Source organism: Mustela putorius, unplaced genomic scaffold, assembly GCF_011764305.1.
Source record: "Mustela putorius furo isolate JIRA1106 unplaced genomic scaffold, ASM1176430v1.1 tig00000174_pilon_pilon_pilon, whole genome shotgun sequence".
Classification (NCBI taxonomy): domain Eukaryota; kingdom Metazoa; phylum Chordata; class Mammalia; order Carnivora; family Mustelidae; genus Mustela; species Mustela putorius.
Window position 1 is genome coordinate 12,933,691 of NW_025421304.1, and position 72,089 is coordinate 13,005,779.

The 72,089-nt window shown below is 43.7% G+C and overlaps 1 long non-coding RNA gene across 3 annotated transcripts; it reads right to left on the bottom strand.

Annotated features, from left to right (window-relative positions):
• Window positions 1-12,486: 12,486 nt before the first annotated feature.
• LOC101692008 lies at window positions 12,487-24,593 on the bottom strand. 3 transcript variants are annotated; one of them, XR_001178129.2, is made up of 3 exons: window positions 24,368-24,593; window positions 23,297-23,412; window positions 12,487-13,671 (listed from the first exon to the last, which is right to left on the bottom strand). It is a non-coding gene; the product is annotated as an uncharacterized LOC101692008 (long non-coding RNA). The 3 variants fall into 3 exon arrangements; XR_001178128.2 differs by lacking the exon at window positions 12,487-13,671 and having other exon boundaries at window positions 23,005-23,409; XR_001178127.2 differs by lacking the exon at window positions 12,487-13,671 and having other exon boundaries at window positions 23,005-23,412.
• Between the last annotated feature and the right edge of the window lie 47,496 nt (window positions 24,594-72,089).

Sequence of the window (72,089 nt, forward strand, 5' to 3'; positions counted from 1 at the left end):
AAAACTGAGTAACTCCCCAGAATAGCCCAAGCTATCACCTTAAATACTGCCTTTAATGATAACCGAAGATGTTGGAAGTGGTGGCAGTCACAGGAGGTTGACAGGAAAAGTGCAGTCCATAGAGGAAGGTTCTGATGCACATTTAAGTTCTAGCATTCTCTACTGATAAGAGTTTCTAGAGATTGAATCATCCCCTTGTTCCTAGTGTAGCAAAGGAGATTTACATCTGTTATGAATGGAAATATCTCTTACAAAAGGGCAACTTCTGATCAGTTTTCAGAGCTTCTGAATCTGTTTGTTTGTTTGTTTGTTTTTGTTTTTGTTTTTCAAAGAATGACCAACTTAGGATCACCTGGGTGGTGTGATCAGTCAATGTCTGACTCTTGGTTTCAGCTCGAGTCACGATCTTGTGGGTCTGAAGATCGAGCCTGGAGTCAGGCTCCATCCTCTGCATGGAATCTGCGTGGGATTCTTTCTCCCTTTCCTTCTGCTCTCTGCCCCCTGCATTCTCTCTCTTTCTCTCTCTTGCTCTCAAAAATAAATAAATAAGTCTTTTAAAAAAATGACCAACTTAAAATAATCCATAGGCCAAGGACGCATGTTTTGGAATGGTATATTTTGCTCATGTTATAAGGTATCAGGCTTAGATTGCATGGTGGCCCTAGGGTACATCATTCTTTGCTGCTCATTCCCCAGATGCCAGCAAGTAGGAGTGGCTGGAGCAGGAGGGGGTCCTCAAAGCTGCAAGTCTAGGGATTCTTTCTGTGGGAACAGGTTAGGTCTCGCTAGGCTTCTTCTTTCTTATAACAGCCTTATCTGCAAGGGTTCATCAGGTCGTGAAGCTCCTTTTGTGTTCTGGAGAAAGTTGTGTCCCTCCCCAAGGTTCCTGTTTTCGGGTCTTGTCTGATCGGAGACAGCTATCCCAACCCTGCCGGAACTGTTCCCAGAACACAAGGAAACAGCAGAACCCTCAACCCCTCACCAGTGGAGTGATACCTGAGTGGGGCTATGGTGGACAGGTCAGTGGTGCTAGAAAGGAGAGGATCCCTTAGTGGGAGCCCACTTTGGGAGACCTTGGGTTGGTTACTTATCTCCCCCTGCCTTGGTTTCCTCTGCTGTAACATGGGGACACCAAGGATGCTTTTGCTGTAAAGACGTTGCCGGGGTACGTGACAAAATGAGGATGAAACTCTTTGCAGCATTCCTGTGTTAGAGCAAGCTTTTGATTTTGATGACACTGATGACTATGATGATGGTGGTAGTGATGACAATGGCTATAGTATGGATTGGGCTTTTTTTTTTCCTTCTTCTCTGAGTTCCAAGGGATATATATATATATCATTTCTTGCCACTGGCTCCTGTACACAAACCTTCAAGATTACCCTCTCTTCTTGGTAATTTTCCTAGCCCAGGAACAAGGTCCCCTGTGCCTCTCTGCCGTGCTCCCACCCCACCCCGATATCAGGCCAGTTTTGAGGGCCTTGCTCTGCGATCCAGTCTCGTGTCTAAGTCTTCCCTGGAGGGGCTGGACTGGGAGAACAGGGAGGAGGATGGAAGGCCCACCTTCCCCACGGCTCTGATGATGGATAGAACATCTGGCGAGCTGCAGGTGCCCCCTCAGTCTATCTTTTGTCTGCTTGATAACAGATGATCTAATCTGTCTCTCTACAGCACTTCCTTCTCTGTGCAGGTGACAGAGATGGAGCGATCCTATCCCTCACCTGGGGGAAACATGACTTGCCAGGGAACGCATGCCGCATTGCAGTAGGCTGCGGGGGGCATCCTGGGAGGTTTGCTGCACTTACGGCTGGCAGGCATCGCCACGTGTGGCTGAGCTGCCGGCAGGACCGCCCACCAATGGCAGGGCACATCTGGCCAAGGGATGGGAGACGAGCCCATCCTGGGTTCATCTAGAGCCATCCTGGCCACCTCTTACCCGCTGGTATTTCTTACAGAAAATCAATTCTTCTCCCTCTCCTTCTTTTAAAATGATATTCTGCTGTGATATCTCAGGCATGCCAAAAAAAAAAAAAAAAAAAGCCACAGAGAATATTTTCATAAACACTGGGGTACCCAGCCCTGGGTTTAAGACAGGAAACAGTGCAAATACAGTCAAAGTCTCTTCCCCGTGCTATTTCCCTCCTTTTTCCCAGTGCTCACCACTGTTTTAAATTTTCCCATACGTGTTTGGATAATATCACTTCATTTGTATGTGTCCATCTGCTCTCAAACTTAAAAAAATATTATAACTCTGTTGGTAGTCTGCCGCAGCTGGAGACTCTGGTCCCAAACATTGTTTTGATAGCTCTCCATGTTGTGCCCTGGGGTTTGGGACTTCCGGTTCAGCTTCGAGACCCCCCCAAACTTTCATGGAGTAAGGGCCACGCTTTCACTTCTCTCTTGCCCTGTTAATGGATACTTAGTTTGATTTGATTTTTTTTTCTTGTGTTTCGAGCCCTATGGCAGTGGGTATTCCTGTCCATGTCTCCTTATGAAAATGTGCAAAAATTTCTCTAGCATCTACACATGCGTGAGGAAATGCTGGGTCATGGGGCATCTGAATCTTCGGTTTTCCTAGACATCAGCGAATTGCATCTCTGGATGATTTTACCAATTTATGATTGCACCAGAGAGGTAAGAAAGTTCCCAGAATTCCACTACCTCACAAGCATGGATTTGCCAGACCTTTTTTTTTTTTTAAATTTTTTAAATTTTTTAATAAACATATAATGTATAATTAGCCCCAGGGGTACAGGTCTGTGAATCACCAGGTTTACACACTTCACAGCACTCACCAAAGCACATACCCTCCCCAGTGTCCATAACCCCACCACCCTCTCCCGACCCCCCTCCCTCCAGCCCCCCTTAGTTTGTTTTGTGACATTAAGAGTCTCTTACGGTTTGTCTCCCTTCGGATCCCATCTTGTTTCATTTATTCTTTTCCGACCCCTCAAGCCCCCCACATTGCCTCTCCACTTCCTCACATCAGGGAGAGCCCATGATAGTTGTCTTTCTCTGATTGACTTATTTCGCTAAGCATAATACCCTCTAGTTCCATCCATGTCGTCGCAAGTGATTTGTCAGACTTTTAAAATATTTTCCAACTGCTCTCATTAGAAATGAGGTACCTCATTATAGTTTACATAACTCACTCTCTCTCTCTCACACACACACACACACACAAGCATTTAAACCTTTTGCGTTTGTGGTCATCAGTGGAAGGTCCTTCAGCATGCAGGAGGCTCAGAGCTGTAGAATTTGGAGATGCTGTGTCTGATGGTGCTGGGGGAGGATGGGCTTTCGGGGAAGACATGATCTGGATTTGACACCCTGCATATAATTAGGTCTTGCAACTTTGGTTAGGTGAGTTTACCTTTACCTTTCAGTTTTGTTCATCTGTAAAATGGTAAACATAATGCTATCTATCTCAGAGTGGCTAGAGAATGAAGGGGGCGGCGGTATGTAGAGCATTGAACCCGATGACTGGCCCAGTAATCCCGGGGCACATGTCAGCTGCAAATCCCTCTCCTTCTCTCCCTTCCCTCCTTTTGCACTAATCTACCAGAAAGGTAGTTGCCTTACCTTGAAATACAGACGGAAATTCTAGTAAGGTGGCCAGCCTTGCTTAACACGGATGCCCATAGGAGTCCCCAGCTTCAAGGAATAATAGCTAATGATTTGTAATTAACATATTAATTGTATGCAAATAGATTCCTCTGTGTTGCTACAGGGAGCCTTTGTTTCCCAGATAATTGAAGGGCTTCCTTGAAATTTCACCATTTGGGCTCATTGGTTCAGAAAACTTTCCTTTGAGGGGACCTAGAGTACAGTGGCAGCCTGGCTGAGTTGAGTAATCATGAATTCCGAATGACCAAAATCCTCCAAGCTAGGTTCTCCCCCTCTCCCCTCCCCCGCTCAGGCTCATGGTGAACCAATGACGGTGGACAGCCCTCAGGAGAGGATCCTTCCAGAACTCCATCCTGGGCTATGCCCAAAGCTAATCATCTAAAAAAGAAGTTGTACCTGGTTCCAGACCATTGCTAAATGATGTTTGCATTTCATAAATGTGCTTGAATTCCACGCCTTCCATTTTAAGGTGGGAAACCACGCTTATTCAGTCTCTCCCTGTGCTAATGTTTCTCCCTGAGGCAGGAGGATTTCATTAATCTATTAATGAAAATTAACAAATTAATTAGAAATTAATTAAAAATTAATTAATTTTCTACTTTTTATCTTCACCGGACATTAACCCCCATCAGTCTTTAGCTGTAACACACACACAAGCACAGACATACACATACACACACCCCAATTAAACCAATGAGTGTCCATTGGATGCCCATTCTGTCCTAAGTTTCACCAAGGGGCAGACAAAAAGAGCCAGTCCCAGCCACTCAGAGGTCATGATCTAATGGGTGAGATAAACACTAATTAGATAATCTCACAAGTAAAAATATCTCAAACTGTAATAAATGTCATGAGATACAGAGGAAAGTACACTGAGTGAGAATAACACAGTGGACGTGTTTTGGAGAAGACAGTGGGGAATGCCTCCATGGGGAGTGATGTCTGGTCTGAAATGGGAAGGGTAAAAAGAGTTCAAAGAGATAAGAGTGGAGAGGACCCTCCAGACAAAAGGAAGGAATGAGCCAAGGCCCTGATGTGAGGAGTGATAGACTCATTAGGGATACAAAAGCTCACGTGACTTCTATCCAATATTTTCCAAAAAGGTTGCTGAGGTTCCAGCTATTACATCTAGATTCCAGATAAGAAAAGGGAGCAAGAGGGAAATAGTATATTACCGGATGAATGAACTTTAAAAAAAATGTTTTCAATATATTAAAAAGCAATATAGTTCAATGGCTGTGGTTAATATTAGAAAGGATCAAAATATTTCAAGGAATGAATCTTTATGAACAAGGTCTACAATGAAGGGAAAGAGTATCTTGAAACATCGAAGTTTTCTTAAACAAGCTTTAAAACTTTTTTTTTTAAGATTTTATTTATTTATTTGACAGAGAGATCAAAAGTAGGCAGAGAGGCAGGCAGAGAGAGAGGGAAGCAGGCTCCCCACTGAGCAGAGGGCCCCATGTGGGGCTCGACCCCAGGACGCTGAGATCATAACCTGAGCCGAAGGCAGAGGCTTAACCCACTGAGCCACCCAGGTGCCCCTAAAACTTTTTAAATCAGAAAACATTCAAGACTAAATTCTTTCAAATGTTCACACTAAAAGCAACCTGTCCAATCTCCATAATAAAATATATCCTTGTACCTCCATGTCCTTGGCGCTTTGAAAATTTTTTAAGTTTTTAAAGTCTAAGTGATAGAAGCAGTACGTAAAGGTTTCACGAAAGTTTTTTTTTTTTTTCCAAAAAGTGAACTTTCAGTAAAACATTTTACTGTTTTATTTGACTCTGTGGTAAAGGTCAGAGTAGGAAAAGAGGTTGGGTTGTGAACAGGACAGATCATGGGACCCCAGTACTGAGTGTTGAGGTCATCCTCTGTCGCTCAGCTCTTCTGCTGCTGTTGTTCATCTCTAGATGCTCCCAATCTGGGACCTTGCCTGAGCTGCCCCTTCCCCCTGAAATGTATTCTCTACAACAAGCTCCCTACTTGGTAATATTGTATCTGCCTGTCAAAACTCCTGCTTCCTCTCAGACTCCAACACCACCCTCCAGTTTACCCGTACCCCCCCCCCACCCCCCGCCCCCGCCTCCGCAAAAGGAGAATCTCTCCCACACCTGTAGCATTTAGCAATCCCTCCTTTTGGCTCTTCACCAACTCTGGCTCTGGCTTGAACTTCTCAGCCTGTGCCTGCTACCTGAATGTAAGCATCCTGGATGTAAGGACCATGCTCCACTATCTTCCTATTTCCTCCCTTCCCTGTCTGTATTTAGCCCCAGGAAGTCAATGTATCTCTGTGAATGAGTGGAATGAATCAATAAAGTATCCTGCCTTGGATCCTTCCACCAAAGCCTTAGCCCCTGTGGCTAACTAAGACTGCTGGCTGCGTCTTCAATATGCTTTCTCCCCTTCTTCCTTGCCTACAGAACTACAATTTTATTTGGCTGGCAATTTGTCTAACTAAAGCATTACATTTTCCTGTGCATGGCTGGTGAGAAGCAAACACAAGTTGTTGGGTGGGGTTTTGGGAACAACTCCTTAAAAATGTCTAACTCATCTGAGTGATATACAACTTACCCCCTTTGCTGCTTTTTTTTTTTTTTTTTTTTTTTTGGTCTGGAATCTGGATGTGATAGCTGGGGCCTTGACAACCTTTCTGGACCCTGAGGCGAGCTTGACGATTGGAGCCAGTCATAAAGTGATGGAACACAAATCCAGGAGATTGGTTTCTGATAACTGTACAGCACTGTGTGGTTTGGGACATTCGCTTCAGGACTTCCTATCTGTCTGAAGCAATTGTTCTTTTATGTGCAGCCAAACACAATCTTTACTAAACAGCCTATCGGCATTCTCTTTTTTCCAACCTTGTTGTTTATTCTATATTCTTCATTACATGAAGAAAATAAAACTCCACTGTGCTCAGTGCCTTCCTTTTAGAACTGGTTTCATTCATTTATTCATTCGTCAAATATGTATTTAATAAATAACGTATATACCAGGCACTGACTTTGATTCTGAAAACTAAGAAATGAGCAGCAGAGCCCTTGTCTCTGTCCTCAGGAGTTCAGGGGTTACTGGGAGAAAGGATGAATTAACTAGATAGAGCAGCTTTCTCAAAGGCCCCAAACAGGAGGGACCTTTGAACACTGGGACAATTGGAAAAAACACATAAGAGCAAGGAGGAGAAGTTCAGATCATGCTAGTGTTGGAGGCCATAGAAAAGACATTCGGGTTTTTCTTGCAGCTTTAGGAAGCCACTAAAAGACTATAAATTACAAATTGCACTAAGACTTTAAGAGCTGGGGTAGACTTTTTTGGTGATATTTGGCTCTCAGTAGGTAAATGCTTGAACTCACCAAAGGAGTAATACTCTAATGGTGGAATTTATTGTCTGGGAAGGCATTTAGGAGTGTACAATCCAGAAGTACCCCTGAAAACACACCTTAGATATGGTAAATGCTAGCCTCACCTTAATCCTCTAAGAATTATCAGAGATACTTAGATAAAGCTAATACTTTTTTTCTTTCACTTTCATCCAAAGAACTTTCTTTCCTGGGATTTTTGGGTGTCACAATTGGCTAAGCATCTGCCTTGGATTCAGGGCATGATCTCAGGGTCCTTGGTGGAGTCCTGCTTGGTGGGAGTCTGCTTCTCCCTCTCCTCTCCACTCATGCTCTCACTTTTTATCTCTGTCTCTCTATCTCTCTTTCAAACAAATAAATTCTTGGGGGAAAAAAAAAGGAACTTTCTTTCTTTCTTTCAGTCAATTAGGTGAAATATATCTCTCTTGCCCTCCTTGTGATAGGGGTTACCTGCCTGGTTTGGGTTCCATTTTTTTCATTGTCATCAACCCTTTCCATAAATTGTTTTGAGCTCAGGAGAAATCAGTCTTGAGTGATCTGAACCTATACACTGAAGCAAGTGACAGTACCTGACAGATTATTGGGTTCATAGGAATTACAGGTATGGCATATGGTGCCCCAGGGTACTTCCAGCAGGTTCTCTCTGGACAGAGAGGAGCCACCAACTGGAGTCCCCTGGTGTATTCATTTCCTAGTGCAACTATAACAAATTTCCACAAACCTGGTGGCTTAAAAGAACAGAAATGTAGTCTCTCCCATTTCCGGAGGCCAGAGTCACAAACTGATTTTTACTGGACCAAAATCAAGATGTCAGTGGGGCAGTGGTCCTTCCAGAGGCTCTAGGGGAGAGCGCATTCCTTGCCTCTATTGGCTTCTGCCTTCCCTTCTGTCTGTGTCGGCTCTCCCTCTGCCTCTCCGATTTCATTTGCATGATCCAGGGTAAGATTCTCAACTTCATTACATCTACGAGACCCCTTTTCCAAATAAGGTCACAGTCTTAGTTTCCAGGAAGTAGGGCCTAGTGCCTTTGGAGACCATCATCTGGCCTGGCATACGTGATTCTGTATCCCGTTGCATGAAGGAGGGTTGCCTTGGTTCTCGACCCATGTTAGCAGCCAGAATCCATAATGGAGAAGGCCTTCTCTGTCCCCTAGCCTCCCTTGGGGTCAACCAGAGCCCAACTGGTCTGGGGACCGGGTAAGCCTTTCAACCCCACATGACATAATGTTTGTCGGAAGGTAAGTCTGCCTCTAAATTATTTGCAAATGTTCCTCACATCCCACGCCCCCCCCCCACCTCTTTTTAGGATTCAGAGCCAATTTGTAATAAGCAAGAGCAGTTTGACCCAGATTAAAAGATACAATTAGTCTGTCTGCATGGTAAACCTAAAAAAGTACTACTTACAACAAGTTATTGTTTTTTTGACAAAGGGAGATGTCCTAGCAGAACAATAAAGCCCCCACCACTGAGAGGAGCCTTGTAATTTACTCAAAACACTATGGTGCAAAGATAGAAGAGCCCCATGGAACCTGCAAGATCTCAGCGTGTCCTGCTCTTACTGGGATAAGAATGGACCCCCAGGAGAGGTAGGCTCCTTCACTGCACAGAAGAGAAGGGATTACCAGACAAGGGATCAGGAACACCCCCACCCCCCGCATTGCCCCCCCAAAAAATTCGGCCTTTCACTTAGAACTGCTTAAAGTTGTTTCCCGGAAAATGTGTGCCCAGTAAGGCCGCCAAGCACAGGGGGGCCTCCCTGAATAATACACAGAAGTTCCACTGACTCGGGCGACCAGTTGTCCCAAACTGCCAGTGGGCAGGGCAATCCTGGGATAGGAATGTCCGCTGGTGAGCTCTGAAGTCACGTGTGGCCCCGAGGCTATTGGCTGAAAATCTTGGCTATCATTTTGGGGATGCTGGCAGAGTCAAGGTGGCTGGATATTAACGGGTCCCTCTCCTCTTTGACTCCATCTTCCTTTTACAAGGCTTCGGCCTCAGCAATAGGAGTGTGCGGCTCTGGAAGCCAGCCCCCATCACAGCTGGGTACTACTCTCTGCTCACTCGGGGCCAGGAATTACGGTAGCTCCCACAGGGGATTGCCCCATTCACGCCTCACACCACAGTACACGTAGGCACTCTGGCTATGCTCCTTTTAGACAGCCGGAAACTGCGTGTTATGGGCTGAATTGTGTTCCCTTCAAATTCCCTATGTCAAAGCCCTAGCCCCCCGGTAGCCCGGAGGGTGACCCCCATTTCGAGAGAGGGTATTTATAGAAGTCATTAGGGTGGGTCCCAACGCAACAGGACTGGTGTTCTGGGACATCCGGACACACACACACACACACACACACACACACACACACACAGGAAAAATGCACATCACTTGAAGAGAGAGGGAGGAATTGAAATGATACCAGGGAATGCCAAAGCTGGCCAGCAAGCCACCAGCAGTCAGTGGAGAGGCCTGGGCCAGGTTCTCCCTGAGCCTCAGAAGGAATCAGCCCTGTCCACACCATGCTCTGGGCTTTCTAGTCTCCAAACTATGAGATATGTCTCAGCACATCCGTGGTATTTTGTGGTATTTTATTATAGCAGCCCGAGCAAACTCATACATGGCACTTACAAAGGGAACTCCCCAGAGCAGACAGGCTAACTAACCGACCTACAGGCGTTCCCAGCCCTGTGCTGCCTTCCACTATGAAGACCCGAGAAACAATAAGCCTGTTCTGCCAGCCTCTCTTGAGTTAGAAGTGGCCACCGACTTTGATCTGGTCAGTGAGACCTAAGCCTCTGGGCTCCTTCCAGAAAAGGTTTGGTCTCCTGATAAATGAGGCCAGCCAGCCTTGTCCCGGCCCCCCCATCACCTCGCCCGCCGGCAGGTGCACTGCCTAACGCTGCAGGAGCCAGCCTTCACCGCCTTCCAACTCCTCGGGGATGGAGGAGGCTACAGTCAGCCGCTTCGGGGAACCAGAACTCTCTGGGAGGTAGGCCATATTTCAGGGGCAGGGTCTCACAGGGAAGTGTCCATGCAGCGGGGCTAGACAAGGTCTAGATAATTTCTTGTTCTCGTTCCTGATTCCCCAGACCCTAGGATCCCTGTATGTATGTTTTCTATATCCCAACTCCAACTCCATGCCAAATACAGCCTTCTGTGCATGACTGCATAAAGACGTAAAAGTGGAGACCCTGCCTGTCACCATTATTTTGATGTCTGTTCTTTCCATAGCAGACTGAACAGAAGGAGAAGACCAAGTCTCTGCACACCCATTCAGCAGCATCTCACAGGGAGACGGCTGTCATTGGTTCACGGGCAGCCATGTGACCCCCAACTGGGCCAATAGGGAGGCGTCTCTGGGATTTTAAACATTAAAGCAGGGAAAGATGCGTTCCTTTCTGCGGCCGTGAGGCTCTGGGAACAGTGAGGCCCTGGCCCCTGGAGTGTGTGGTTTCTGGGGTTCAAAGAAAGATCTTGGGCAGTATGATGGTTTCAAGTCCAACCTGTCTGCTGGCTGTTCCTCAAATGTGAGTTGGACTAGGATCACAAGATAGTACAGTAATTTTCACTTATTGGACGTTTAGGGTCAGTCGGCCCCTGCTTAAGATGCCCTCACTCTTGACATGCAAGCGGGCGATCCCTTCCCCGACCTTACAGGGAAGCACACTTGTCCTTCCTCCATTGCAATTACCATACTCCACTTGCTGAGCGCTTGGGGAATGGAAGACTATAGAAAATCGTAACGTGATTTCATATCAGATTCAAGCATAAGCGTCTGTATCACCGTGTGAGTCAAGCTTATGCTGAAATAATCGGAAGCAGTCCAAAAATTTGGGGCGTTTTAATCATGCATGTTCATTTCTTGCTCAAATTTCATACCCATGGTGAGTGGTCTAGGACTCTGGCTAAGGATGCAGCAATGTGGCAGAAGAAAAAGCATGACACACTGACTCTGGAGTCTTCTACCTGGAAGTGACCGGTCCCGTGCTTGTGTTTCATTGGCTAAAGCAAGCCACATGACCATACCTGAGCTCAGCAGCTCAACAGCCTTTCCAAGGTAGAGATGGCAAATCCTTTTGACCAGTGCACTGTCTGCCCCACCCTCGATATGGGGCGGCCCGCGCTTTGGACCAAGCCAGTGCTCAGGGATTCCCTGCACTCTTTCCTCCCTGCCTATTCATTACAACTGTAAGAAATACTCAGGCATTGTCTGTTTAATGTCTTTTTCACCCACTAGACTATAAATGGCTTTGGGGAGGGTGTGTGTCTGCTTAATTGCTTTAACCCAGCACTTAGTCAAGTACCTAATACACACTAGGTACAATGAATGCTAGTCCATGTATAAATAAATGAATGAAGATAGAATCCATGGTGGAATTTACACCCGCTTTATTTGAGCACTAGTCCAGCTCTCAGTGTATGCCAGGCCTTGGGCTAGGGTCACAGATGAAGTGGAGGTACCCCATAGCCTGCCCTCCTCCTGGAGCAGGTGGCTGGAGCAGGACCGTGTCCAACCTGCACCACACCCCTCCCCAGTCTGAACCAGGAGGTTGGATACATCAGATCCATTTAACCCCAGAATGCTTTGTTTAAACGGCACCTTACATGAAACACCAATATAAAATATGGAGCCACATGAAATTCTCATGGTCCTGCTTCTGAGAGGCCAAAATCACAAGTTTATACAATTCAACCTCATAGGAAAGAGATGAGAGCTTTGAAGCTGGGTCCCCAGCCTTTCAGTGTTTTTCCATCCCTACAACACCCCTCCCTCGCACACATATTCACAGAATCCTCGTGTAGAAATCTCTGGATGAAATGATCTCCGAGTCCTAAAATTCTGAGTTCCTGAATTGAGCATTAATGTGGGACTCTTGGCACCAAAACACGTGCACCAGATCCACGTGATGGCACCTGCTGCATCTGGGACTCAAAGGCAATCCCAGGTCCCCGGGGCCTGCTGCAGCATCTTCTATGTGGCTTGTGTCCCGAGGCATCGATTCCACCCCCAACTGGATGAGAAATTGCAGCGCGTTTTCCTTGCATGGCTCTTCCATGCATCTCTGTCAGTGCTGGTTTACATTCTGGGATTGAACTAATTTGTTTCCCGTTTGCTCCTGGCTGCAAACTTCAGGCAGCTCAGCTTTGCTGCCCTGTGTTTGCAACATGGTCACCGCCTGCCTGGGGCTTGCTCCCCCACCCCCGCCCCCACCCGCTTGCTGTCCCCATCCCCAGCTAACCACATCTGAGAGCAAGGAGGATTAGCAGGCTCAGTGTGATGGGGTGCTGGCAGTTGTAGCGGACACTCCTGCTACTGTTGAGCGCTGGGGGGATGGAGGGGGAGTGGAGGTTCTGATGGCACGTGAATGGAGGCGGGGGAGGGGAGTTGTTAGAGGAGGGGGGGAGCCCATCTTCAGTGTGCAGCTTACCTACCACCCGGCTCAGAACACCCCCACTCTGACAGCAAGCAAGCACGAAGAATCAAGGAGAGGCTGCTGATTGCATTAATATTTTACTGAGGATCAAGCCCCGAGCAGTGCGCTAACTGGGGTTCATGCATTCCAGGCTCTCCTGTTTACTAGCCCAGCAGCCTATGGACTCTCATTCTTATACCCATCTTGCGGATGGAGGAACCAGGACCCAAAGCGGGAAATAACATCACCCATTAGAACTCTAGCTTCCAAATCTGTGTGCACCTCGAGGATTTATGTCCTTAACAACGGCTTCTCTGGCTCTTGAGGCTTCTAGGCAGCTCCTGGAAAGTCAGCATCTTCCAAAGTATATCTAGCATCTAGCCTGAAAATGGTGGGGATACAGTCTGGATTTCTGGAAACCTGAGCTGAGAGATGCCTTTGGGGGACGGGGGTGGGGGTAGATTGGAGACGGCTGAGACACTTGCAGTCCTCCGGATGGAGCCACGTGGCAGGTTTTAATTTTAAAATGACAAACTGGAAAGACACTTCCTCAGGCTTCCCCAAATGCCTGCCCATTGGCGGACAAGAGGGCCAGTTTTCTCCTTGACGTTCTTCTCCTCCGTAGAGTAAGTAACTTTAGCTGTAAGAATATTTATTTTTCATCCCCCCCGCCACCACCAAGGGACTCTTTACAACCTATTTTCATGATGAGGACGAAGAAAGTGGAACCTCTAACGGTTTTCAACTTTTTTTTTTCAGGAGTGGCCCGCAACACATCTGGTTAGTATTTTCGAAAGCTGAGCATATACATATTCTATGATCTGACAATTTCACTCCTGGGTAAATAACGAATAGAAAATAAGCACATGTGTCCATCCCAGATGAACGTTCAGAGCGGGACTTACGGCCCCAAACTGGAGGCAGTGCAAAGGCCCAGGGTTTCCAAGAGCAGCGATAGTCTGATCACACAGTTGCGTTGAATACACAGCAGTGAGAAGGGACAGATCCAGCGGCACCCAGGGACGCGGAAGAGTGTCACACGCATTAGATTCACAGAGCAGAAGTCAGATAGGAAAAAAGTACATCCTGCCTGATTTGAGGCTTACGAAGTTCAAAAACAGGCGAAAACTGACATCTGGAGTTAGAAGTCAAGATCATTTTGCCCTGGGCTGGTGAGAGGAGGTGCAAAGGGGCTTCTGGGTGCTGGCTTCACTGGGGCATTCCCCGTGTGCTCTGCCCCCCTTCGGTATATGTTGTACTTAAATAAAAAGCTTACCTGAAAGGAAAAAAAAAAAAAAGGTTGTGACCTTCAGATGTCCTTGAACCTTATATTCCTGCCCTGCTCACCAGGGATGCAGTGAGGTAGGACTGGGACAGGCTTTGTTGTTTTCCTTCAGAGCTCCTACTTCAGTAGCCAATCCCTTACCTGCTTGGTCAGCATTAAACGGAAGAGGCCCACCAATTGGTGAGTGGAGAGTGGGTTCTAGAAGTAACTAGGGAGTCTTGACCAGTGTTTTAAAAGACAAAATGTACTATCGTATTACATAAAATAACCTCAGTATCAGACTGTGAAACAGGCAGTAAGGGTAAGGATAATGTGATGGCATGAAATATATTTTTTTAAATTCTGGTAGTCTTAACATGCATGTAATATTAGATTCAGGTGTATAACATAGTAGGCATCACTTCCAGGTAACACCCGGTGCTCAGGACGGCATCCCTGTCTCTGACTTCCCCCACACACCGCCCTTCTGGTAACCATATTTGTCCTCCAGAGTTAAGAGACTGTTTTGGGGGGCACCTGTGTGGCTCAGGCAGTTAAGCATCTGCCTTCGGCTATGGTCATGGTCCCAGAGTCCTGGGATAGAGCCCCACATCACTCTCTCTGCTCAACGGGGAGCCTGCTTCTCCTTCTCCCTCAGCCCCTCTCCCCTGCTTGTGCCCTCTCTCTCTCTCTCTGTCACATCAATCAATTGATCAATCAATCTTTTGAAAATAAAGAAAGTCTGTCTTTTTGGTTGGCTCTTTTTTCTCTGTTCATTTGTTTTGTTCCTTAAATTCCACAAATGAGATAAAATGGCTTTTAAAAAAATTACCTACATTCCATTGGTATGTACTGAACTGACATGTTGATATGTACTTTTTTTTTTTTTTTTATGTGAGTTTAGGTTAAAAAGTTGAAAGTTTGTCAGTTCCCTCCAGGGGCAGCAGGTCACAGGTTTGCCACTGGGAGTCATACCACTTGGGCTCTTATTCTCTCAAGCCCAGGGGTGGGGTGTCCTGCCACATGATTTTCCTCTTACCTGTCTGAGGAACCCAGGTGATGCCAGGTGCTCATCCCTGAGGAGATTAGAGCAGTGTGACTGTGTACCTGAGCCATCCAGGAGAATGATTGGCTCCTCTCCGTGGTGTCCTGGGTCTTGATAATGCCCAGGGTCCACTTGGAAGTCCCAGATTTGTCCCCACATTCTGAGACCTTCTGGAAAGCTTTTGTTTCGTTCAGTTTGGTTTCCTTCTGGAAAGCACAACCCTGAAGGGCACCCTGTGGGACAGCTCTCAGGTTCTCCACTGTCTTCACTGCAGATGCTGTGAAACCCAAAGAGCAGGTTGTGGTCCCCGCAAAGTCATCCTATTGCCCAGGCTGGGAGTGCCTTTCCTCAGCAGGTGGCCCCCAGTGGGGCCGAGGCCAGGTTCCTGACCTTGGTGGTCCCAGCCCCGCCTCAGTATGGTCTTGCTTGAACTTTGGGCTAGTGCAGACACTGTTGCTTTCCCACACTCACAGGGAACTGACGTTCTTGATGCCTGCACCCCGATCCTCATGGCCCACCTGTGTCCCCTGCCATGTACATGCAACCATGTGGGATTTTTTTCTTTACCGTCCAAGGGCTTTCTTTGGCGGAGAACTTGCTCAGCCCCATGAGCAGGGGCAACCAGACATATGGAGGAGTTATGAACTTGGGAAAATTTCCAATCCATGGGAAATAGTTGTCTGCAGATAAGTGCCTGGCCTCCTGTTCCCCAGGGGGTTGCTTCTGAGGTGGCGCTATGTGGTCTCTCAGAACATCCCCTGTGGAATGCCTCCCAGTTACCATGGTGGTAATCTGCTCACTGATGTACCTTTAATCATCTTTCTTCTGTTCCCTGCCTTGCCTTCTCCTCTACTCTTCATCTGTGCTCCTTGGGACCATGTCTCAGGTCAACCTCCTCCACCAAGACCTTTTCTCAGGGCTTACTTATGGGGGCACACAAACGACTCTCTAATTTGTTTCTTTCTTATGTCAGTGATTCACTCTTTGGCTCCATCTGGTAACTCCAAGAGTCCAGGGATCGCTGTCCTCTTTACGGATGTGTTCTGAATTCTTGGATCAGTGCCAGACTGATAGCTGACGCTCAATAAGAAATTTTGGGGTATTGAAGAAGATACGCAGACATAGACAGGAATTCAAGATCTAGGAAGCATCAAGGGACTCACAAACTCTTTTACCCAGGGGCTCCGGGGTAGCTCAGTAGGTTAAGCCTCTGTTGGTTTTGGCTTTGGTCATGATCTTATGGTTTGTGAGGTTGAGCCATGTGTCGGACTCTGCATTCAGTGGGAGAATCTGTTTGAAGATTCTCTCCTTCTGCCCCTCCTCCCACTTGCACACACACTCCATTTCTCTCTCTCTTTCAAATAAATAAATAAATCTTAAAAAAAAAAAAAAAAAAAGCTGTTTTAGACCAAAGGGAACAGGTGTCATGTCAATGGAGGCTCTGCTCTGACTTCATAGTAGTTCACATAATGGTCATTGTCATAACATCACAGACAGAACACCGTTCCCCTTGATGGTGAAACTTCACGAAAGCAGAGCTTCTCTGTCTTGTCTCTGTGGTGACCCCAGGACCTAGTGTTATGTCAGGTACATAGAAAGTGCTCAATAAATATTTGCTGAACAAACAAATAATAAATAAGTGAATTTAAGCATGTTCCCCTATTTCACAGTGGGCAAGTGTTGAGCTTTGCATTTGGTTTAATTTGACTTCAGAGCCCAAGTTCTTTGGCTACACCAAGCTATTGCTCCAAATCACATCCACATCCCTTCTGCCTTCTCGTCTTTGTCCCCACCGACTGCAGGGTTCTTCTCCCAGCTATCAGCTGAAAATGTTTATTATTTTATAATATAGACAAAACTTTATAACTGGGTTCTATATATATCTAAAAGCTTGCCCGTGGAGAGTGTCCTAGCCAGAAGCTGGCTGCAAAATGAATCCCATGACCTTGGCTATCTTGACTTTGGTTCTTAAAAGCCTCCATCATAAACTCCACCAAACTCTGAACATGGGATATCTGACAAAGAAAACTGTCTCTTTGGGCAATCTAAAGTCTGATATGCATCTGCTTTAAGTTGTCCTAAACAAATGGGATGTAGTATGGAAATAGGACAACTATGGTGATCTCACTGGCAAGAGATCCTAGAACATCTCTCTAGGTCTTACACCAGCTAATTCAGTTCACAACTCCCTTGACTGTAAGTAGCTGGGCAATCAAAAGTCTGAGTGAACACTGACTACACATAGTTTTGCTCCTCCAGTATCAAGTGAATACTGCCAATGTAACTGGCTGTGGCCAGGGAATATGATGTCACAACAGGTAAGCAGGGGTATCTTTCCTAAGGCTACAAGCAGAGCAAATGAGTTGGAAGAGTAAGCTGTGTGTAGTAAGAAGTTGAACAGCATCTTTTCCAATATATGGTACCTTGTTCTTGATTTGGCTTTCAGGGACTAATATGGCCAGAATAATGCCTCTACCTAGTAAGGTGAGACACTTCATGGAGGCAATGAGAATATTTTGAGGGAATGTGAGGTTGGAATTGGGTAGTTAAAAGTCATTAACCAAAAGGGCTTAAAAGTGTGATGAAAAACCAAAAGAGTACAGAAGATGGAGAAGACCAACCTGAGGTAGCCCTTGGAGTGGGTATAGATGTGGTCCTAAGGTTCATTCAGAAGCAAATGGAGGAAGTGATGATATTCCATATCCTCACACCTTGCACATTGGGATGTCCCCAACTCTCAGGTGAATCCTGGGTACCAGAAGGTCCCTTCTTGTCTGGTTTTCCGGGAAGACCTGAGATTGGCTCTCTTCATGTCCCCATCCCCATCAAAACTCACCATTCTCTCTGAGTTTTGGTTGTTGTTCCACAGAGGTGATACTTACATCTGAACGGAGTCCAGAGGATTTAAAATCATTACAGAAGCCAGAAAAACATCAGTCATCTAGGTGCTTTCCTCCATTGCCTGTCTTATCCCAGTCTAAGACCCCCTTTAAAGAAAGGAATTAGAGACATGGAAAAGAGAACCTATGCTTCTCCCCCATCCTCTCTTCAAAAGCCACGAATACACCACTTCCGTCTGCACTCAGACTCTTACACACACATAGGACTCCACCTCCCAAACCCACGTGATATCTTGCACACACACACCCCCACACACACACTTCCCCATTGAACCAGTATCTTCAGACCCACTCTGTTATCTGTGTTTGGCAGTTGAGCTGTGCAAATGACATCAATGGGCACCCTTGCCTTCAGGCTTCCGGGTTGGTTTGGCCAAACAGAAACTGGCAGGACATCAGACAATTTCTAAAAGCTTCAAAATCAGCAGAAGTATGGGCCTAGAACCGGAGGTGACCCTGAAAATCAGAAGACTTTTGAAGAAGGACGTAGAACATCCATAGCCTGACTCAGTCTTACCTAGATTATAAGAAGCAGAGGGACCTTAACAATATCTATGTTTCAGTTTCAACTGGCAATCCATCTATCTATGTAATGAAAATGGCTAAGACCCATGCTGGATGTTTCTTCTTTAGGTTTATGTGTTTTTCTCAGAAACATTTTTTTAAATGATAAAAGATTGGTGGACAGGGAATGGCTACATTATTTCTGGAAAGCCTTTGCGTATGTGTGTGTGCATCTGGGTGGTAATGACCTGATTACCTACTTCCATGGCCTCCCTGGTTACTGGACTATGTGTGTCTTTGGTCTAAAACTGGACCACTGTCTCCCTTTGCACAGAGCTGTGTGGCCAACTGTCCTGTGCTTATGAGCAACCTCACTGCCAACAGTACCTTGTACACATTGGTCCACCTCATAACTATGGAAGATGCCGAGCATCATTATCCTTTAGGAATATCACTAAGGGGAAATTTTTATGGAGAGTGCTTTGGTCATCACAGCATTGATAATGGACTCTCACCTGCCACTTAGGTTTTTAAAGTCTCCATGTCCACTGCCATACTTGTCTAGACATTGACTGCATTGTACAACCTGGAAGAAACTAAATCAAGAAGGGAGCTACCCAGAAGGAGAAGTTCACCTTTTTGGAGCCCTACTCTATGTCAGAGACTGTGTGAAGGTTTGTTGTTAATCCTCATAATGACACAATGCACCGGGTATTGGCAAAATGCCTGTTCTATAGAGAGAAGCTGAGGTTCAGAGAGGTTTGCAACTTGTGTAAGGTCACCCACATTAGGCCAGGATCTGAACACAGATCCAACTAGCATCAAAGCCGATAGAAATGTCTGCTGCTGAAGCAAGCAAGACTTTGGTGTCAGTGGCTAGTGACAACATGTCAAATTGCTACAAATGCTTTGTGACAGAAATAGAGATGCCCGGTCCTATGGTTAGGGTAGTAGTTAGGGTCCTCCAACCCTGACTGAATACTTTATTAACAGCTCAGGAAAATGTGGCTGGTGTTTGACCCCAATCATGATGTAATAGTGTGAGACCCAGATAAAAATATGAAAGCTATTTAAAAAAATATATTTTAAAAAAAAATATTTTTAAAATTTTAAAATTTTAAATTTTAAAAAATAAATTAAATTTTTTTTAATTTAAATTTTTTTAAAAAAAATATGAAGCTATTTTTAAAAATTCTGAGAGTACCATTCCTCTGCTCAAAGTTATCCGTGGCATCAGTTTCCTATTGCTGCTGTAACAAATTACCACCAAGTAACTTTAAACCACACAAATTCATGATTTTACAATTCTGGAGTCAGATATCCAACGTGGTGCCACTGAGCTAACATCAAGGTGTTGGCAGGGCTATTCTTCTTGCCTTCCCTGCCTCCTTGCCTTTTCTGGCTTTTAGAGGCCGCTCGAATCCCTTGGCTCATGGTCTTTGCCTTCATCATCCAAGCCAGCAAGGTCACATCTCTCTGACCCTTATTCTTCTGACATGTTTCTCTGGGCCCACAGCTGGGAAGTCTTCTTTTAAGGACTGGAATGATTGGATTGGGCTCACCTGAATAATCTAGGATAATCTCCCCATATCAAGTTCTATGCCATTAATCCCACATGCAAAGTTCCTTGTTGCCTGACAAGGTAACATTTACAGGTTCTGGAGATTAGGGCATGGGTTTTGGGAGCCATTTTTTATCTGCCACAAATAAAACCCCTAGAAATGTGACCTTACCTGTTCCTAACTTAGTTGTATTATCTCTACATCATGTGCTCTCAGACACAGAGCCACCCCCCAGGCTTTACTCAGGTCCTTGGGGCAGGCTCACACTCACAGACCCTCCACCTACCCTGCACCTTGCCTCTCCTCACCCACCCCTCAGGAAGCGGGGAAAGGAGGGAAGGGGGAAAGAAAAAAAGAGGGGAAGGAAGGAAGGAGAAAAAAAAGAAAAGGATGATAGAGAGATCTCTGCTCTCTAGAGTAGATTTTCTGACATTTCCTTAGTCAATACAATGGTAAAGTAGCCACAGCAATGGCAGAAGTAACTTAACACAGGTTATTTTGTGAACTCCTTAAGATCTGATTTAATAAACGTGGGCCAGTCACATTGCTCCTGAACTCATTTGCCTGATAAGCAAAATCTTATTGCTGAGAAAAGTAGATGTAAAGCCACCTTGGCTGACATTCACAAATTCTAACAGGCATAAGAATGTTGAGAACCCACCAATTTTTGTTTGAAAGTGGGCTTGGATTAAAAAAAAAAAAAAAATTAGCACAGAGAAAAGAATATGTTGAAGCCCAGCTACTCTGGGTCACAAAACAGCTCACCAGAGCAGAAGTTATGCTACTTGATAAAACTAACACAACATTGGACCTTATTGATGTTGGTATGGCCCTTGGCAGTAGCATTACAAAAATCTGTCCAGACAAAACAAAGAAGTACGCCGCTCTGGCAGAAGAGCTAACTTCCTTGTGGAAACTGAGGAACATCAAAGTCAAGGCAGTCATCCTCTTGGCAATGGGAGTGTTGTCCTCTGCACAAATCACACATCTGTGGCGTGGGATCCAGCGCATGGTTAGGATTTGTATAGGAAAGAGTGCTTGCTTTCGCTTATCCTTCATTCATTGCTCATTTTGGAAATAACACCCCGATTTTTCATGGAGTGCCAACTCTCTACTACTCACAGTCATTGCTGGGGAGAACTGACTCCACCCCTAGCTCAGAAATTAGCCCACAACCCAAGATGGGTCAATGGAAATTCTGCCTCTTCCTGACCACCAACATTTGGTCCGGCAGTGGACATGTGTCATAGTTGGGGCCAATGAGGCTCCTTCCCTTGGAGTTTCACAGAAACTAATTGGAAAGATGCACTGTCTTTCCAGAAACTTGCTTAAGTCATAGACGTATGTGACAGAGACGGGGACACTTTGTTCAATGACACAGGGAAATAGCTTTCACCAGCCCTGCCTGAGAACTTTGTTATCAGCTCAGAAAAATGTGGCTGATTTTTGACCCCCCAATCAGGTCAAATCAGGTTAAATAGAGTGTGACCCAGATTAAAATTTGCAGTTTCTTTAAAAAAAAAAAAGAAAATCTGATAGTACCATTACTCTGCTCAAAGCCTTCAGTGATTTTTTCCCAAGTATGCATCAGTTTCCTATTGCTGCTATAATAAATTACCACAAACTAAGTGTAAACCATTCAAATTCATTATTTAACTGTTCTGGAGTCAGAAGTCTGGCATGAAGATATGGATGGGATCTGGGTTATCATGTGGGGAAAATCTCACTGAAAACCAAAGCCAGCAAGGAACAAAGAAGAGCCAAGAGATGGAGGAAGGGTCCTGGTGGAAGAGTTGAAGCCATGGTGCTCTATGGAATTCACAGGAACATGAGCCAATCCATTGCTCTTGGGGGTATAATCTACATGGTGCTGACTTCGGAAGTCCCTAAGTACAGGTGACCTCACATGGCTCTGAGCCCAGATACCCTCCCATACCTCAGATTGGAAAACCGAGTTGCCTAGGAACTTCCTTGACCACCTGCCTCACAGAACTTGTGTCCCTGGTGGTCTGAACTGTTGTGTCTCTATTCAAGCTTGAGTCTCTGCTGGGTTGGTCTTCCTTCCCCAACTCCTCCACTATGTAAATAGTTTCTCAGTCCTTCAGGCCCAATGGGGAGACTTCAGCATGAAGTCTCGTCTCCCAGCCCAGTCACCGATCACTCTCGACTTGTCACCTGACAGCTCCCACAACCCTCACGAGGAGACCGTGCAAATTATTTGATGCCTGCCCATCTCCCTTTCTGTACTGTGAGCTCCTTGAGGACAGGTACCATGAATAGTTCATCTCTGATCCTGCAGTTTGCAGACGGCCTGGCCCAGTGGTCAGACAGTGGACAGTATTAGGACAGATACCAAGGAGTAGTCAAAGTTCTGTGAGGCCTTGCAAAGTTCTATTTAGAGGTTTGAACTCTTTAATGAGAGCAAAAGGGAGATCCATTGAGGGGTTAAAGCAGTGGGGAGGCAGGAAATTTCTGGCATGCTGACATGAGCTTCTGTTTTGCTCCTGAGAGGAAGATCCATCCCTAAGCCCTGAGCCCTACTCTTGGTTCTGTTTCTGACGTTCTGAGTTTTCTCCTTAGGACCTGCTGATCCCTCCACTCAACCCCCGTGGGGCTGCGGAGTATGCGTCTCCTTACCCAAGCACCAGCAGCCTCTTGAATCTCTGGGTCACACCTATGGTTCATACCCCAGCCTGGGACCCCCTGCGGTAGCATTTTGACCTCCTTCTATTTGCAGACTTCACCTGGAAAATATCCAGAGAGTGCCTCCACCCTCTGACCCTGTGTTTTACCGGATCACTTCTTACTGGCTGGAGGTAGTCAAATTGCTCTTGATCTCATGCTAGGAGGCCATTGATGTTTCTGCGATTCTGTGGGGCGCCTTTCTCAACTCAAACCATCTGCTGCAAAGCTTATTTGGGAAAGGTGTGATTTTTGAAAGGCACATTCATTTACGGTTGCTGTACCCTGTCACTACGTTAGGTCATGAGGCCAAACCCAGAAGAGGAACAAGGATGCTCGGCAGGAGGGGAGTAAGTTGGGGAGCCACTGTGACTCAAGAATTCATCTCAGATCCATGCACATCCAACAGTCCATCCTTTGTCAGCAGGGGAAAATCAGCACGATTGGAAACCATGATTTCCCAATATGCGCCAATTCAGAGATATGCAGACATGTTACCTGGACAAAGGAATGGACTTCTACCTTCTTATTCCAGATATCGGCTCTTTCACAGTTGTCTCAAAAGGACCTTGGCAAAGGTTCAGTTCCCTGGATGAGAAGTGAGTGTTTCATTTTTCAGGGGAACACCTACTTTTCAAGTAGACAGAGCTTGGATATCATACCTGATTATTTAATTAGATCACACACATTTGTTTAAATACATACTTGAACGTGTTTTCTTATCATACTTGGTTATATAACTGGGCTAACAATGACACCCCACAGTACTTTGATATGAGGGCAGAGGAAATGAATGAAAATTGGGAAGCCGCCCAAAGAGAAAACAATCCATGAGAGTTCATAGTGGTGGGGCATGAGGTAGGGGAAGGACAGGAATTACTTTTGGAGGTTCAACTTCTCAAGCGCAGAATTAAAACCGTTCAAGTTGGCTATATGGAACCCACCATGAACTGAAGTCAAAAGGAAATTCACTGGTCTGGATTTCTGTCGATCCTGAATCGAGGGCACGGAGCTGATATTGATGGGCGGAAAGTCTCACCCGAGATGAGGGTCTCTTCTGCTGCAAAAGTTGAGAACCATCATTATAGAAACCTGAAATTGAAGAGGGCATAAAGAGACAGACTTGCCCCAATATTAGAGTGCCCCCCCCCTTTTAGAACCATCATTATAAAAACTTTTCCCCTATCCTTCCTTGCCCAAGAGCTGTACCCTGTGATTTCATGGGCTGGCATTTCTGTTTGGCTTCACACAAGGGTCAAACAGCCTTCTCTGTCTGCAAGTGTCCTTGGGCGCAGTCCCAGGTGCTGCTGGGGGCAGCCGTGTATGTGGGCAGGAACAGCGGTTGCTGAGGGGCTCTGGGTGGGGCAACACGAGGGTCCTTCCAACCAGGATTTCCATCCCAGAAGCCTGATTGCCCAAGACTGTATGCTAAAATGATAACATTTCTCCTCCTGAGGCTCTTGGAAAAGGACTACCCTCTTGAAAATCCTTTTATTTTATTTGGGAAGGGCAGAGGGAGAGAATCTTGAAGCAGACTCAACCACTGAGCGCTGAGCCCATGCGAACCTCCATCCCACGACCCACTAGATCACGACCTGAGACCAAACCGAGAGTAGAGCCATCAGGCCCCGAGAATCCCTTCAAAGACACAATCTCTTTCCTAGTGTTTCTAGCTAAGGACTAGCGGTGGCCATGGTTAGGGACCTCGATTGGAACCATTCCTTCTCGGACATTTGAACTGAAATTCCGTCTCGCGATGGCGAAATTTCCCAGGGCATCCACGTTTCTAAAGAGTAGCCTATCAAGCGCGGAGCTGGAGGCTTGCCACCGGTACCCCTTTGCTGCGTGATGCCGGGCAAGTGGCCGTGCGTCTCTGAGCCTCGATTTCTCTGCCTATAAATAGCCGCAGGGAGGCAGCGTCTTCGATCTGGCCTCCAGGGAGGCCGATTTCGCTCTGCAGAGGGGAGGGGAAAGGAGGAAGGGGTAGGACGATGATGCCATTCCCAGGGCCGCACCTCGACGCCAGTCGGTGGGAGCGCGCCCCACTTCGCCCCCAGATCCTGAGAACCTGCTGGAGGTGGCAGGCGCGCGGAATCCAAGTGATTTATCCACCGGGAAGGAAATGAATTGGTGGGCGGCGGGAAGGACCATACCCTGGGTGGGTGACACAGAGACTGGGAAGAAATTCTCCCCTTACCCCCCCCCCCCCCCCATCCCCATCCCCAAAGCGACGCGGCTCAGGGTGGCCCGGAAGCTGCTTTGGTTCATGATGTCATAAAAGACGTGGGTAGCCCGCTCCCCGCTGCCTGTCACACGCCGGGCTTTGAACGAGGGGCCGTGATGGATAAGGGGGCCCCTCAACTCGCTTTTATCCGCAGACGGATGTCAGGACCGCGTGCCCACCCCGCCGGGCTTTCATTTTCCCTCCTGCTTTCCCCGCGCCTTTAATCAAGGCCTCGAAGGTAATTGCTCTGTGGACAAACAGCTCGCGGCCTGGTGTGCAACTAACAATTAGTTTAGGGGCTGTGATCTATAAATTTTGAGGAGAGGGAAAGAGGATTTGGTGCACTTGGGCTATCGTTTCTAATGAAGAAAAATAACACACCGGAAGGGATCCCGAGTGTTAGCAAAGCAACTTAATATCATCTGGTCGTGATTTGTAGGGCTCGATAATGCCTTGTGATCTTGGGGAGAGAGAGAAAACGGGGTGGGGAGGGGTGCTCTGTTGCTGGTGGTGTTTCTTAAAAAGAAAAGAAAAAAAAAAAAAGCCCCTGGCTTCGTGTGTATGAGATTTATGACACGCGGGCGGCCATCTGTATAAACCCCATGGATCTTCCATCACTGTCCCCCGGCTCTGTAAACGAGGCTGGCCTGAGAGGGACACCATAGGAATGTCGTCCTATTTATTGTTTATAAAAATAAACTGGCTGGCCAGGGATGTATGTGAGGAATTTATATCAAGCAGCTGCACAAGCAAGTGGCCCGGGAGCGGGGGAGCGGAGGAAGTGGGGAGGGGGGGGAAGGTGTGACCCCCAGCACAGAGCAGGCCCTCTCCCATCCGCCAGGGGAGGACCACTTTGGGAGATGAAAGGGAAGGAGGGAGGGAGGAGGCCAGATTCAATATCCAACCAGGTCAAACCCCTCTTCCCTTTGGTGAGACCACGGAGCGGGGGCGCTCGGAAGGCTGGTCTCAGAGGAGCGGGGCTCCCCTCCCAGAGGAAACACTGGTGTGGACCCTGAGGGGCGTCCCTGGGGTCCTCGAGGGGAGCGAGGAGCAAAAGAAGACATTGAACCCAATCAAAGGCTCCCCGATGTGTTGCTGTTTTAAGAGCTGGGTGCCGTCTGGCTTTTGACTAAGGAGCAGCGCCCAGTGGGAAGGGTAAGAGTGGGTTCCGTCAGTGGGCCCTCTATCTGGGGTGTTGTGGTCCGAGCTCTGTCATGTGCATGTGAGGTGGGCTATGTCAGGGCTGCTCAGACCCAAAGGGACCATCTGCTCTCCTTAGATCAGTCTCTGGGTCCAACTGACAAGAACAAGGCTAAGAGGCAGATGTTGACAGAATGTCATAGTCGGACGGTTCCTGAAGGGGAACCCCATGGATCCTCTTGAGGAAACAGAGACCCAGGTGGAGGGAGACTTATCCATCCTGCCAAGTGCTTGGAGTGAGGCTGGGATTAGACCTTAGGTCTCCCAGCTCTCACAGACAGGATTCTGCTCCGTTAGCCACGCATCCAGTCCTGGGCCATTTGTCCATTCCCTGCTGCCTCTCTGTTCCCTAGAGTCTATTTTCCAGACTAAAGCCAGGGTAATCTTTTAAAGATGTTAGTCCAGACCCCTATCAAAAACCATTCTGTGACTTCCAAAAGCACCTGAAGTAATAGTCAGACACCAGATGGCCTGGCCCCAGCCAGTGTCCCCAAACTTCTCATTTGAACTCTTGCTGGCACCCATTAGCCCTAGAAACAATGGCCTTCCTTCTGCTCCTTGACCAAGCCAAACTCCAACCTCAGGGCCTTTGCACTTGCTGTTCTCTCCTTCTGGAGTCCTCTTGCCCAGAAGCTTACCATTTCTGAATTCATGTTGCCATTCAATGCTGCTTAAATGTCACCTCCTCAGAGAGGGCTCCCCTTCCTACCTATTTTATTTATTTATTTTTTTCTGACTACCCATTTAAAAATAGCATTCTTCTTCCACAAGTCACTCTTGAGTTCACTAATCAGCCATACTGTTTATTTTTTTTTCTTTAGAGCACTTATCATGATCTGAAATAAAATAATTATGATCTTTCTTTGTTCCCCATTTGTCTATCTTAAGAGAGCAAGGCCTTTCTTATCTTGTTATCTTCTGTTTTGCCATTTGTAGAATTGCTCCTGGTATGACATAGGCGTTCATTCATTCATTCACTTACTCAACTAGATTTACTGCATTCACTTGTAACTGATGGTCTCATGGAATCTAGTTTCTAGTGAAGAAGGTAAAAGAATAAATTAATGGTAGGACACCTGTCTCAGGATTGTGGCAAATACGAAGTGTTAGACAATTACAGTAGTTTATGAATGTAAAGTTCTGAGCCCAATGCCTGTTCTTCGGTACCTGCTTTATAAACACTGAAGTGTCACACTAACTCTGTCCTCGAGATTCTTAGGTGAACCTGCCTTAATGAATTTATAGTTAAATACAAGAGACTAATGAGCTTGAAGACAAATTACTTGAGAAGGAGCTAATATCTCTTCAGAGAGGTTAACTGAGGCTGTGGGCCAGTTGATAAGATCATTGAGCTTGCTTGTTGAGAAGAGCATCATGCCTGACTGGGGTTAGGGGGGATGACCCCTTCAATCCCCTGCAAGCCCAGCCCTGCTCTCCCTGCTCCATGAGCGAACACCCAATTAGCCAGGCCTTCAATAAATAGACCGCCAAAGGGGGGAAATGGCATTCAGTTAAACCACCAACACTCGCTTACCTGCTAACCATGTGCATTTACAAATGTTTTTCCACATGGTCTTTGAAATAGGGCTTCTCAACTTTGAGGGGGAGAGGAGAAGAATTCTTAAAATTGTGTGCACCATACTTTGTGTATACACAAGCTTGGGGTTTTGTTGTTTGTTTGTTTGGTTGGTTTTGTTTTCGTTTTCCCTGGGGGAAAGAATCATAATTTTTAATGCCCAGGGTTGCCAGTGAATTCTGTGTCTCAACATAAGTTCACCGAGTTAAGTTGTCAACACTTAGAGTTGTTTGGGAATTGTGAATCTCTTTTCTGATTTCTTTAAAAATGTACTTTCCCACTAATTTGGGGTGACATTTGTAACATACTAAATTTGGGTAATATTATACAGTTTGCTTATTCAATAATTATCTATTAAGCCTGGCCAAGAATTATCCTACATACAGCCAAGACATCAAGGCCAAGATGAGGAAAGGTCCTGTTCTGAGAAGGTTACCTTCTAGGGGGACAAGGAGAGTAGATAATAAGCAAATAAATGAATATATATGACAGCTCCTTTTGTTGGTGAGTGCTCTGGAGAAATAAGACTGATTATAATAGAGAAGAAAGAGGGCATTGCTTTATACTGGATGGAGAGGGCAAGTCTCTATGCTGAGATGGTGTTTGAGCCAATTTGAATGACAAGATAGAACAAAGAGCCAAAGGAGGAGTGACTCAGATATTTCAAGCATAGGAAACTGCTTGTGCAAAGGTCCTGAGGCAGATACAGGGTTAATAAGTTTTAAGGTTGGCAAACAGGTAACATGGCTCCAGAGGAATGAATAGAGTGAGAGTGTCATGAATTGAGGTGGAAGTGGAGGTGACATCTTGTAGAGCCTGGTAAATCTTTATTTGAATTTTAGATTTGATTTTAGTGTTAGGAGAAACCACTGGATGTGATTACCAAGACCACAGAGTTTCCCACAGCATTAGGTACTTCTGGAATAATTTCTATATGTTCATGTATTTGGCAAGAGAATAGCAACACAGCTATTGTTTCTTTAAGAAAAAAATGTTGACTTTCATGTTCCCAGTTGAGTTCCCAGCCCATTTACCAGCCCTACAGTTGAAAGATACTATAGCCAAGTATGCTGAGAAGTTGAAAGACCACCTTTTTTCTTTTTAAATAATTTTTTTAAATTAAATATTTTAAATAAAATATTTTTTATTACAAAGCAAAAAAATTTTAGTTCTTCATTGTTTTAAATCTCTCCATTATAGATGTGGGGAGTTGGTATAATTCCACATAGGCAAATGATCTCAAAGCATTTTTCTCATAATAAAAATTCCATCTTCCGTCCAATGTTAAATGGACCTTCATTTCTAAGAGAAAACAAACAAGAGTATGCTGAGAGCTCTGTGCTGACATTTATAAAAAGTAATTTAGACATAGGCCAAAAAAATTAGTAGAAAGCATTACATCCCAGGTTGGGTGCCCCAGGAAGCAGACTCAGAGATGGAAATCTTCAGGTAGGAAGTTCATGATGGAAGATTCTTGGGATCAATACTTGTGAAGGAAAGGAATTGGGGCGGGGAGGTGGTGGCTGTGCTGTGTCAATGGTCCCATGATCCCACAGGAAGTCCTAAAAATGGGATGGTCATTAAGCATTGTCCTGCATGGGACTGAAGAAGCCAGGACATTCTCTTGCTGCAAATGACCAACCATTTTATGAAGGCTGCTTCTGTAGGAGGGTGGAACTCAGGCAAGGGGGAGGCATGTTCCGAAGAGGGCTGATAGCTGGGGACTCTCTGTAGCCAGCACTCTCAACAGCTGTGGAAGCCATCTCCTTCATTTCCAAGGGTATTTCCCATATACTTGGGTCTGAAATGGAAAGCAAAGCATCCCTTTCCCCTGTTCTCCTAATTCCTATCCCCACCCCACAGAAGTAAACATAACTTGCTTGCTTTTAGTTTTCTGAGTGGATTTGAAATGCCCACACAAGATACTCACAATTATATTCCTCAGTCTGTCAATGTCTATCAACTTCCTGATAAGAAAGATGAGGGTCTGGACTCATTCTTCCCATGTCCTCCCCTCAGTGTTGTTATATTATTTAAAATTTTTCTGCTAGGAGGTTTTATAACTGCTACATAACATAGTTGGCTTTCTTAATCTGATAACATCATATTGTATCTTATCTCTTCCCATGTAATTGGAAGGAAATGAACACTTCTTACATACCCCTTCCACTTTCTTTCCCTTCTATCATACCATTTTACATTTTACATTGTCAAGGTTTATAACACTCATGTGCTATAACTATAATCAATAATCAATATTTTTTTTCTCTCAGGTTGAAACCTAATTAACTGTGGTGGTGCAGGTCTTAGGAGCATGTCTCTAACCCCAGCCATGAGACTTCTGCATGTCTCACCCTATATGGTAGAGACCCCCTAGAGGTGTCCACATCCTAAGGCCCTAATATGTGAATATGTCACTATATAAGGGGAAAAGAGCCCATTTTGAGATGAGGAGATTATTCTGGGTTATCAGTTATCTGGGTGGACCCAATGTAATCATAAGGGTCCTTTTAAGATGGAGAGAGAAGTGTCAGCATCAGAAAAGGAAGTGTGATTATGGAAATCTGGGGAGGAAAGGATTCTGGTTCCCTCTATCCTCCTCAATGCTCCAACTGGGGATCTGTATGTTGAACTAACGAAAGACAAATTAACAGGAGAAAAACGAGCAGACGTTTATTCTCATGTGCATCGTGCTCACGCTTGAGAACACCTGGAAATAAGTAACTCTAACCTCTAATTCTGGTTAGAATTTGGGGGTCCAAATACCAAACCAAGGGGCGCCTGGGTGGCTCAGTGGGTTAAGCCTCTGCCTTCGGCTCAGGTCATGATCTCAGGGTCCTGGGATCGAGTCCCGCATCGGGCTCTCTGCTCAGCAGGGAGCCTGCTTCCCCCTCTCTCTCTGCCTGCCTCTCTGCCTACTTGTACTCTTTCTCTGTGTCAAATAAATTTAAAAACAAAACAAAACAAAAAACTTTAAATACCAAACCGAGTAGGGGGAAAGGAAGGGAGAAAGGCCACTTAGGAAAGGCAGAAGGCTTTTTGGAAGGATAAGCAGTCCCTTAGGAGAATAAATGGGTGAAGGGAGAGTTGGTGAGATGTCTATCTGGGTGTGGGTCCAACTTCTCTCCAAGAGGAGAAGAGTAGAATTGCTCCTGGGGAGGGGGAGGGGATTTATGACCCTTGAGTTCTTTGAGGAGGCTCTTCTTTTAGGCAGATAAGGGACTTCAGGAATTTAATGCCTTCAGCATGAAATAATTTTTATGCCAAAGTGGCATATTTGGGGATGTCAAATCTGGGTTCTCTTCCAAAGCAGAGGTCAGAAAGTCAGGGAGAGATTTGCACATGCTACACTGATGGTTTTGAAGATACTGGAAGGGGCCATGAACCAAGGAATGCAGGAACCTCCAGGAGCTGGAAAGGCAGGGAAAGGGAGTCTCCCCTGGATTTTCTAGAAGAAACCAACTCTGATGATTCTCTGACTAGCACATTAAGAGTGGTTTGGACTTCTGATCTCCAGAACTGTAGGAGGGTAAGTTTTATTATCTTAAGCGAGTAAGTCTTGTCATTTGTTAGAGCAGCATAGGAACATAACACACCTCTCATGATACTCTGCTTTATGCCACCTTCTAGTTTGCTTTTATTTTTACCAAGACTTTTTCTTATATTTTCTTTCTGTTTTTTTTTTCTCATTGACTAAAATAATATTTTTATGCCCTGATTAAGACCATCCAGCTACTTCATCACACTATCTTAAGAATGAGCCTACATTCATCTTGAAAGCTTACAACCTTGACTTCTAATTCATATTTGGATATATGGTTTCTTAAATCTGCTTCACAAAACTTATCCAGGAGTTTTTCCTCTTTTCAGTCTTCCTTCAGACCCCCGGGTGATTGAATCTGTGTATTTTCTTTCTTCTGTTTCTATTTCCTATATTATATGCTCAAGTACCTTTTGGGAAAAGTTATGTGGGAGAAAATCTTTGAATCCTTTCATGTCTGAAAAAAATGTCTTTATCCCCAACCCTCCCCACACACAGTCATAATTTTTATAGTTTAGTTGAATATAAAATTCTAGGCTCAAAGTAATTTCTTTTTATTATGTTTAGATCATTTGTCTATTTTCTTCCAGGATCCTGTATTGTTTGTCACAAGTTAAATGTGGTTCTGAGTCTCATACTTTACCGATGATTTGTTCTTGCTCTCTGTAGATTTTTTTTTTTTAAGATTTTATTTATTTATTTACAGACAGAGATCACAAGTAGGCAAAGAGGCAGGCAGGGATTGAGAGGGGGAAGCAGGCTCTCCGCTGAGAAGACAGCCTGTTGCAGGGCTCGATCCCAGTACCCTGAGATCATGACCTGAGCTGAATGCAGAGGCTTTAACCCACTGAGCCACCCAGACGCCCCTGAATTTTGTTTTTCAATCCTGCTTCGTATTTGGTTTCTGTTCAAAATGAACTTTCAGGTGTAAAACATTTTCTTCTGTAATTTAAAAATTATTTTTAACAGCTTTATTGAGATATAATTCAAATATTATACAATTCAATGGGTCTTTTTAAAAAATATATTCACAGAGTTGCACAAACCTCACCACAATTTTAGAAGATTCTCATCATCTCAACAAAACAAAACATGTACCCACTAGCTGTCACTCCCCATCCTCTCTTATTACCCTACCCACACCTCTAACCCTAGGCAACCACTAGACTAATTTATAGCTCTATAAATTTGCCTACTCTGGACATTTCATAGAAATAGAATCAAATATGGATCTTTTGTGCCTCTTTCAATTAGCATAATGCTTCCAAGATCCATTTTATGTCTGTTTTCACATGCCTTGGAACTTCTGTGTTGCTAACTTAAATGTATAAAGTTTTCACTCATTTTGTATCTTTTTCTTTTGGGAGTTGTCTGTAGTCTCAATTTTCAATGCTTCTGTTGACATCTTTGCAATTTTGCTACTTAGATTATATTTTCTGCAACAGAAAAACGAATTCAAATAGCTTAAGCAATCAGCAAATATTTTGTATTATTTTTATTTGCAGAACTCTAAGAGGTGGGACAGGATGAAGGATTGGTTGATGTGCTTATTCCAACGTGCACATCATGAAGTGCATGTTCATGTTCCTTAGATCCTGAAGGATCTAAGTTCCTTTCATCTTTGTTCTGTTATCACCAGTACTAGCTTTATCCTAAAGCAGGTTCACTATATGGCTTCCATGTAGAGGAACCAGATATGTGTGCCTTTTTGTTAATGTCTTTCCAGAGAAGGAGACCTCTGAAGATCTCTAAAAATCTAGACAAACTATCTTTACACTTCTCTGGACTGAATTTTGTCCCGTGTCCATTTCTGACCCAACAAACAACAAAGGGGAAGAGATAGATCTGAGTAGCTTCCAGTGTTTCTCACTTAGGGCACAGTTGTCATCTAGTCAACATAATTCTTCATTGTAAGCGACTGTTCATGCATTTCAGAACATTTATCATCCATGGTATCTGCCCATTAAATGTCCATAAACCCCCCCTATATTAATTTTCTACTGCTGCTATAACAAATAACTACAAACTTAATGACTTAAAACAACACAAATTTATTTTCTTATAGTTCTGGAGACTGGAACTCTTAAACTCAAGATGTTAGCAGGGCTGTATTTCTCTTTCAAGCTTCAGGGAAGACTCTGTTTTCTTGCCTTTCTCAGCTCCCAGAAACCACCTGTATTCCTTGGCTTATAGTCCCCTCTGCTTATAACTCCCAACATCTTCCTTCCATTGTCACATCTCTTCCTGCTATCCTGACCCTCCTGCCTCCCTCCTGTAAGGACTTGTGATTATTTTAGGCTAATCCAAATAATTCAAGATGATCTCTCCATCTCAAGATCCTTAACTTAATCCCATCTACAAAGTCCCTTTACCATGTAAGATTCACAGGCTCCAAGGATAAGGAAGCTGGCATCTTTGGGGAATCATCCTCAGACCATACATCCATACTCTTTGCCCTACACCTTTTCTTCTAACAACAACAACAACAACAAAATGAATCACATGGGGTCCCTGGGATGAGTGGATGCCTCAACAAAATGGGCGTTCTTTCGGGAAGGGGTAAGGGAGGTAAGGGAGAGATGGGTGCTGAGTAGGGAAGCAAAAGACCTATAAGATTATCAAATGTTTCTTTTCAAAGCACTTTTTCTTATGCCCTGATTGCTTTATTTTCTGAGTGGCCTGTTCTTTTTTTTTATAGATGTCTTACTACCTTAAGTCTTTCTCAATTTTATTTTGATATCCTTCCTATATTCCGATGTTTCTGTTTTCTCCAGGATGATTTTTTGTTTGTGTGTTTATTTGGGGTTGGAAATAACCCTCAATGGGTTCTCCACCTTTTCCTGATCATTAGTTGTTCCTGATCATTCATATGAGTAGTCAATCATGGACTTGGGTGATGTATACAGCAGGTGGCAATGGGTTTCCATTTCAGTTGCAGAGTGCTTCCCCAGCACCATGTTCCTTGAGTGGTACAGCAAGGTGACTTGACCCTTGACACATGGGATGGGAGACTAGGAGGATGGACCAGCTAGTAGGCTGTGCCCTTCCTCTTGTTGAAATAGGCACTAAGAGTCATATCAGGAGCCCTAATCCAGGCCTTGGGTGTAAACCATCATTTACTTAGTATGAGAAGAATAGAGAATGGGAAAGGGAAGCCTGAAAGGACTTCAAATCATCACCTTGGGGGCGCCTGGGTGGCTCAGTGGCATAAAGCTTTCTGCCTTCGGCTCTGGTCATGATCCTGGGGTCCTGGGATTGAGCCCCGCATCGGGCTCTCTGCTCAACAGGGAGCCTACTTCCTCCTCTCTCTCTGCCTGCCTCTCTGGCTACTTGTGATCTCTGTCTGTCAAATAAATACATAAAATAGTTTTTAAAAAATCACCTTGATTTCCACCCCCTTGTAACATTTCTGCTCTGCCTACTCACAGGCATATCACCTCCAGTGTTTCTAGAGCTCTGCGAATAGGAATGCCCACCATTTTTGTAGATGCCCTCCATGGGTGTTCTAGACTGCAGCTTCACTGCCATGATTTATGCTGTTAGTTTCCCATTCACTTTTCCTACTCCAGAAACTCCTCGGATCCTTTGTTCTACTCATGGATTTCCTTCTGTTCTCAGCCCTCTTTGAGTTTATTAGCATTATTTTATTATTATTCAGTGACAAAAGGAAGAGAAAAGTATGTGATCTTTCTACTACTTTGAGTTTTTGTGGGGGTTTTTTGTTTTGTAGGTTTTTTTTGTTTTTGTTTTTTGTTTTTTTGTTTTTGAGAGAAAGAGCATGTTGGGGGGAAGGCTGGGGGATGGGGATAGAGGGGCAGAGGGAGAGGGAGAGAATCTTAAGCAGATTCTGCACTGAGCATGAAGACTGATGGGGCTTGATCTCATGCCCCTGAGATCATGCCCTGAGCCAAAATCAAGAGTTGGAGGCTTAACCAACTGAGCCACCAGGCAATTCCCCACCCCTGACCTCTTCAAACTAGAAATCTACTGGCAGCTTAAAAATAGCATTATATGCTTTGTTCTCAACTGTCAAGATTTCAGGAATCCAGTCTCAGCTCAACCCCTCTGGTCTAACTGTATCTAAAAGAAAATGGAGTGGCTAACACTAGGCCAGGCTAAGTGTGAGATCAGCTTTAGGGCATGAATTCAGGTGGGTGACCCCCTGTAGCCTCCTTGGCTAGCTCAGGATGGCTTCCTGGTAGAGGTGGACTCATTTCTTTCCCTCAAGAGTCACCCCAGTTACCAGAAAACAGTATGTCAGTATAGAGCAAAAAGAACTTGGCAAGCAGCAGAGAGCAGACCTGTTGAGAGTTACTCTAGGGCCGAAAATTGTAGTAACAATTTTCCTACCACCTTCACAATGAGCCCAGAAGCTGTCTGCCGTTTCAAATTCTGGAAACTCACAGAGCTGGAGCCATCCAATTGCCCTGGGGAAATTCCCTCACATTCCATCTGAGAGTAACAGCCTTTCAGTCTCTTCAGGAGTGATGTGGCTGAGGGAGAACTTCCTGTCCTCATGTGCCCCCTTATCCATTGCCTTGTATGGCAGCAGCAGAAGGCAGGCTCTGGACATCAGGTCTGAGAGCCATGCACAGAAGAAGATGCTGCAGGTCCAAGGATCCAGGGAAGATGAGGAGAAATGGTAAAAGTAGAAGAGTAGGTGAATCTCAGATGGGGGACAGGGGAGCCCCACTGATTCCTTAACACTTCATATTTTTTCTTTCTGGTAATTATCCTTTATGGTAGATTTTATTTCAAATCTGCTCAAATTGTACCAGCAACAAGCCAACATAGACTTCCAACCTTCCCTCCTCCGTTAATTCAAACTTCTCACATTTTGGTCAAGATCTAATGTCATTTTTAGGAAAACACTTTCTTCTTTTGGCATTTTCCTGCTATAAGCAGTAGTAATATTAAGTGTTCAGAAGCTAATGCTATGATTATGCATCAGAACTTTCATCAAGTTGTCTAGCATCATATCCAAATGGCCCCTCTGGCTTTTATTGTCCTCAGTTGTCACCCTGTTTGGGGAGCCATTGCAGGAATTTACCATCTACTGAAGTAAAATTAGGGGTTTCTTGGCTCTTATTTTATTTTTCCAGGTCATATTCCTGAGACTGCTGGGGTTTCCTCAAACACTGTACACATTGTGTCAGAGGAGATGACCCAAGTACCTGGGGACATAGAGTGGCTACTGGTTGAAGGAGGAGACATGAAATCCAGGAGCATCATGGAGACTGGGTGATGACACTGCTCTGTGGGCCGATGATGAAATCACCCACTCTTTGAGTTCATGTTTCTGCAGTAAAATCTTGAGGAAAAAAAAAGTTGATAGTATAATGTTTCAGTGCCCCTACCCTGATCATGAGATGATGTGGTAGGTTGTAAAAAAACAACAACAACAACAACAACAAAAAAAAAAAAAAAACAAAAAAACAACCACACAAAAAAGCAAACAAACAAAAAACAACCAAACCAAACAAGAAACCCTAGTTCTTCCTTTGCCTGTATTCATACTCCTTTGAATGGGATTTTTTTTCATTCTACAATGAAGAGGTAGAATCTATTTTTCTACCCCCTTGAGTCTGAATTAGTGACTCTCTCTGATGAGTAGAGTAGGGGAGTTCTCATTAGACTCAAGAGGCATCATGGCTCCTGCTCTTGCTTTCTTCCTGAGGCTTAGAAGAAGGAACTTCAGCCAACCTACTGAAGAGTGAGAATAAAGGGAACAGAGATGGGCCATTCCAGCTGAGGATTCCTAGACAGATCAGCTCCCACCCAACTGACCCATGGATGGTACAGCAAGAGGAATGACTCCGGTGAAATATAGCAGAAGAACCACTAATCAGAACCCAATCCAGGTTGCTGGCCCACAAACTCATAGGCAAAAGTGGCTGTTTCAAAGAGTGTCTGAGTGGCTTGGTCGGTTAAGCAGCTGGCTCTTGATTTCGGCTCTTGATGATCTCAGGGTCATGAGATTAAGCCTGGCATGGGGCTTTATGCTCAGCAGGGAGTCTACTTGAGGATTTTCTCTCTCTCTCTCTGCCCCTCCCCCAATAAAGAAATAAATCTTTTTTTAAATGGTTGTTTTAAGCCACAAGTTTCAGGGGAATAGGCAATAGGTAAATTGATGCAGACATTTCTATCTTTCTAATCTGCCTCAGTCTTGACAAGCTAGGTTATACTGCAGTCACAAACAATTCTATAGTTTTAGCGGCTTACAATATTAAATTTAATGTCTTGTACTTGTCCCTTTGGGGTCAGCCAGAGCTTTGTTCCCTTTCTCCATATTCTGGGATGTAGGCTGATATGTCAAGTATTGCTGGGTGTCATAGCAGAGAAAACAGATCTCTTTTATTTGCAGATCATTTCTCTAGTTTGGAAGAGACATACATCATTTGTCCTCACAGCTTACTGGTGGGAACTAATCATGAGGCTTCACTCAACCCCAGGAGGCCAAGAAGCACAGTCCTAAGACGTACAGAAGAGGTGAAGAAGCAGACACATTTACTGAGCCCCATTAATGACTACTTATAAGTCAACCCAGTAAGAGGGGGGAAATGGCGGATGGTTCCGTTACCCAAAAGAAATGGGAGAAGCTACAGGCAGTGTGCGCTCTATAGTATGTGGTCAATATATTGAACACCGTTTAATCTTTTATCCACTTGAGAATCTCTAACCAGAGACTCAATTTTTTTTTTCCTTTCTTAGTTTGTGTCCAAGTTGTGTAACCTAGTACTGAGCAATGTTGTGTCTTAGAGATAAATTGAGTCTCACTAAAACCAGTTATATTTCAAGGTTGAAGGTAATACTCTTCTAGAGGAAAAGGGGTGGAGTCCTTCTTCAGAGCTCATAAGGGGAGATGATCCCTTTGAAGATTTCACTTCAAAAAAGTGGGTGTTAAGATCCTTTGAATAAAGAAAGGGCAAAGTATTCAGGACCCCTCTCACTCTAGAGTTGTTTTCTTCTTATTCTCACCTTCACTTAATAAACTTTGACTTCACATAAATAAGTAATAATGATAATACTCTCTGAAAGCAACCAGAATGCACAGTAAGATGGACCCACACTTTATGAAAGCACTTTTATGTCTTCTATATACGTCACTTCTTAGGACCTAAACAGACAGCATAACATTCTCAAGAAGGCTTCTTCTGTTTGATAGAAATCCTGGGGCGCCTGGGTGGCTCAGTCAGTTAAGCATCTGCATTGGGCTCAGGTCATGGCCCTGGGGTCCTGAGATCCAGTTTTACATCAGACTCTCCACTCACTGGGGAGTCTGCTTCTCTCCCTCTGCCTGCCCCTTCCCCTGCTTGTGCTCTCCTCTCTCTCTCTGACAAAAAAAAAAAAAAAAAAAGAAAAAAAGAAAGAAAGAAAGAAAAGAAATCCTAACATTTCTAACTTTTCCTTTCCCAAATTATTGTTCCTCTTAACCCTTATTATACCAACTCAGGGATAAGAGTACATACAATTAGTACCATTGTCTGGGAAGGGTAGGAGTTCATAGTCACACAATTGTAATTGCACAAATTGGACGTATACCCAGGTCTCTAGAAGCTCACTCTTATTCTATTTGTAGAAGACTCGGTTAGTTACCTTAATGTCATTCTGCTCAAGGGACAGGAAAATATTTGTTCCTAAATTGTTTTCTATAATTAGAGGGAAAAGTTCTGAGGACTTTCTTTTGCAGGTTTTAGACCATGTTGATAGATTTATCTAGTTGCTCACTTATCCATGATTTGATCAAAAGAGCACTGTACAAAGAGATGAATTCATTTCAGCATCAATGCATTTACTGAGCACCTAGTAAGTGCTAGACATTGAGTCTACAGTGTTGTATTAGAAAGACCCGGACCTTGTCACTCTTTCACAAAGCTTAATCTCATAGTGTGCATGTGGGGAATACAAGGGTGTGTGCTCATGTGTTTGTTTCAGGGAGATAGGACAGAAATTAGTAGCAAACCCATGCATAGGTGTATGTAGTAAATACATGTCTCTGTCTCTCTCTCTCTCTTAATCTGTTTTCTCACCTGAAGGAAAACTATCTTTTACAGGCTGCAATAGACCTCTCCAAATGGTTCGCACTGAACATGCATTGTTTTATTCCTGATAAAAACAGGCAATAAAGATGAAGGAAGACAAAGAAGAGGAAGTGGGGAAGGAGAATGTAGAATTACAACGTGGGTTTTCCGTGATTTGTATGTCTGATGTTCTGTGATTTGTGTGTCTGCGGATATTCCCATCGCTTGGCTGGATTTTTTGTGCGTCATCTGAATTATTCTTTTGAGGCCCAAGGAATTAAGAACATGTTGTCTTTTCTAATAAGCTTGATTTTTATACTCCACAAATGGTGATCCCTGTTATCCATTGGAGCAACTGAATCAGAGAGAGAGAAGGAACTACTCATATCTCAACAGGAGATGACTGTTTGGATGCTGAGCTCTGCTCATCTTTGTCCTGGCTTGGAATCCTCCTTTACCCGTCTCTTCTGCTTCCCCAGAAGTGTTTTTTATCTCGGCATTAACGCCCTCGCATTCAAATAATCTTATTTGGACTTTCATGGCTTTTGTGTTTCAGGCAAGTTGTTTGAACATCTTTTTTTGGTTTAACATTCTTTAAAAATGCCATGTGATTTCACTGATCTTACTAGAAACCAATAAAAACACATTACTTTAAAAATAACTCCCATAAAACCTCTTACTTGTGAAAAGCTTTCATTCTAATAAAATTGGAGCTAACCAAAACCTTTTAAAAGTGCTCGCAGGCATCCATGAGACTTGGCATGTCCAGATTGTATTACCTCTAGTGGTGATGAAGATACCAGATCTCTACTCTGTCTGTAGGAGTGTGGGTCCAAGATAAATTAACTCACCTACTTTAGAAAAGAAAAATCCAATATGAGAATGGTAACACCCCACAGAACGCCACTCATTCTGCCTTTTGCCAACATAGCCACTGGGAATCTACAATCTTTTCCATCGTGTGTGAGGTTGTGGTTGGTTTCCAACCCCCCCTTTCCTTTTAGTTGTCTAAATATAGAATTAATGGGTTTTAGGGAAAGTCAATGATTGGTCTTACTTGAGTCTGGAGAGGGGAAAAAAAATATCCTTTTCTCTGCAGCCTTCAAAACTCCCTTTGGGTTGCTGCCATCCTATGCCAGCTCCACTTTTAGATAAGACTCATGCCAACAGCTGGGAACTCTATGATGACAGGAGCTGGAAGGTGGTGTCATGAACACAGGGTTGAGGTGTGGCCCCTGAGTGTCAGGCTTTGGTCAGCTGTGCCAGATTGGTCACCCCCAAACTCTCCAATGGAAAATTTTAGAAGCACAGACTCATGAGTTGCTTTCTTTGGGGATCTGGATGGGGCTTCAAAAACAAAATAGTTTTTTCTTTGAAAGATGCCTAGAGCGGCACCTGTGTGGCTCAGTGGGTTAAACCCTCTGCCTTCTGCTCAGGTCATGATCCCAAGATCCTGGGATCAAGCCCCACATGGGGTTCTCTGCTCAGCAGGGAACCTGCTTCCCCCCCACATACCCCCACCGTCCCACCACCTGCCTCTCTTCCTAGTTACAATCTCTGACTGTCAAATAAATAAATAAATCTTTAAAAGAAAGAAAGATGCCTAGATAACTCAATGCTGGTTGGAGAAACAGAGATGTAAAACCAAAGCAACAACAAAAGATAATTAAATAAAAAATTCCCTCTCCTGAACCTGGAAGGAGAAGCAATTGGCTGATGAGTTGCTTCTCTCCACCTTCTCCAAGGTGGATTTCTGGGAGCATGCGGATACGTTCCTCCACAAAGGAGATCTGAGATCAAGTAAATACGGGAAAAGCTCTGAGCTGCATTCCTCTCTGCAAGATTCCCAGGTTTTGTAGAGTATATAAAACATCGTAGAATGATCACTACTAAATAAACTAGTTTCATAATGTTTAACAGAGTGTTTCTCCCACTTGCTCACAGAACTTCTTTTTATTAATTATTAACATCTCTAAAGACCTAAGGAACCAATCTTAAAAAAATGTAGCTATGGAAGATCCACACAGTAATTTCCCTGAAATAGTCCATCCTTGGCCGGTCAAACTTCCAGACATGTGTGGCCTTGACTTTCCCCATTGCTTTTCTGGGGGAAGCACCGCATAGGCGCGTGTGCCTTCTTGGTCAGCTGTAGCAACACCATTCTTGTAAGGAAGGACCAAGGGGCTCTTCTGAAGTGCATCTCGAGACAGATTTTCATTTCTGACAAAGCCTGATCCTTTTTGTGTTGCAGGTGGGTGATCTAGAGAAGGGTTCTCTGTATTGCTTAGTAAGACAGAGGTTACTTTATTTTATTTTATTTTTATGGCTGAAGGTGTCAATCAAAGCTTTTCAGAAATGTCACTCCACCTCCACAGAACTGTCGCTGTGCAGGAAGCCCACACGGCTCTGATGAGACTGAGGTTTCCCTCCACTGATCCTGCTTTGCAGACAGATGAGAAGGGAAACGTTTCTGTGCAGTTCCATGTCAATTTCATGTTCCCCATCTAGTCCTCAGCATAGCAAGCGGCTTGCAGATACTGATTATCTACTGTGTGCAGGTGTATTACCTGTATCACTTCTAATCTTTACAGTGCCCTGCAGACCTGCCCCCATTTTATAGGAGAGAAAATTGAGGCTTAGAAAAGCTAAGCAGCATGAGTTTGTTGCCTCTAAATGGAGGCTCTTTTCTTTCAAAAGAAGCCTCAAAAAAGACCACTTTTTTTTTTCCTTTTCACAGAACAATTCCTTCTCCCATTTCCTACCCCCCCCCCCAGTCCTTATGTTTGCATTGATTTTCTTTGACTATCTTGAACACCGAAAGAATGTGGGGACAAAGCCATTTTTCTTCTCTGTCTTTTCAGCTACAAGCATGGGTTTTATTTTCTAAGAAAATTCTAGACGTTAAAGGGGACTGAGAGAAGTTGGACCTCAAAGCCCCCAAACCATATTCTTTGAACCTCATAAAGTCCTATTCACAACAGGAAGTTTGTCAGTCTTTTTTTTTTTTTCCTATGGGTAAATATTTCCTGACATTTCTATTTTTCGCTCTTCCCTGAAAATGATTTTAGTCAAAAACAAAAATGGAACTCTGCTCTTTTCTGAGAGTGCGAATGAAATCCAATGGAAAGCATCATTGCCTCCAATTGATAAGAAGATAGAAAGATACCATACCATGAACCCTGGGGCTTATGAAGAGAACTTGTGCCCGTGGTGAGTTCTTCACAGAACGTTCTGCTCTGCCTGCCAGGGAACCCTCTGGCTGGATTGTTGCTCTTCTGGCAATAGGGACTTTTGGCCTCTGTGGTCGTTCCTTGTTGACACATGTCATTCTTACCACCCAGAAGCTGGCAACCGCTGAGTTGAGTGAGTCCCTCTGGCTTGTGTGTTCCACCAGCCTCTGGAATCCCTGTGTATCTTCTTTGTTTCTTACTCATACAGATTTTGAAGGACCAAAATAATAACAACAACAACAATAATAATAAACCCCCAAAACATAACACATCAGATATATTTTGTATTCTCAGCCAACCGCTTTTCAAACGACTATACGATTCATGCATTAGGATTATACTCAGAGGGCAGCACTTTGTGTTGAAATGAAATGAAAGCATTTCTAGAGAACTAAATGAAAGCAAAGCAATATTGCTCTAAATTCCCAATTAGAAGCTCTCAGGGAGTCCAGATGAGCTCCACTGCAAAGCCCTGTCCTGGGCCAGCCCCACATGCGTCCCTCCACTCGTCATCTCTCTCTCTCTATCACTCCATCCGCCCAGGATGGACCAACCGAGTCATTCCGCGGGCTCAACACATATCTTGATCCATTTTGTGAATGCTTTCAGTTTGGCTAGAACTTAAAACACATTTTTCCCCAAGCACTTTTTCCTCTTCATTTTTTAAACTCGTATATTTTAAGGAAAATTTAGCCCATGTGTTTCTCATTATTCCTAATTCATTTGCACTTAACTCATCAAAATGTTGCTTTGCAAAAGCCTTTTGCTTTCCAAGACTCCTGAAGTCCTTTTTTCTGGTACTTTCAGCCTACCCCACACCCTCCTCCCCGCACCACCTCTTTTCTCTCCCTTCCTCTCTTTTTGTTTCTTCAAAGGCACACTTTTCTTAGAAACGGGAATTTTTTGCCCCCAGCCATAGATCTGTGGACCTACTGTAGGGAGAGCCTATGCGGCTGTGGAGTCAGGCTTCTGGACGGTTACACCTTGCTGTCCTATTGGAGCACTGGCTCCAGGAGAAATGTGTGGGGCTGCCGTGTGGAAGTCATTTTTTTTTTTTTTTCTTGACCTGATACATAAATGTCAGGCAGTAGAGAAGAACAACTTAGGAGGCAAACTCTCGCGTCAGCCATGTGGGAGTTTAATCCCATATTAACCTTCGGATCGCTTTTCTCACATGTGAAACGGGAATGGCAGGAGTGCCCACTGCACGTAGTTATAAAGAGGATGGGTTGATACACTGTCCACAGGACAGAGCCGTGTGTGACAATACATAGCAAATGTCCAATTCTTAACCTGCTCCGTTTAGCACAAAAGATGCCTTCTACCCAGGGTCACACGTCTCTTCTCAGTGAGGTGCTCAGGATGGGTCTTAGGTAGGTTACCCCAGAGATAGAATCCTGAGACCAGGATTCAAGTGCAAGTACTTTGTTCTAGAGGTTGTCCTAAGCAATGTCAGTGGGGAAGTCTACTAGTCAGGCTTCCAGGGAAACAGAACCAATAGGATATGCATATATTCAGAGGAAGAGATTTATCTTAAGGAGTTAGATCCCACAGTTGTGGAAGTTTGTCCAGTGCGCAGTCTGAGGGGGGATGCCGTAGGCTAGACTCAGGAAAGATTTGGGGAGACTCCAGAAGATGCGAAGGCCTTCTGCTGGGGAGAAGGGCTGCTGTTGCTGCTGCAGTCCAAGAGCAGTCTGCTGGCGATTCCTTCTTGCTCAGAGGAGGCCGGCTTTCTGTTCTATTCAGGCCTTCCTCTCATTGGGTGCGACCTGCCCACATCATGGAGGGCAATTTGCTTTACTCAAAGCCCACTGACTTAAATGTAAATCTCATCCAAACACACTTCTCATGGAAACCTCCAGAACAATGAATGGCCGAATATTTGTGGCCCAGCCAATCTGGCACGTAAAGTTAACCATCACAGGAAGTAAGACAGGGAAAAGAGAAGCCATCAGTGGAAGTTGTGGTATGAAGCAGATCATCTGGGAGGGCAACTGGAGCTTCACCCTCTGGGGAACTGAGAAGGTGCTGGTTGTACCCCAGGGCCACCTCTCATGGAGACATTGGCTGAGGGCTGCCCCCACATTGGGTGGCCCCTGCCCCTCATAGCCTGTGGCACAAGCAGGAAAATAGCCCTGGCAACTAGAGAAAGCCTTCAGGGAGACAAGGAAGGCACTCGTGCTTGAAAATTGGACAGGTGTGCCAGGAAATGGTGTGGGACCAGAAACTCAGGTGGGGCGTCACCAGCGCCTGCCACGGGGATCCCTTCATCTTGAAAGATACAACCAGGCTTCCCTCTCTGTTTCCCGACTTGTGCTTCTCAGGACTCTAACACAAGAAAAGAAGGTCAGTTTTAGCAGCAAGGGATCGAGAAAGAGGCCTTGGAGAGATTCTTCAGGTCTGCGGTGGATGTATTAAATTAATACAGAGAGGGAACAGATACAAGTTCTAGTTTAAGCTGGAAGTACGCTTGACACTCACATATGTTTTGGGCACCGACAAGTGTTGACATTAGTCCTTTCCACATTGGCAGGAAGGGTTCATCATCCAAGAACAAAGACTAGTTTTATGCAGCTTTTAAAGATAATGAGATATATCTTCCGCTATAATTTCATGACTTCCAAAGCAACTGGAAGCAGAAATAAACAAATAAATAAATAAATAAAAAACTGACTTTTGCCATAGGAAGAGTATATGACTAATTAGTTTTTTAAAACTCAAAGTTAAATAATGGGACTTAGAAAAAATCTATAGCTCTACTTCATTCCTTGCTTGGCAAACTCTCTGAGTCAGTTCAGGGTCATATTTTTGTTTGGTTGGTTGGTTTTTAACAGCTTTATTGAGATGTAATTCACATACCATGCAAATCACTCATTTAAAATGTACAATTCAATGGCTTTGAGTATGTTCACAGAGTTGTACAACCTTCAACACAATCAATTTGAAAACATTTTCATCACCCTATAAAGAAAGCTGTAGTTGTCATTCCTTACCCAAAACTTCATCCCATCCAGCCCAAGGCAGCCACTAATGTACTTTCTGACTCTGTAGATTTGCCTATTCTGGACGTTTCCTATAAGTGGAATCATGTAGTATATGGTTCTTTGTAACTGGCTTTTCTGACTTAGCATATTCAATCATATTGTGGCATATCTTAGTACTTTATTCCTTTTTGTTGCCAGCAGATATTCTGTCCCATGGATATACCACATTTTATTTATCCCTATATCAGTTGATGGTCATTTGGATTGTTGCCACTTTTTTGGCTATTACAAATCATATCACTGTGAACACTGATATACAAATATCATTTGCTTTTAAATGAACAGCTGGATCTTCATCAATATAAAAAGCTTCTGCATAGTGAAGGAAATAATCAACAAAACTAAAAGGCAGCCACAGAATGGGAGAAGATGTTTTCAAACAACAGATCTGAAAAGTGTTAGTATCCAGAATCTGTAATGAAGTCACCAAAGTCAACACTGAAAAAAAACAAATAATCCAGCTAAGACATGGGCAGAAGACATGAATAGACACTTTTCGAAAGAAGACGTCCATATGGCTAATGAACACATGGAAAGATGCCCAACATCACTCTTCATCAGAGAAATACAAATAAAAACCATGATGAGATACCACCTTGTACCAGTCAGAATGGCTAAAATTAACAACACAGGAAACAATAGTGTTGACGAGGTTGTGGAAAAAGGGGAACCCTCTTGCACTGTTGGTGGGAGTGCAAACTGTAAACAGCCACTCTGGAAAATGGTTTGGGTTCCTCAAAAAGTTGAAAATAGAACTACCCTATGATCCAGCAAATGCACTACTAGGTATTTACTCAAATGATACAAAAATACAGATTCAAGGTGATACATGCACTGTGATGCTATAGCAGCAGTATATACAATAACCAAACTATGGAGAGAACCCAAATGTATATTGACTAATGAATGGATAAAGAAGATGTGGTATATATGTTAAGATGGAATATTATTCAGCCATCAAAAATGAAATCTTACAATTTGCAATGACGTGGATAAAGCTAGAGTACGTTATGATAAGTGAAATAAGTCAGTAAGAGAAAGACTAATATTATATGACTTCACTCATATATGCAATTTAAGAAAGAAATCAGATGGACATTTGTGAAGGGGGAAAGTAAAAAAGGGAGAGAGAGAAACAAGCTGTAAGTGATTCTTAATGACAGAGAACAAACTGAGGGTTAATGGAGGGAAGGGGGTGGGAGTTGGGCTAATGGGTGATGGGTATTAAAGAGGCCACTTGCTGGGATGAGCACTGGCTCTTGTAGGTAAGTGATGAATCACTGAATTCTACTCCAGAAACCAATATTGCACTGTATGTTAACTAAAAAATGTTAGATAAATAGATGAATAGATAAATAAATAAATAACATGATTCACTTCTTTGAAAAAACAAAACAAATATAATTTGCTTTTCAAATAACATCAGAACTAATTTTAAAAATTCATGTAATTTTTAAAAAACAAACATTTTCCTCTCAGTTGTGACGAGACATGATCAACACATTTCTAAATGGTCAGTTTTGTAGTGATTTTTTTTAAAGATTTTTATTTATTTATTTGACAGAGAGAAATCACAAGTAGATGGAGAGGCAGGCAGAGAGAGAGGGGGAAGCAGGCTCCCTGCTGAGCAGAGAGCCCGATGCAGGACTCAATCCCAGGACCCTGAGATCATGACCTGAGCCGAAGGCAGGGGCTTAACCCACTGAGCCACCCAGGCGCCCTGTAGTGATATTTTTAAGTCTATTTAAACTCATAGAATATTTGTACAGTATTGTACAGCAGTAGTGATAAATACAGGAGAACTTGGGAGCTGAGTTTTCTTGAGTCACATGACATTGGACTCATTCATTTATTCATTAAGTCATCAAATGTTTATAATGCACCTATATGTGCTCCATTCTAGGTACTAATACAATGCTGAACAAGACAGACTAGGTCTTTCTTTTCCTTCAGTGCTTCGAGTCTGAAGCAGGAAGTAACAATTATAAAGGAGTGAATAATTAGCTATTTTTTCATGAAGACTATGGAAAAAGCAAAGCAGTTTAATGGGATAACAGGTAAATGATTGGAAATGAGTAACTAGCTTAGATAGGGGTTGAAAAAAAATTTTGAGAGGGTGACATCTTTATTATATTCAAATGATAAGGAAATAAATGAATCACTTAGAGACGGTGTGGATGGAACCACAATTACAAAGGCAGATGGACTGAGCCAAAATGGGGGGTTGATTCCAGCAGCAAGAGAGAACATTGTGGGAGTTTCCTGATAGGATTATCTATGATAAATGATGCCAAACAGGTCTTGTGGTAGGTAGCCTCCTATGACCACCCATCTTGTGTAACTCCCTCTGCCTTGGTGTGGTCGGGATCTGAAGACTTGTTTTTAATGCAGACAACACAGCAAATGTAATGTGATACCACTTCTGAGATTAGGTTATAAAAAATTGTCACTTCCATCTTCCTGGCATTCCCTCCGGCTCTTTCTGTCAGCTTGCCTGGATGGAGCAGGCCATCTGGCAAGGAAATGAGGGAAGTCTTTGGGCAACAGCCTATAAGGACTGAATCTTCCTGACAACCACATGAGTGAGCTTGAAGTGGAGACTTCTTTTGTCAAGCTTTCGGATGAGACCTCGGCCCTGCCTGACACCTTGATTGCAGCCTTCTGAGAGCCCCAAGACCAAGGACTCAGCTACACTGGACCCAGGTTCCTAATTCACTGAGAGATAATAAGTGGTGCTGTCTTAAGTCACTACATTTTGGAGTAATTTGTTATACAGCAACAGAAAACTAATTCAGCTCTAATGAAGCATTGACAAGATGCACGTGTATTTACTGAACTATGAAGCAGGCAAGACATGCTACAGCCAGGCAGGCAGTACAAGGGGTCTTTCTTCATCCATCAAGGACTATAATTGGTGCTTGCAAGAGCCTGAAATCTGGGGCTGGGGGCATTGACTTCCAAACACCTAGAATTCTCTCTTGAGAGCCATTCTCAACATCTACACCTCTGCATTTGAGTGCTTATAGGTTGGTTGAGAAGAGAGACCTGTGAATCTCTGTATCCCACAAGAAAGTAAAATCACAAGGAAATACCATATTGGATCTATCCTTTCAGAGCACTAAGGAACATGGTAAGAGGAAAATGTTTGTAGAAACAGAAAGTCCTGTGTGTGTGTGTGTGCATGTGTGAGTCCATATCTGTGAAACTGTGTGTGTGTGAGAAGAAGAAATGGTGCGTCTGTGCACTTCTATGTTTTTCACTGTCCTTTGAACACATTTAGTCTGTCTTTCCAACCACCCTCCCTGCCACATGTTTGTATGTAAATTCTGGCTTCAGAAGTGAGAAGACCAATGTGGTATAAACAAATTTAGCTGTGCAAGGCAGAGTCAAATCACCCCAAAGTAAGGAGTGACACTCTTACCCAAAGATCCAAGCAGCACACGGCCCTTGGCTACAAGGCTGCCCAGGGAGCTAGTTTAGCTCGACATCTAACATGCATTTCTGGCTTTGGTATTGTTTCAATTACCAGACCATTCACATCTCCGCTGACACATGCAATGAAGCTTGCTCCTTGCCTGGTACATAATTTAAGGTAAAAAAGAAAAGAGGGTGTGTTTCATCATGGTCTATCATATCTTTGTCTTTTGTTCTGGGAGGTATTTGCATACCTAAAGGGAAATGGCCTCTTTAATTTCTTTCCCTTCTCCTAATCAGCTGAGGCCTATTAAGAAGCACTCTGTATCCTGTAATCAGACAATTTATACAGCATGCACCCTTAGGCAACAGCTATTATAAACAAGCTGGAGAAATCCTTTACAATAAATGATTAGCATGGGAAGACACCATTCATAATTAATTTTTTTTCTGTTTTTGTTGGCAGATGGTCTGAGGCATCCAAGCATGGCCTATTGCCCGCGTCTTTCTTCTGAATAGAGCAGGGCAGCCTTGGGAAAATGCTGGCTGCTTAGCTAGCTCCCTTGAAAAAATAATATAACCCCTCCTCCTATCGGTGTAAAGGCTTGTAAAAAGCTTAAGGAAAAGGAGTCTAATGGATCACAGGACTGTACCTATTGGTCCTTTCCCTGCCTTGTTAATTACACATTGTTATAACCCTCATGGTAGATGGGTTGCATTAAGGGGCCCAGTTTTCCATCCCATTTGCCATGTAACTCTGCCATGCTCTCTTGCTCTGGGTCTGGAATCTGCCATGTGACTTGCATTGGCCAATGGGATGTTAGCAAACATGATACACCCTGAAGCTTGAATCCCACTGTATGTGATTGACTTGTTACCTCTTGCCTTCCACTGTAGCCACATGAACATATGTGTTCATGATGGGTGATGACAGACACTTGGGATAGAGCAGTCAGTTCACTCATCTCAGTTGAGACCTTTCTTAGATGGGTCACAGGTAGTCACTACCAGACATGTGAGCGAGTCTACCCAAGATCAGCTGAGCCCAGTCCAGATCAATTCAACCCCACTGACTTGTTGCTCAGTAAAGGCATACTGATTATGCTACAGAAATTTCATGGATTTTAATTACACAACATTGTTGTGATGGTAGATAATTGATATGGCCCCCAAACTGATAGATAATCTCTATGGAAGATAGGAATCTCTTGTGGAAAAATGGGACTTTGAAACCCAAATGTCTAAGCCTTCATGTATTGATGAAGATTGTGTTGTTTGCAAGAGACCCTAACTTCAACTGATAGAAAAGTTAAAGTGTTTTTGGACTAGTGATATGTGATTGTACAGAGTAACATGTGTACAGGAGTCAGTGAAGAATGCTACAATGTCACCCAAAAGTAGCCTTGGAAAGGGAATAGGATTTTCTCATGTTCATCTAACTCCCTACTATTCTTCAAGATAAGTTTCTTAAATTCTCAACATCCAGGTGCTCATTTTACCATTTCTTTATATTTTTTCACTTTTTTTCAAGTTTCAAGGTACTCTTGACAAAATGTAAAATATTTCAAGTGTAAAATATACCATGTGATGATTTGATTGAGCTAACACATCCATCAGCTCACATATGCACCTACCTTTCATGTATTGGTGAGAACATTTAAGCTCTACTCTTAATAAATTTCAATTATCCACTACAGCAGGATCAACTGGAGTCACCATATTATACCTTAGATCTTCAGATCTTACTTATTTTATAAATGAAAGATTGTACCCTTTTACCAACCTCTCCCTATTCTCCCCCACCCCAGCTCCTTGCAACTACTTTTCTACTATTTCTATAAGTGCTTCTTCTTTTTTTTTTTTTTTCTTTTTTAGATTCCATTTATAAGTGATACCATGCTGCATTTGTCTTTGTCTGTCTGGTTTATTTCACTTAGCATAATGCCTTCCAGATTCATCCATGTTGTCATAAATGGCAGGATTTCCTTTTTTTTTTTTTTAATGCTGAATAACATTTCATTTTATATGAAATACATATATCTCACAGTCCCTTGATACACTCATTTATTTATGGACACTTAAGTTGTATCTCTACCTTGGCTGTGCAAACAATACTACAATAAACATGAGAGTATAGATATTTCTTCAAGAAAGTGATTTTGTTTCCTTTGGCTATACACCCAGAATTGGGATTCCTGAGTCATATAGTTTTATTTTTAGTTTCTTGAGGAACTTCTGTAGTGTTTTCCATAAAGGCTGTACCAGTTTACAACCCCAACAATGTACTAAGGGTTCTCTCTTTTCTGCATCCTTGCCAACATTTGTTATCTCTTATCTTTTTGATAATAGACATTTTAACAGGTATAAGGTGATGACTTATTGTGGTTTTGATTTACATTTTCCCGAGGATTAGTGATCTTGAATCCCTTTCCATGATATCTGTGGCCATTTCTATGTCTTGTTTGGAGAAATGTCTATGCAGTCCCTTTGCCCATTTCTTGATTGTTTTGTTATTGATTTGTAGAAGTTCCTTGTTTGGTTGAGATACTAATCCCTCATCAGATATGTGGTTTACATATATTTTCTACCATTCCAGAGGTTGTCTACTCATTTGGTTAATGGTTTACTCTGCTGTACAGAAGTTTTTAGTTTGATGTAGTTCTATTTGTTGATTTTTGCTTTTGTTTTGCATTTGCTTTTGGTGTCAAATTAAAAAAAAAATCATCACCAAGATCAATGTCAAAGAACTGTCCCCTATGTTTTTCTTCTGAGAGTTTCAGGTTTCAAGTCTTACTTTTCTGTCTAATACATTCAGAGTTGATTTTTGTGTGTGTTGTAAGATAGACGTCCAGTTTCATTTCTTTGCTTGATTGAAGAAACTATTATTTTCCATTGTATATTCTTTGCTTTTTTGTTGTAAATTAATTGACAACATATGTGTTAGTTTATTTCTGGATTTTCTATTCTGTTCCACTTTTCTATGTTTATTTCTGTAAGCCAATACCATACAATTTTTATTACTATAGCTTTTAATATATTTTGAAATCAGAAACTATGTAGTCTTGAGCTTTTCCTCAAGATTGGCTTGGCTATTCAGGATCTTTCGTGGTTTCATACAAGTTTTAAGTTTTTTCTTTCTATTTGTGTGAAAAAAATGTGATTTGCATCTTGGCAAGTATTGCATTGAATCTATAGATCACTTTGAGACATTTTAACAACATAAGTTTGTCCAATGCATGAACATGGAACATCTTTTCATTTATTTGTGTCTTCTTCAATTTCTTTCAGTAATGCCTTATAATTTTCAGTGTATAGATCTTTCATCTCCATGGTAAAATATATTCCTAAGTACTTTAACTATTTCTGATACAATTATAAATGGAATTATTGTATTAATTTCTATTTCTGATAGTTCATTGATGGTAGATAGAAATGCTACTGATTTTTGTGTATTGATTTTGTATCCTGTGACTTTACTGAGATTCTTTATTAGTTCTAACAGGTTTTTTTGGTGAGGTCTTCAAGGTTTTCTATATATAATATTATGTCACCTGCAAATAGAAACTATTTTGCTTCTTCCTTTCTGATTTGAATGCCTTATATTTTCTTGTTCTTCTCTGACTATGATGTTAATTGTGGACTTGTCATATATAGCCTTTATTATGTTGAGTTTCATTCCCTCAACACCGAGTTTTTTATGTTTTAGCATTAAAGAATGTTGAATTTTGTCAAGTGCTTTTTCCTGTCAATTAATTTACAACAAAAAAGCAAAGAATATACAATGGAATATACCCAAGATAATGATATGATTTTTAATCTTCATTTTGTTAATATGATGTATCATATTGATTGATCTGCAGATGTTGAACTATCCTTGTACCTCTGGAATGAATCCCACTTTTTTTAAAACAATACGTTTAATGTATTATTGAATTTGGTTGGCTAATATTTTGTTGAGGATTTTTACGTCTATATTCATCAAGAGTATTGGCCTATAATTTTCTTTTTTGTGTAGTGTCCTTGTCTGGTTCTGCTGCCAGGGTAATGCAAGCCTCATAAAATTCATCTAGAAGTCTTTCCTCCTCCTCTTTTTTTGGAAGAGTTTGAGATGGATTGGTATTAGTTCCTCTTTAAATGTTTGGTAGAAGCCATCTGGTCTTTACTTATTTTCATTCCTTTTTTTTTGTTATTCCCTTTTGCTCCTCTGATTTTTTTCCCTTTTGCTCCACTTGTCTTTGAGTTTGCTAGGCCTTTATCTTAAAAAAATGGAAAAAATAATACATCTTGTCTTATGTTTAGAAAAAGTTAAATACAATGATTTGTTAACTCTTAGAATGAACATGGAATGAATTAAGGGATGGAATTTTTGCCATAATTTTTTTCAATAATATCTTTAGCCTAACAATTTACTTGTGTTAAAATATCATAGGGGTACCCAGCTGACTCAGTGGATGGAACTTGTGACTCTTGATCTTAGGGGACTGAGTTCAAGCCCCATGTTGGGTGTAGAGAGTACTTAAATAAATGAACTTTTGAAAAAATAAAATATAAAAAAGTCAATTTTGGGGGAGTGAAATATTTGAAAGCTGATCCTTTTTTCTTCTTGATGTAGTTTGTTGTTAAATTCTGCTATTGAGATTTTCAGTTTCGCTATTGTATTCTTAATCTCTGTAATTTCTTTTTTTTTTTAGATTTTATTTATTTATTAAAAATATTTTATTTATTTATTTATTTATTTGACAGACAGAGATCACAAGTAGGCAGAGAAGCAGACAGAGAGAGAGAGAGAGAGAGAGAGAGAGGGAGAGGAGGAAACAGGTTCTCTGCTGAGCAGAGAGCCCGATGTGGGGCTCGATCCCAGGACCCTGGGATCATGACCTGAGCCGAAGGCAGAAGTTTAACCCACTGAGCCACCCAGATGCCCCTTAATCTCTGTAATTTCTGTTTGGTATTTTTAAAATATTTTCTGTCTCTATGTTGAAATTCTCACTTGTTCATTCAGTTTCTCCAAAGACTTCTATTAATTTTTTTGGAACAAGTCTTTCTTCTTATAACAATTTTATAATAAATGTAGGATATGTTTGGTTTTCATTTGGCTATGATTAACTCAACATAGCTTAGACAAAAATGTGAATTTGTAGATAGAAATGGCTTTATACATGAAATGATCAAAGAGTCAGGTGACGTGACCCAGATTCATTATACTTCCTCTGGTGAGCCTCTGGTGAGGCTCCAGATCTCTAAGTTCCTCTCTTTGTAGTAAATAGTTCTCCTAGCCCCAAACTTTAGGCCCTCATGGAACCATGACAAGTGGAGAAGACCCACTTAGGAGCTTGCTTACCCCAGCCTGAGCTTTACTTCTATTGGATTGTGCCATTGTTGTGCTGGGGCCAGCACACATGGTATAAATCTCTCCCCAGCTCCAAATTCAGGGCCATCATGCCAGTAGCTCAAAGTCAGCCATGGTGGGAATTTACACCACAGAAATTGACAATAGCTACAAATCAACTCCTTAATTACTCAGTTGTTATACATTACCAACACACCCTTTTTTTGTACCCAGGTTTTAATCAGTCACTAGAAAGATGGATTTAACCTATTTATTGGTCTTAGGTTCTAAAATGGGGGGTCAGTTTCCCTCAACTTATATGTCTAAAAATAAGATGGCAACTCAAAATATATTCAGGGTACATTTACCAAAAAGGGGGGGACAGAAGATGTTAGCCTCAAACAATAATTATTCTCTCTAGAAGCCAAAAATACTGGTTTCATTTTTCATTTTTGAAAATGAAGCCAAAAATACTGGTTTTCATTTTTCAGATGAGAAAACTGAGATAGAGCTGGTGTTCAAGGTTTTACACAAGGAAGTGTTATATCTGGGACTAGACCTCAGTTCTTCTGAGTCAGCAAATTTAATGTTCTTTTTCCTAGGCTATACTCTTCTTATCTGATCTTCTAAGGGTCCACTCAAGTTGGAGAAAATGAAGCCTGGAAATAACATGATTAATTTCCTACCACATTCTTTACCAAGTGATATACAAATAGCACAGAGGTATCACTAGTGAATGATGGAGTATTCTGCCTGTGTTTCTCCACTGACCTTGAACTCAGACCAGCTTCCCTCTTTTTTCTTGTTTTTCTGCAAGTTCTCTGTTCAAGATATATATCGATCGATCTATATATATCTGTCTTCCCCTCAAGGATATGATCTGATTTGGCAAATTTGTTTGGAAAGGGAAAGAAGCAGGCACTGGGACTGGTCTCCATGAGTTAAGTGAATGTTGTATTCTGAGACGAGCCAGCTTGTTCCTAGGAAATGTAATTTTTAAAACAAAATTGGCATTGGATTTACCTTTGGTAGCTGGTTTCCAAAGTTCTCTTCTATTAAGTTATTCTTGACCATGAAGTAAGTAACACTGTTGGCAGGGATGGAAAATTTGCTGCACTATGTGGCCACTCATCATTTCTTGCCCTGGCAGGCATTATTTATCAATTTGGACACTGACACAGCTCAGAATTGGGCTAAGAGTTCTTGAGTTGATTCTCTAGGCAACCACTACCAACTGATCATGGTGATAAAACCTGTTCCAGCTTCTTTGTCTTTTATGGTCTGTACTTTACAATTAACTTTTGATATATTTACTACCATTTGAATTTTTATAGCATTTGATAATGCAGCCCTTGGTTATATTGTTGTATTATTCTTTTTTCTTGATTCATATGGGTAAAAGACTTCTCCCAAACAGTTTAAAATCCCAGAGTGCTTCAATTGTGTTTTATACCACTTTGTAATCTTCCTAATGTCAAGATGGGTACAGACTAGATGCTCAATAAATACTTGGTTGATTAATTACCTAAGGAGTTAGGATTAATCACCTAAGGGAATCCTTGGTTGATTAACCTAAAGAATCCAATAGAATGGAGGCCTAGGAACACTTTTGCTTGCACGGAACTATCAAAGTAAAGCTTTGGACTACAGATAGTTTAAGTCAACTTGCAAACCTTTACTACGGGCTCAGAGTTAATGAAAATCTTTACTGTAGGCACTGGAATACATTGATAATTAACGTGGTCTTTACCCTCAGGGTGTTTATGATTCAGTATCAGAGACAAGAAGGTTATGCATAATCATCAGAAATGTAGAAATATAAAATTGCCTTGAAGGGAAAGGATTGAGATTGATGGAGTGGGCTGGCTGGCGTAACAGCTGAGCACTTGAGGTGGAAAATGGCAGTGAAATGGGCAGTTATCCTATGAAGCTGCCCTCCAAGATGTCAACAAGAAATTTAATGCCAACAGAATAGAGAATATTCTTTTGGAATTACACTGCCATATTGAACGGACCTTTGACTTTACAAAGAGTTACTAACGCATGAGTTCAGTAACATTTTCATTTTGGGTATTCCTTTCTTAGTCATTCATCCAAATTTGCCATAAATGTTTTCTTGGGCTTTCAGATTTTTTTTTTTTTTTCATTTGTTGGCAATGATTTTCCAGCAATGGAGCATCTTGGGCCAAACGTGTCATTAAACTGTGACCCTGTAAGCCTGACCTACTCGATAGCCTGTAGTTCACAATGCACATCAGCTGTCTTCCTCCTTCCACCTGCCCTTCTTCACCCAGATTCACTCTCATAAGAACCACCCTCAGGTTGTGGAGCTGTTTTTCACCACAATGCAGAAAGCTGGAGGTACCTGGCTATTTGCATCCCTTGTGGGTCAGCCCTTAGCAGACTGGGACAAGTGTGTGGCAGCCTAGACCCTCTGACTCTTATAAGAACACACTCCCAGGCATCCCTTTGTAAGATCAGACTAAATTTGGGACTTTATCTGAAGTTCTACCCTAGTATTTGGTTTTCCCCTTTCTTATCCTGCTTCCCCCACTTTCTTGACCATTTCTAATGGGAGAAATCACTCCATCAAATACTTATACACAAACTTCATGCCAGGATCCTAACTTAACGCAACCGGTGTTTCTCCAAAGGCCATCTGTAGGCTAAGAACATGTAAAGTTCAGCATATTCCAGGTTCTCATGTTACTCATTTTAAAATAGAATTTCAGGGTTTTTTTTCTCAAATATAAAATGCTGATTAATGGATATTAAACAGAACTGTAATTATAGAGTTTATTATTATACAGGTGATTATGTTAAGCAACTACACATTGGCCAAATAGTTGGGGATGAGGGTGAATAAGGTGTAAATATGCCCCAGCCAGCCTGGTGTTGAAGGCTAGTCAATGACTGACTGATCTGACTTCAGAATTAACACTGATGTTCTTCACTGATAACATGTTTATTTGTGTAGTGTGTGCACACAAATCTCAGAAACATTATTTTTCCCTTTCTGATAATGATTTTTTTTTCCATAGAAGTCGCTCTGGAAGTCACTAAGTTCAGTGGTTTTCAACTTTATTTTACTTTTAAACCTATTTTAAGCAATGAAACCCTTTAATGGAAAGCATAGGCAGAAGCTCAATATGGAAGACAGGTAAGCCCAGGGCTGTCCTGTGGAAGACAGGTAAGCCCAGGGCTGTCCTGTTTGATGCAAAGGGAGAGAGAGCCCTTGGCTGGTTCTTTTCCCTCACACTGTCCTAGAGCTGCAGGAAACACAGTCAGAAAAGGACTGGCCAAATCCCACATCTCACTTCACAGGTGGAGAAACCAAAGTCCTGAAGGGCTGAGGACTTGCTCAAGGCCAAAGAAGCAGCTTTGGGCAGCACATGGTGTTAAATGCGATTTTCTACATTCTCTGATCAGAGTTGTTCCCACTAACTTCTATTAGTTATCGAAAGGAGATTAATTATCCTGTTATCTCGGGATAGAGTTCCGTGTGAGTGGAAGAGAAAAAGATAGATGAGCTTCTTTTTTTCTTTGTTAGGTCACCTGCTTGGTACTCCTGTGAACTCCACTTTTGGAGAATAGAAAGCGGTTTCAGCTTGTCTGATCTATTTACAAAAATATTGCACTATCGTCAAAGTGTCTGCGTGAAATGTTTTTCCCCTGGTGCAGCACTCCAAGACTTTGTAAGAACCCAGCCCTTAGTATTGTGAGAGAATAGTTCACTGGAATTAGGACAGAACAAAGAGTCAAATCCAACAGCAGGAATAACCAAGAAAGCCTTTACTTATTTGTCAAAGCAGCTGATCTCAGTCTGTGAGCCCACGGTTTCCTGTCACTTAGCTGTTCTTCCTCATGTCCTAGTGGGATGTGTCTCCATCCATTCTCATTCTTTACCCAGCCTTCTGCTGCAGGGAGGAGTCACACTGGGTCAGCCCCAAAGAGAGTGTCCCCGCTGATCCACTTGTGGCTTTCTCTGATCGTCAGCCAAACTTGAGGACTTGTCCCTTGCCATGAGCTGCTGGAGGTTTGGATGGGCTGAATTTTACACAATGGTTGCATTCCTGAAACAAACAAATAATGCAACTAGGCACTTGGGGATAAAGGAACAGTGTCTCCCTTGACTGACTTGAGAATGGGGACTATTGTCGTCAGGGGAGATGGCAACCAGGGGAGGCTGTGGGAAGCAGGAACCAGGTCCAAGGTGGCTCTCTGCATCTCAGTAGAAGGATTTGATGGATCTCTCCTCAGATCCTCAGCTGTGCTGCCCACTGGGTCTGTGCTTTTTCTGGCCCCTCCCCCACTATCCCTGCTCACTCCTCCACACATGTATCCTTGCTCTGCTCCGTGCCTCCTGCTTACTCAGTCTTCACGTCCTTGTCACTTTGTCTCGCACATGGCTTTTCAGGGTACAGCCTCTGCTCATAAGATTGACCTTCAATCCCACTTTCTGGAAACAAAGTTCTGTTTAAACACAGAAGAATGTGTTCTTCAAAGAAGTCCTCGGCAAAGTAAAGTGAAGAATCCTTTTGGAAAGCAAACACGACCTGTTCATGGAATTAGTCATTTTGATGTGCCTCTAAGTAGCACACGTGTGTACTCTAAATCCTCTCATCTGGAGAGGTCCAGATGATGGCCATGAAGTGTCTGAGTACTTGGAGTACAGAAAAGACAGCTGAGGGCCGTCTGCAATAAAGGAAGTATGGGGTCAAGACTAAAAAGCCCTGGATAAAGAGTCAGGAGGCCTCGGATCTAAAGTCCACTCCTCTGGGCTTCCTAAACCATGAATTGGTTACTAGGTCTTTTGGAAGAATTTTGTGCAAGGAATGAGGGGTGGTGTCCCTTCTCTTTTTCCTCTTTCCCTTTCCTCCATACACATCTGTAATGATGAGCATTTTGGTTCATCACATCATGAGAGCATATCTGACATCCCTAACTCTACCAAATTAAAAAGATTTTCCACCTGATTACCCATCGGGTACCAAGTGCCAATCACTTGAGAAGTCTCAGACGAGACATCCATTAGAGCAGACAGAGGCTGATTTGTGGCTCTGAGAAGAGTGTCCACCCACACAAGAAAGCTTTTTCTGGGGAAGGCATTCTTTTAAAGGAAACACGCAGGTGCACAACCCCCACAGGGTGTAGTTCCTCCCTTGGCCTGACCTTCAGTCTGCTCATTTGTATTGAAGCAAAAGTCCAATCCACAGTACACGGGGTCTAGAAAAGACCCCCCTGTTCTCTCAGCTCCTGAGTTTTGGTGGAAGCCTGGCTTTTTCCTTCTTGACTCTGGAAGAACTTTGTTAACTAGGCCCTGGGCTTTGCCCTGACTTTATTCACCCTGTGATTTAGTGAAGGTTGTATGAAGGGAAAAGTCACATGAGCATCCCTAAGAGATGAGGGCTGATGCTCTAGCTGGGCTATTCTAGAAGGGGTTTAGGCCTAATGATAGATAGAGGTGAGTGAAGACAGTGTGGGAACCATGGAACTCAGAACAGAGAAATGAATTTCCTCTTCATGAGACAAAAGAGCTGTGGGGAGGCTGAGGCTCGTGGAAGGTTGAGCAGGGAAGCATTCTGTGGTTTGCAAACTCCTCCTGCTATTAGAGAAGGACCAGCTCCCTCAGCCTGGAGAAATGCCATACCAGAGGGAAGAGGTCAACCAGGAACCTCAGCTGTATCCAGCTTTACGCAAAGCCAGTCAAGAAACTTCAGTGTTCTAAGGGCCTTTAAAAGCCACTGTCTCGACTCCCTTCTTTGACTGAAACACAGAGAAGGAAAGGGACACCCCTAAAGCCACATACACATCCATGCAAGGCCAAAGCTAGAACCCCACAAGATACTTCTTCCTAAAAATGAGTTTTTGCTTTAGATCTGAGAAAGATGAATCTCTGATTTAATTAAGAATCTAGAGAAAGAATGAATCCCTCTTGGTTGAACCATTATTAAATATTGGGATGGAGAGCAACTTCCCCAGGAACCCCAAAGTCATCAAACCATATTTTCTTCTAACCCTCCATCAGACATTGTGCTATGGAGGCAGCCCAGAGCTTTGCCATATCACGTTTTTGTTAGTCAGACAAGTACAAATTTAGAGCGACATAAATGCCAGAGACACCGAGTAAAATCATCTTTATCAATTTTCTATGGCTTTAATTACAATGCAAATTAGTTTGAGCTCAAACTAGTTTCACCAAAAAGGGGACCTTGTTGGCACATGTACCCACAGCAAGGTAAAGATGAGAAGCCCATTGTACCCTCAGAGAAGACTGGATGCCAGAAATCACATAGGCCGGGATACTTTCAAGTCCCTCCTCATAATGATTTAATTTCATCAGAATAGTTTCCCTATAGTCTTTGACCCCTTTAATCTCACAACTCAGGGCTTCATTCCAGAAGAAAACTTGGATTTCCACCCTTAGCTTCAGATGGAAAAAAATCCCAGGTGTGGTCTCCTAACCTGGGTCACTTCCCTAAGTATCTCCTCTGGACCAGCCTTCTGCAAAGGGGAGATGGTGGTTAGGGAGTGTCTATCGTTACCTCATATTCTCTCATGTTCTTGTGTTGGCTGAGCCCTTCCCACATGAGGAAGATTGCATATTTAGCCCTTAGAACAGAGGTGTGGAAATGGTTTAATTTTTCATGTCCTCTCTGATCAGTTGCAAGTGGCTATCCTCAGGTTAGCCTTGAAGAATTCCATGACCAGCGAGAGACAGTGATTGATTCGTAATGTCTTTCATGGTAGGGGAAGGTGGAGCAATGGAATGCATGCCACACATTTGTCATCCTTGGGCAACGGGTTGCAAAGGTGCCTAACCTAAACCAGGGGCACGGGATGCATCAGATAGGTCCTCTGCTTTCAGAGTCAAGTGAAAGAGACAGATCATTAAGAGATTAATTACGACAAAGTGACAAGAACCAATGCTATTGACATGAAAAAGGAAGAGAGCTAACACAGGAGAAAGAGCAATGTTTCGATTATCTACACTGCTTTGAGAGAGGGATGGCGAAATAATGACATTATTTCTATTTTTTTTCCTGCAACACATTTACATGTCTAATTATGCTTTTCTCAAATTAGTACTGGAATGATAGCCCATTGTCCAAATACACAAACCGGAGAAGAGATGAATTAGAAGTGCTCTCTAAGAGAGATGGGGTGCCATCCCCCTGTGATTATTTTCTGTAAATGAACCATTTGGAGTTACTGAGGGCTGTTGCACACATTTAAAATTTACATTTTAAATAATACTCTAATGAAGTGGTTAAAGATACTAGGACTGGGTCATTATAATGTGACAAATTGGCTTCCGCTCCCTTGACTCTTCTCCCATCAGAAATCAGACACACGACCTGTGTGTGTCTGTTGGGGGAAGTCAGTGATAACTGCTTTGAAGTAGCTGATGTGGGTCAGGATCAAGCCCTTCTTCATAGTAGCTACTGTGATGGTACTTGGCAAAGGACGGTTATAAAATGTCAAGACATCCATGAGCTTGTGTGCATGATAGTAGGCTCTTCAAAATCCATCAGACCGACAGACCAGTGGTCTAGAGCCCCAGCCTCATCCTACCTGTCTCCAGGTAGCAAATCTATAGCTGAGCCCAAGTTTGATGTTTTTTCTGGCTCAGAACCCATCTTTGGTAAGCTCTGGAAAGTGACCAAGCTATTACTTTCAATTTTTATCTACACTGGAGAACGAAGAGTCTGTCCTGGCCAGATCCATCCCTTTCTGCACTCTGACCATGTTATGAAAACTCATGAGTTCTGATTGGTTGGCAGCAAAAGGTGCAGGAGCCTCTGTGAGATCCCATGGCTCCCAGGACCAACCACACCACCTAAGCTGGGTACAGATTTCCTAGAAGAGCAATGGGCAAAGAGCAGGTGGGCAGTGTGGTGGCTGAGCAGGGACACAGGGACTCAGTCGTGTGATGCATGCAGGTCCAAGTCCTTCCCTCTGGGCTTGGCCAAAACCACAATGCATTTGGCCCTGGGTCTGTTTTCTTCTTAAAATTTTAAGCCAAGTGTTTTCAGGGGTATTTAATCCACATGTTTTTTATTCACTTTTATTCATTTTGCATTTAGCTCATAAAAATTCTATTTCTAAAGAGGTGCTCATTGGCCAAGAACCACTTTTTTTCTTTATTCTTCTTCTCCTTCCTCTTCCTTCCCCTTGGGAGTCTCCTTTCTTAGGGAAAGAAATGACTTATTCCTGCTTTTTATGTACCTAAATATCGAAGACCAAATGTCTGAGTTTGCTTGGACGTTAGCACCCATTGATTTGAATACATTTTGACTTCTCCCGGAACGAAATCTCTAATGGAATTTCTATTTCAATGTTCACTCTGTTAACGCCATCACAGGGTACACTTAGGATAATGCCATTTAACACAGTGTAATATTAGTCATCTTGGTGACTCACACGAGGGTGAGGGTAGAGCAGGTGGCTGGAAGGATGCTCTTTAACATAGAGCTTCTGGAATTTGGGGCTAGAGTCCACGCTTTCCAACTATTGATGTCTTAAAGGATCTCCTACTGATATCATAGCCCTGAACTCTGTATCAGGATCAGCACATCTCATTGACTCTTGGACCACTACTTGGCACGGGGACTTGCAAAATGAGCACAGTCTCCCAGAATGCATGTGAGGGACAGAGGGGGTGACTGCCCCCTGTCCACTGCAAGGAGCGGAAGCCAAGGCTGCTGGACAAGAGTCAATGCTTTTTTTTTTTTAACACGGTGACCATGCTTTCCAACAGATGTCATCCTTCGATTGATTTACAAAGCAACTTCTCTTCCTTCCATGGGAGAGAAGTTAGGAAGGGAAGGTAGAGGTAGAGGGGCTAGAGGATGCCCGTGATTATGGTAAAGGCTGTAGGGAGAGTGCTCATCTCCCTCGGGTTTAACATTCTAGAGTGATGCTTTCCAGTAAAGACAAGACCATCCTTACTTTTTTCTTCACTTCTATCCCTCTCAGTCCATAAATCAGAGTTCCATAAACAAGAGGTGCCGAATTAAAATTTGATTTTATTGAATATCACTTTTAGCCTGTCGCTTAGAAGATCAAGGGAAGCGCATGGGTTTAAGATTCGTGTCATAATTTTAAGCCTGGGACTTGAGTTCTTCTCATGAAGTGGTTTAATTTCCCATGGGATGTTGTAGAGGCGAACTCTTCTTTGAGCTTGTTCTACTGAAGTCAGGAAGAAATGTGCCCTGTGCTTTAGGAGACCTGGGTTGGAGAACTGGCTCTGCCTGACTTCGTAGCTGGGTGATGGCAGGAAGATACCTAATTTCTCTTGGTCTCATTTCTACCATCTTTGGAAGGGAGACCCATGGAACTATGAAAATCACCTACCTCAGTTTTCCTCATTTTCTAGGTTAGTTCATATTTAGATGACTTGGAAACAGATATTTAGATCCTTTAGAAGTCAGTAGGCAAAGCAGGCAGAGCCTGGGCCCCCATGTCAGACTGTGTGGGATCAAATCCCATTTCAGTCAATTCTTGGTGAGCTATTTTATTTCTCTGAGCCTCGGCTGCTTCATCTGACAAACAGGATAACAACAGGACCTACCGCATAGACGAAGAAGAGTCGATATGGGGAAAGAGCTTGGAACAGCACCTGGCCTAGTGTACGGGGTAAGTAAGCCTTAGCTTTTGTCATTGACCCAAGCTCAAGCCAACTATATTGACTGAAATTAGAACCCTACCTTCTGGGGACCACTATTCCCCTGGGTGTAGCCAGGACTGCCTATTAGATTCTTCTGGAACACTCAAAAAAAAAAAAATACCCTGTCTGGGGGCATCTGGGTGTCTCAGTGGATTAAAGCTTCTGCCTTCGGCTCGGGTCATGATCTCAGGGTCCTGGAATCGAGCCCGGCATCAGGCTCTCTGCTCCGCGGGGAGCCTGCTTCTCCCTCTCTCTCTCTACCTGCCTCTCTGACTACTGATCTCTGTCTGTCAAATAAATAAATAAAAATCTTTAAAAAATAAAAAAAAATACTATGTCTGGACCTCATGCCACATCAATTAAATAGGAATGAGGACAAGGGCCTGAAAATCTCTATTGTTTAGAAAGCCCACCACCAAGTCTCTTTAGTACGTGGCTAGGACGGAGAACCACTAAACTGTGTTGTTGTCCTCGACCATTTCCGGGGATTTTTTTTTTTTTTTTTTGAGACTGTAGTTTGAAATCTTTATGTATTAATGGTATTATTAACTATTTTTCAAGATCTTCTTCTCTTGTAAGGGGCATAAGTTGTTTTTCCCTATTCTTCTCGCTTCACAGATGGGGAAAAAAACATTTTTTCTCTTGCCTTCCTTTCTTGAAAGCCTCTGGTGGGGGCTGAGCCCAGGCATACGGGGACTTATTTCAGAAGATCCAGGACAGCCTTCCACCCACTGTCTCCCCCTTGCTACCCTCACCCCCCCCCCGCGGAAGAGACACACCTGATACCCCCCCAGTCATTATCATTTTAATGTACAAAATGACATTATGCCGAAAAGAAGGGGTTCATAAATTATATCTGATTTTAGAAAGTTTTCCAGCCATTGTATAAATGACAGATCTATAAAAGAAGACTGAAAATGAATTTCAAATAAAAAAAAAATAATTCCATGTTTTTATGGCAAGCTTAAAAAAAAAAAAGAAAGAAAAATCTCTGAACAAAATGTTTCTGAGGAGGGTGATTCAAGGAGCCTGTGGAAGGAGCCCTTCCTAGCAGGAGCCTGGGCACCAGGAGAACTGGGATATGGAGAGACAGTCACCAGGTTGGCTAGCCTGGAAGCCGGAACACAGTCCCCCAGAGGCCTGAGGAAGAGTAGTTTCATTACCCGGTTTGAGGCAAGCAAACATCTAAGGTGTGCTGGAAACGACTTGTCCACAGGGGCTCTGACAGGCCTAGAGGCCTCACTGCAGGTGATGGATGGACCTAGGCCCTGAACTTCTCCACATGGACATTTTCAGCCATGCACAGAACTGGACTGTTTTCCTCTTCTCTTTGTACCCAGCACCTCCTTGCCACCACCGCCACCACCAGCGCCCCCCCCCCCCGCCTCCCGCCCACCTAGCTTGCATATGGCCAGACAAGCCTTTGGGGAGAAAAGTTACCCTGAACCGTGCCCTCCCCTGGTGAAGGCTCAGGGACATGTAAATTTCCTTCTCTAATCCATTAGCTCTCTTCATTCATTCAACAAACATTAAACCCAAGTCTGGGACAGGAACAGAAAGAAAGAACAGAAAAAAAAAAAAAAAAACAAGAAAAGTGCCCTCATCCCCAGGGTAAGATGGTCCCATAGTGTGGCAGAGTGGCTTTGAAGAAGCTCCTGGTAGGTCCCTCCTGTCCCCTCCTGTCTCTCCCTCTCTGACAGCCGTGTGGCTTCTGAACACCTGTGTTGCTCACCAGCGCAAGCCTTGGGTCATCACGTCAATGCCTCCCTTCCCTGCTTTCGGTTTCTTGAAGCCGATTGCCCTAGAGGTGGTGGACGTCCTTTGCCTACAGGGGTCTTCCTTAAACACATTCCCAAGGACAACACGCTCCTTGGAGAGGTTCTATGGGAAGAAGGCTTGGAAGCCAAATACATGTAGGAAATACTGCATGTTTCCATTCCCTTCTTGGAAGCTCTTCATAAACACTGGCAACAGGAAACGTCTACGTGTTCGGGGCATGATGGGGTCTTTCTAGTTTTGAGTTACCCAGCCTCTCCCAAGCCCATGAGGCCAGAGGTCAGTTTCCCACCATACATATGAATATCGCTGTGCCTTCTTCTCTCCCCACTCCAATCCTTATCTTCTATTCCTGCTTTAGTTTTCTCAGAACTGAGCACTTTCTAAAACCCAGTTTTCTGCATGCATGTGTGTATTGATGGACTGTTCTCTTGTCTGTCTTCCCCCATTTGAACTCAAACTCTATGAAGGGAGGGACCTATGCACACGTGTAGACACATCCACAGGGAGAGACACACACTTGCTTGTGCACACACGCCCAGAACAGCACCTATAATGGGGTGGATCGCACTCAATAAATATTTGTTGGGAGAACGTAAGCCAACAGGCGTCCCCCTGCCTGTGCTAAGCATTGCTGGATCCAGATGAAAAGAACTTAGCTTCTAGCTCCAGGAAAACCCTGCTCCTGTAACTCAACTAAAATACTACTTCTTTGAGGGATGCCTAGGTGGCTCTGTCGGTTAAGCATCTGCCTTTGGCTCAGGTTGTGCTCCCAGGGTCCTGGGATTGAGCCCCATGTCAGGCTTTCTGCCTGGGGAGTCTGCCATAGGGAGTCTCCCTCTCCCTATGTTCCTCACCACCAGTTGCTCTCTTTCTCTCAAATAAATACATAAAACTTTTTTTTTAAGACTTTATTTATTTATTTGACAGACAGAAATTACAAGTAGGCAGGCAGAGGAAGAGGAGGAAGCAGGCTACCTGCTGGGCAGAGAGCCCAATGCGGGGCTCCATCCCAGGACCCTGGGATCATGACCTGAGCTGAAGGCAAAGGCTTTAACCCACTGAGCCACCCAGGCGCCCCTACATAAAACCTTTTAAAAAATAAATAAAATATGAATTTTTGAGACTCACAGCTTGCCCATAGAAATTGCCTTTAAAACCTCATTCTACTCACCACCAATCCATCGGTTTTGAAAACAAGTCTGTCTGGTTCCAACCAGTTTCCCTCACCTTGAAGCCACCCAGCCCTGACTGTAAAAGCCCTCGAAACACCTTCCCGAATCTCCCTGGAGGGAGGATCTGTCAAGATGGTGTTGTCTGTTGCTGAAGTAGGTCTGATCAACTTAGCTCTGTTCCTCAACAGGTGTTCTAATGGTCCCTCGAAAGGCTCGTGACGGACAATTCTGCACTTAATGCAGAATGAGTGCATCCTGCTAACTGCTAATTCACAGAATCCACTTTGGTAAGGCCAAAGGCTAGGAAATAAGGTTTTTTTTTTTTTTTTTCCTGGTCAACCTCCTTCTATCTGCTGGGTCCCAGCTACCTGGCATACTCGTCTAGTACTTGGCTCGCACTAGTACCGAAAGATCGCTGGGTTCAAGTAGCCCATGCTTGACAGAGAACTTATTTGAAAGCAGCAACTTTCTTTTCTCATTGGTCACAGAGGAATTAGAGCCCTTTCTCTGCTCTTCTCAAAGCATTTGCCTTATAATTTAACATTTGTTAGAGCTTCCATAACCAACTACCACAAACTTGGTGGCTTTAATAACAACAGAAATGTATTATCTCATTGTTTCGGAGGTGGGAGGTCTGACATCTAGGTGTGGGCAAGTCTCCACGGCCTTGGAAGGCTCTCGGGGAGACTCCTTCCTTGTCTCTTCCAGCGTCTGCTGGTTCTAGAGTTCCTTGGCTTGTGGTTGCATCCCTCCCCCTTTATGTGTCTTCTCTTCTTCCTCTTTGTCTCTCCTCCGTGTCCCTTACAGAGACACTTCTGGGGCACCTGGGTGGCTCAGCTGATGAAGCGTCTGCCTTTGGCTGGGGTGGTGATCCTGGGGTCCTGGGATGGATGGAGCTCCCTATCAAGCCTCCCTAAAAGCCATCTGCTTTTCCTTCTCCCTCTCCTCCCCCCACCTCAAATTCCCAAATAAATAAATAAAATCTTTCAAACAAAACAAAAACAAAAAACTGAAGCTACTTCTTACGGGGTTTAGTACGTGCCTGTGTAATCCATGATGATCTATTGTATGACCCTTAATTTAATTATATCTGCAAAGACCCTATAAGTTCACATTATGGATTCTTGGAATTAGGATATAGACCTATCATTTGCGGGGGGGAGGGCGGGCACCATTCAACCCATCACAGGTCTAGAATTCAACACGAAAGGTCATGAAGTATTGTCTTCAGAGAAAATAAAATGCATTGTAGAGGTAAGGGACCACCATTGTTTCCATAGTAAAGAAATGGACTTGCCTGTCTAGCATGCTCTTCCTTACTTTTAGTATCCCATGGGAAATAATTTGGAAATCGTTCTCTGGCTTTGGAGTTTCACCTCGGGAATCTTCTCTTTGAGAACTTGCAACCACCTTCAGGACAGAGCATGTGAGGTCTCCATGGTCCAGGAGATCCATATCTTTGCAACCTTGTCTCCCACGGCACCCCAGCTGCAGACCCAGCTGTGACTCCTCTCCATGCCTGTGCAGTCCAGCCCCCAGGCTTTTGCTCAGGCTGCTGCCCCCATCTAGAGCACCGTTTCCTACCCAGCTCTTTCCCCTCCAGTGTGTCCGCGCACAAGGACTCCAAACATAATCACCTGTTCTCCTCACCCCTGACCATGGCCTCTCAACTCTACCATGAGAAATAATTGCTTTCTTTAAAGTGCCTCAGACTTTTCCATCCCTCTCTAGCCACTGTCAATTCCCTCGTAATTGGTATGTATGTCAGTCTTGCACACCATCTCCAGAGCCCGGTGACATGGAAATCTCCTCTGTTCCTTCTCCTGTCCCCTCCTCCTTTTCCCCAACTTCATAACCATCCCCCCTCATCTGTTCTTCTTCTCTTTCTCCCCTGCCTCCTTCTCCCTCTGTCTTCCAAATCTCCCCTCCTCCTTCTCTTTGACCAGCTCCTGTTAGACATTGGGCTTCTGTTACTTAAGTCCAACACCTAGGACACACAGAGGCCTTATCGCCCTTCTCTGTGATGCACAAGTCAACCCTGTGTGCGACATTTGCCTCTGCATGCTGAATCATGAGGTCAAAATTCAAATCCCAACTTCTGGGGAACCACAGAGCCTCTGTGCCTCACAAAGTATGGCCTCACAGGGTCCCCCATCACCCTGATCGAGGACCGTGCACACAGTGGGCATTATGCAGATGTATGTGGAGTGAATGAACAGATGTTGAATCATTGGGGCCACTTAAAATATTTTTAAAATAGCAGAGGAGGGTAAGAGAATCAGATCGTCGGAGCCCGAGCTATGTGCACATCTGCCAAAGGCCGCCAAAGCATCTAAACAGCTTGTTTGTTAGTGGTCTGTGGGTTAATGAGTAGGTCCCTGCTTGCTTCTGTGGAAATGAGACCTCATTATCCTGTCTTTTTAATTTCAAGTCTGACATTTATGAAAGGTGAGCAGATATGCGTAAGAGCGGCTCACCACGGTGGGGCTTCTGCCTTGACAAAAATAATCCTAGTGTTTGTTTTCCTGGGAGCCTACGCTATGGCTTCTTTGGCAAGACTTTTTTAAAACATGAAACTTGGGATTACAGATGGGAGCGGAGGTCTGGCAACGCCATCAAAGCAGCTGGAGGACCGGGTCTGTCTTTCTCTAGTGACCTCTCTGGCCCTATCCCAGGCGGCCACTTTCCTCACGTGGAGACCCTTCACTGCCCAAGGAACAGGACGCTGCTGCCAAGCCTGGTGGTCATCCTTCAAGGGTACAGCTTGCTGCCAGGAAACAGTCAAGTTCAGAGAGCTTTGGGGTTCCAAACAGAGGGCAGATGGGACCATGAGAGGCACCGACCTTCTCCTGCCTGGCTGGACCACGCTAGTCCTTCCTCAAAGGCGTCTTTAGCTGCTTTGCTTCTCCAGATGGGAGCTTCTCTTTTTGCTTGGAGTTTCTAGGTAACTCTCCCCAAGTGGGTGACTTCTTGCAGCCAATGGTGGTGATAAAAAATAGCTCACATTTATTGAGTAGTGATGACATGCCCGGCACTGCTCTGAAGGCCACGCGTCCCCACCACAAGGCCATGAAGTTAATAGAATCACACTAAAGATAAAGCAAGATTTCTGTCTTGTTGTCACAGGACCCTCTTCCGCAAATGCAACTGTCAAATCCCATCCAACCACGCTGCTTCAATGCATGCAATTTCGTGCATGTAAATTATACTTTCACAAAGTTCGTTTAAGAATTACGTGGGGGCGCCTGGATGGCTCAGTGGGTTAAGCCTCTGCCTTCTGCTCAGGTCATGGTCCCAGGGTCCTGGGATCGAGCCCCGCATCAGGCTCTCTGCTCAGCGGGGGGCCTGCTTCCTCCTCTCTCTCTCTCTCTGCCTGCCTTTCCACCTACTTGTGATTTCTGTCTGTTAAATAAATAAAAAAAAAAATTAAAAAAAAAAAGAATTACGTGAATGCGTGTGTAGTGCTTACCACATGGGCACACACAATCTCCAATGTTCCCTGCCCACTGAATCCTGAGAACATTCCTGTGGTGTCACTATTGTCATCATTCCCATGAGGACATGGAAGCACAGGAGGGTTGACCAGTTGCCCAAAGTCATGTCTCTGCGAGGTGGGACAACTGGGATTTGTACTCAGACAGACTCCACTGCATTCACGAGCTCTTTGGGGTCATGAAGGCCTTCGAGGAAAGTACTGTAAGTTACAACTGTAAGTTGTAGCTTCTAGGAATCGCATGTTGAAAACGTCTGTCCTCGATGAAATGCTTTAACGAGAGAAGCAACAAACGGTTTGTCTTGTCTATCTGTCTTTGTCGACACATCCCCAGGACCCAATGCTTAACAGTGGCTCTATAATCCATGTTCAGTGAAATAAACGGGCAGTGCCTCAGGTGACAGGTTAGGTATGATGACTAATTTTATGCCCCATGATGGGGCTAAGGGATGCCCAGATAGCTCATGATTTCTGGGGGTGTCTGGGAGGGTGTTTCAGGAAGAGAATGACATTTAAATTGGCCAGCAGATTAAAGCAGATGACCCTCCCCAAGGAGGGGGGGATCACCCAGTCACTGAGAGCCCAGGTAGGACAAACAGGTGGAGGACAGGTAAATACCCTGAAAAGGATGGAGTTGTAGTTTTGATTTGGATAAGCCATTCAATCTTTTCAAAAACTCTGATTTACCATCACCTTTGCAATGAGGTAGTCGCGCCTGTCTTATCTCCATTGTAGAGATATATGTGGTGCAATGTTTTTTTAAGTGTATTTAGACTCCAGAACAGGGAGGATGCAAGTGTAGGCTACACTTCACTAAGCATGCATCTTAGGAATGCCTCAGTTTTCCTATCTGTAAAATGGGATATCAGAAGTATGTGAGGACTAAATGAGTTGACATATGTGAAATCCTTAGAACCATGCCTGGTACACGGCAAGTACTATATAAGTACTGGTATAGTAAGGTTGCTGGTATAGTAATTATAAGTATCGTAATTACTCAATTTAGTCTTAAAAAGCTACACTTTGTAAGGCAGGTGAAAGCTGATGCCCTCGTTTTACTGGTAAGGAAGTCAAAGGATTCTCTGTGTTATTTCTGCAACTTTTATTTGACCCTAAAATGATTATAAAACAAACAAACAAACAAACAAAAAAACCCCAAACAAAACAAAACCAAAAAAACCAAAAACCAAAAAACAAAAAACTCTTGGTAGTTCCTTACGGACTCCAAGCTAGAGTCTGAACTTCCTCGCGTGGCAGGCAGATGGGATTCCCAGGAGCTGGCCACAGCTGCCTACCCTCCAGCTTGTAGCTCTGCCAGCCCTGCTCCTAAAGAACCGGGCTCCTGGGCATCCCCTGAACTGGTCTTGGGATTCCTACCTTTCCATATACTCTGCTGCCTGCCTGGAATGTCCTCCCTCAGCACCTGCTGAAATTCTACTTATCTTGTAAGCCCAGAGAGAAACATTTCTTATTCTACGAAGTCTTCCTTAACTTCGTGCACACGACTGGTCCCCTCCTCCTGTCCCTGCTCAGTATTCTGGGCTTGTTTCTAGTCTCCTATGCCCCCTAATTGTGTTGTGAAATGTGTTGTAAATCCGTGCTCCTCCATAACCTGTGAATGTCTGCTGGGCAAGAGCAGGTCGTCAGAGCACACCCCACCTGCAGCACAGGGTCTGAAGCATGGATACTTGTGAGAACTTGATCAACTGCTATAAGCATTTCCTTCTCACTAACGGGTGCCATCCAGTGCTTCCACCAGGAACCTGGGGGTCAGCCCTGCCTCTTCCCTTGCCTCTTCTCACTGCTCCAGTCACTCCCGGCCAGTGCCGTCCACTTGACTCCAGAGGAGCCCTTGCTCCATGCCCAAGCCACCACCAACTTTCCCTTAGAGGACTTCTCTACCTGCTCTGAGCACCCCACTTGCAATCAGTTCGCCTCACAGCCCAGCCAGAGTACTGTCTTCATAAGTAACTCCTTTGTTGCAATGTCCTCGCTTCTACCTCTCCAAAGCTTCCCAGCACCCCTCTGATATAGCACACCTTCC